At 41.7% G+C, this 72,089-nt stretch overlaps 4 protein-coding genes and 1 long non-coding RNA gene across 12 annotated transcripts in view; 2 read left to right on the forward strand and 3 right to left on the reverse strand.

The window, feature by feature from the left end:
- Positions 1-307, reverse strand: part of LOC133734008 (uncharacterized) — a 2,532-nt gene extending 2,225 nt beyond the window's left edge. For both annotated transcript variants that reach the window (XR_009858010.1, XR_009858009.1), the window contains exon 1: positions 1-307. This exon is cut by the window's left edge. This is a non-coding gene — a long non-coding RNA (uncharacterized LOC133734008).
- A 7,233-nt stretch (positions 308-7,540) lies between these two features.
- On the reverse strand, positions 7,541-9,224 carry LOC133730695 (uncharacterized). Its single transcript, XM_062158241.1, has 3 exons — positions 8,807-9,224; positions 7,794-8,566; positions 7,541-7,708 (listed from the first exon to the last, which is right to left on the reverse strand). Exons 1-3 carry the CDS (start codon positions 9,222-9,224, stop codon positions 7,541-7,543), a joined length of 1,359 nt encoding a protein of 452 aa, XP_062014225.1.
- Positions 9,225-22,395: 13,171 nt separating this feature from the next.
- On the forward strand, positions 22,396-23,487 carry LOC133730697 (AP2/ERF and B3 domain-containing transcription factor At1g50680-like). Its single transcript, XM_062158242.1, has one exon. The coding sequence runs from the start codon at positions 22,396-22,398 to the stop codon at positions 23,485-23,487; it is 1,092 nt and encodes a 363-aa protein (XP_062014226.1).
- A 4,442-nt stretch (positions 23,488-27,929) lies between these two features.
- On the reverse strand, positions 27,930-32,454 carry LOC133728239 (cyclin-D4-1-like). 7 transcript variants are annotated; one of them, XM_062155639.1, is made up of 11 exons: positions 31,860-32,452; positions 31,670-31,757; positions 30,961-31,081; positions 30,188-30,401; positions 30,009-30,079; positions 29,718-29,903; positions 29,540-29,594; positions 28,652-28,738; positions 28,452-28,550; positions 28,320-28,363; positions 27,930-28,198 (listed from the first exon to the last, which is right to left on the reverse strand). In XM_062155639.1, the coding sequence occupies exons 6-11, from the start codon at positions 29,759-29,761 to the stop codon at positions 28,027-28,029; spliced, it is 501 nt and encodes a 166-aa protein (XP_062011623.1). In that variant the 5' UTR covers positions 29,762-29,903; positions 30,009-30,079; positions 30,188-30,401; positions 30,961-31,081; positions 31,670-31,757; positions 31,860-32,452; the 3' UTR covers positions 27,930-28,026. The 7 variants fall into 7 exon arrangements, 3 of the variants coding, with proteins under 3 accessions (XP_062011623.1, XP_062011622.1, XP_062011624.1); XM_062155638.1 differs by having other exon boundaries at positions 30,961-31,109; positions 31,860-32,451; XM_062155640.1 differs by lacking the exon at positions 31,670-31,757 and having other exon boundaries at positions 31,860-32,454.
- A 37,482-nt stretch (positions 32,455-69,936) lies between these two features.
- Positions 69,937-72,089, forward strand: part of LOC133732744 (vesicle-associated membrane protein 714) — a 5,037-nt gene continuing 2,884 nt past the window's right edge. The window contains exons 1-3 of the mRNA XM_062160332.1: positions 69,937-70,231; positions 70,327-70,517; positions 71,131-71,294. Of these exons, the coding sequence (XP_062016316.1) occupies positions 70,015-70,231; positions 70,327-70,517; positions 71,131-71,294 (572 nt within the window). The 5' untranslated portion in view covers positions 69,937-70,014. The remainder of the gene's footprint in view (positions 70,232-70,326; positions 70,518-71,130; positions 71,295-72,089) is intronic.

Below are 72,089 nucleotides of genomic sequence, written 5' to 3' on the forward strand. Positions count from 1 at the left end.
GAGCTGAAATTTTGAGGATAAATAGAGGAGACACAGACGAACAACTTTGGTGAAGAAAGTTTTTTCATCGGAGGTCTCTAACTAGGTGTTTTTGGGCTCGTAAACAGACTGATGTGTCCAGGGACGAGAGGAAAGGTGAGGAGAGAAGGGTGAGTGACGATTTATGGCCTGGGTTCTCTCTTTTGAAGGTCTGAGGAGATGTTCTTGGAGGAGTTGCCCTTTGCATGATGGAAACGTGGAGGGGAAGAGCTGAACGAGGCTCCCTTTCTCTCTGTCCAACTCTGACGTGAACAAGGAAAGAGGAAAAGCTGAGTTTTGCGTGTGAAGGAGAAGACTCAGCTTTGGGCAGATAAATTTGGGGTAAAAGAATAAGGTGGTAAAAACCCAAAATGATGGGGAAAATAAAAGTAAAATAAGTAAATACAAGAAAACTCAAATTAAAGTGTTGACAATGCCAAATAAGGATCGGGTCTCACAAAACTTATTTTTAGATAGAGAAATGGCAAGCAAGTTTTTGTCGGAGTTTTGCTCGAGTTTGAAAAACATAAGGAGTAAATAAATTGTGCTTTTGAAAGTCGGTGAGATGCTTGACGAGTAAGTTTCGGGTAAGGCGAGCAGAAATTTCTCCAATTATTAAGAAAGGTAAAATAAGAAAATCGTAAACGCACGCACGAGTATATTTCAAAATTATGCAAAGATGTCATTATGAGCTACAACCATGTTGGATCAAAGAAGAGGTTTGGGTCAAAGGTTGACTAACTTATTGGGCTAGGTTCACTAGCATACCCGTCGGTTGGGTGTCCAGAGTAAATTTTGGACTCTAACCTTACGCTATTCTCGGGCCCAAGGCCCAAGCCCAAACTATTTCCAAAAGTATTTAGCCGAACAAAGGTCGCGAAAAATTTTCCCGTCAAAAAGTGACGTTTGGAATTTCACGGGGTCTACACAAGGCATTTACATAGAGGCCAGAGTTTAGTTCTCATCAGGACTTTATCAAAGATTGCATATGATAAAAGGGTGGGTGAGTGCCGCAAATCTGGACTCTTCTCCCCTTCATATGGCTGATACAGAAAAAAAACAACTGTCTCATTTATAGCACATAAGAAACATTCCTCACAGACAATTGCCTCACAGCAAAACCCAGAACCCAAACAAAATGAATATTGTTTGGCTGATTCTCAAGGACCATTAACATTACCAAAAAAGGAAATGAAAAATGGCCCTGACGACCATAGTATTTATATATACAGAGCATTGCAAAAAATGCTCACATTTGTGGCAGTTTCACAATGAGCACCAATATTGATAAACAGACAAAGCAAGCAATATATTTACTAAAAATAACAGGAAATAAACTATCCATACCTTTAAGCTGGAATTGGACAATTGCTGCTGACTAAAGTATAGCTGGTTAAGCTTCTGATTGCTAAATCCAAAGCATCACCATATATATTATTTCAGTGCTTGCTCCAAAAGCTAACATATTGATACAAAAATTTATAATGTTAAATAAATAGATTTGACACATACATGAACCAAAACTGAAAGAAGGAGAAATCAATAGACTGAAGTGATAATTTCATTCACATAGAATCGTATCCTTTGTACAAATGTGATTACAAATTGTTCCTACAAGTCAGGAATCTATTTACTACCTAAAATACATACAAGGAAGGCTACAACTATTGTACAATTCAAATGATAGAGCAATCTGCAATAATATGACAGATTTGCAATAATGTGGCAGATCACTTTCCTTACACTCCCCCTCAAGTTGGAGAGTGGATATCTTGCACTCCCAACTTGCGAATCATAGGAACAAAGATATCTTTCCCCAAAGGTTTAGTAAGAACATCGGCAAGTTGATAAGCTGAATTCACATACCTCGTGGCCACAGTACCATGTAGAATTTTGTCTCTAATGTAGTGACAATCCATCTCGATATGCCTAGTTCACTCATGGAATATTGGGTTGGCTGCAATATGCAGTGCAGCCTTGTTATCACAAAACAGCAGAGCCGGTTCACAAAGAGATAGACTCAGATCTCTAAGCAGATAACGCAACCAAGTCAGCTCACAACATGTTCCTGTCATAGCACGATATTCCACTTCTGTTGAAGACAAAGATACTGTCTTTTGACGTTTGGACCTCCAAGAAATTAAGGAAGGTCCAAGAAAAACAAAGTATCCGATGGTAGACCTTCTAGTGACAGGGCATCCCGCCCAATCAGAGTCACAATAAGCCCTCAATTTCAGATCATTGGTGGAAGAGAAAAACAGACCTTGTCCAGGAGCACCTTTTAGATAGCGTACTACTCTCAAAGCTGCCTCCCAATGCATTTTTTGTCACGCCCCGGAATTTGAATAAATAAATTCAAATCCGAAGCATGAATTATACAACTTAATAGAATAAATGTCCTGAATTCTTTTTTTCTCACAACAACCACACTTCACACCTCTCAATATTCAAATCTCGAAAACCTCGAGTTAATTATTACAACTCACTCTTACAAAGTAAAATTGTAAAGCTCTAAATGAGCATAACAAACCTCACAAGATGTTGTAACTCAAGTACCACAACTCTAAGCAGCCTGATCACCGCCCTGGTTCTCCTAACCTGTAGGATTACCCGCTACACCGTTTGAATAGTGTACCGGGATTGCAACAATACAAACCCGGTAAGCTTTTTGCAAAGCTCGTATGAGTAAATGAAAGGATTGCACGATTTAAAGTAACAAAATCAACTCAAGCACATTTTAATTTTGTTTTGCATAATAATTGAAGTGTACAACGTCACTTCAAGCATCAATCAACACACGTCTCATCATGACTACTCAAAAAAAACAACTGTTTACTCAATATATACTCACAGGCTTATGATTTATTTATATAAATCATCCCATGCAGTATATTATACTTACAGGCTTATGATTAATTATATTAATCACCCCATTCAGTATATCATACTTACAGGCTTATGATTAATTATATTAATCACCCCATTCAGTATGTCATACCCAAGGGCATAGATAACTCGTTTATCCCCCAAGCAGTATGATGGCAGATAGACTAGAGCTCTAACTGTATCGTAATGTGTCATCTGGGCCAAGGTTCACCTTACGAATGACTGCTTCAATCATCAATGTGATAATTTTACTCGACTCTATAAATCAATTATTCCACACAACTCAATCATCACTTTACTCAATTACTCTTCATCATAATCAACTCAACATATAAGATAAATTATATCTTCTAGAGAGTAATGCTCGAATTGTAAATCAATCGCATCAACTCCACACTTCACCAAATACCACACATCCAATATATATTTCACGTAAATATATATATACGTAGTCACCCTCACAAGAATGACCACTAATACCAACTATAGTTCACATGCATTTAAAATCGAGAAATTCATTTTATATTTTAAATACATTTTACTTACCTATGGACCGTAGTTGAGCAAGTCCATATAATTTAAAACAAATATTTATTTTCATAAAACAATTTCCACAATTTCCCAATTAAATAAAATCACCGAATTTCGGTTCGTGAATGAACCATGTGCGATTTACTCACCTCGATATTCCCGCTGCGTCTTCAATTCAACACAATACACACCGAAATCGTTCACCCAAGGGAGACCGTCAATCACCTAATCACACATGACCTTAACTTAGCCAATAACTCAAAAACATACTCAAACGACAATCCAACGGTCGGATCGAAATTAAATGATGATCCAACGGTCGGATCCTCACGGATCGCCTTTAGGATCACCCTCCAAAACTCATCACGAAGATCCAACGGTCGGATCTTCCTGAATCGTCCTTACTAACATCTTCACAAATTTATACAAAAATCCGACGGACGGATTCTCACGAATCGCCTCCCTAATCACTGTTTTGCATTTATACGAATATCCAACGGTCGGATCTCCGCCCATGACCACACAAAGCCACTGGGACAGTCATAAGATCATCATATCAAAACTACAAGTCCATCTGACGGTCCTAACTTCACAGATCACAATTCTAACGATCAAAATCGATCGAAACTTAAGAATCCATAACTTAATCATACGATATCCAAAAATTGTGTATAATATATCGAAATGATCGTATTGAAATATAGAACCTAAAAAAGTACAGAATTCATATTTTTGACCCCCGGAGGTGGCCGGAAATGGCTGTCGGAGTTAGTGGCAGAGCCGCCGCCGACCACCGCCAATGCTGTCGGGGCTGGGCTGTTTCTCTTCATCTTAACATGCTTAACAAAAAACTCTAAAAGCGTGCTATCTAAAAACGTCAGGAAGGGATCGAAATCTACCTTTGAAGCTACGGTGGCCGGAAAATTTGCAGAATCCGGCGAGCTCCAGTTCGACGTAAAAAGTTCCACCACTCGCTTCGATCCCTTCTGGAGAGTTGTTCAGAACTTCAAGGCGAGCTCACTGGTTCAAGAATCACTCAAAACGACGTCCTGTAGCTCAAGATATTTGGATCGATAGCTCCGGTTTCGTTCTTGGTTGGGGTTGACTTCCAGCTGCCACCAAGCGCAACGCCGCCGTGCAAGGACACGTCTGGGAGATTCAGGAGGTTGAGGCGAGCTCGTGGATGAAGTTTGTCAAGGATCGGTGGCTGGTAGCGTGAGATATCTAGCTTGGAACCAAAACGGAGTTGGACGAACCCGGTCTCTTCGCTGTCTTTTCCGGCTGTGCCGTGACCCAAGATCGCCGCAGGTAGCTTTGCAAAGCTGAGACGAAGCCACTGGAGGTTGTTCGGCGTCGATTGATGGCCGGTGGAGGAAGGGAGAGAACGGAGAGCGTTGCTCTGTTTCTTTCTGTGTTTTCGGACGAGAGAGAGAGAATGAGAGAGAGTGAGAGAGCTCGTGACAGAGAAAAAGAAAAGAGAAGCAATTATGCTTGAGATGAAAGAGAGAGACCGAGACAGCCAAAAGGAAGAGTGAAAAGCTAAAGGAAGAGGTGAAATGTTCGTATTATTCCTCCAACGAGGTTCGTATTATTCTCCCAACGAGGTTCGTATTATTCCTCCAACGAGGTTATTACATTTTTCTTGGTTGATTCATGAATCTGCTAAGGACATGGACTGCATATGTGATGTCAGGGCACGAAACAGTGAGATATATAAGCCTCCCAATTAACCTCTTGTACTTTCCAGGGTCTTTGAGCAAATCACTATGATCAGACAATTTAAAACCTTTTTCCATGGGAGTATCCACAGGTGCAGCTCCTAGTAACCCTGCATCTTCAATAATCTCTAGAGCATACTTACGTTGACATATAAAAATTCCCCGTTTGGAAGTCGAAACTTCAATACCAAGAAAGTACTTTAAGTCTCCAAGATCTTTGAGACGAAATTGACTATGTAAGAAAGCTTTAAGTGCAGCAATAGTCTCCAAATCATTTCCGGTAATTAATATGTCATCAACGTAGATCAAAAGTGAAGTAAATGAATTCCCATGCTTTCTAGTGAATAATTAAAAATCAGCTTTAGATTGGACATACCCGGCTGACCGTACAACATAAGAAAATTTCTCAAACCACTGCCGTGAAGGCTGCTTTAAACCATATAAGGATTTATGTAATCTGCATACCAGATTCTCCTCCCCCTGTCGCCAAAGACCAGGCGGAGGAGACATGTAAATTTCCTCAGACAAATCGCCATGGAGGAACGCATTATTCACATCCAATTGATGTAATATCCAACCACGAGCTGCAGCCAAAGCCAACAAACATCGAACAGTAATGATTTTGGCAGTAGGAGAAAAAGTTTCTTGATAATCGACCCCTTCTAACTGAGTAAAACCCATAGCAACCAGGAGGGCTTTGTACCGTTCGACAGAACCATCGGCCTTGTGTTTCACCTTATAAACCCAACGACAACCAATAGGGACCTTATCGGCCGGAAGAGGAGTCAGTGTCTAAGTTTTGTTAGCTTGAAGAGCCTGTAATTCAGAAAGCATAGCATCCTGCCATTCAGGATGAACGGCAGCCTCAGAATAGGTGCGAGGCTCGGTAACTTGGCTGAGGTTGGCCGTGTAGGCGAGGTGCTGCGGCAGATACCAATGATAGGAAACATAATGAGCCAAGGGGTAGTGAGTACTTTTGATCGGACCGGGCAGCAAGGAGGGCGATTGGTCGGAGGGAACGGTGGAGCAAACATGGTAGGTGAGGCGGTCCGGTGGGCGAACATGACGGCTGGAGCGACGGAGAGGGGCTGGGTCGGGATTGGGAATAGGATTGGGGTCAGCGATGGGACTGGGAATAGGGCCGGTGGGTATGGCAACCGCGGGAAGAGGTGAGGAAGAAGGAGGAGGGATCGACACAGGAGGAGAAAGCGGCGCCGGAGAGAGAGGAGGGTCAGGAAGGACAGCGTCGCCGGCTGGAGGATGGGTCGACGGATGACGACGGGAGTAGGTACGGAGAGAAGGCGGTGGTGGAGGTGATGGGGGCGGTGGCGAAGGGGATGGTGGCAGCGGCGAAGGCGGTGGTGTCGGTGGCGGAGAAGAAACGGGGTCAGAAGGAGAAGGAGCGGACACGGGAGCGGAAGGAGACGAAGTCGAAGGAGGACTTGGAAGAGAAAAAGAGAAGTCAACGTCAGATGTAGGGGTGGACGGGTCAGGGGGCAAGGGAATTGGGCCAGGTTGGTGGCCCAATGATGAGAAAATAGAACTGGGCTGAGTGGAATAGGGGAAAATATGCTCATAAAATTTGACGTCGCGGCTAGTAAAGACCTTCTTGCGAGATAAATCAAACAACTTGTAGGCCTTTTGACTGATGGGATACCCGATGAAAATGGACTGAATGACACGTTGATCGAATTTATGAGCGGGATTAACGTTAGTAGCATAAGCTAAACAGCCAAAAACACGTAGGTGGGAGAAAGAAGGAGGTTTCGAATAAATAAGTTCAAAAGGAGTTTTGAAAGAAAGAATGGGAGAAGGTAAGCGGTTAATGATGTGGACTGCGGTAAGGGCACACTTCCCCCAAAATTGAGAAGGGAGGTGTGCTTGAAATTTGAGTGCACGAGCCACTTGAAGAATGTGTCGATGTTTACGTTCCACAACCCCATTTTGTTGGGGCGTGTAAACACAAGAATGTTGGAAAACGACACCATTATCATTAAAAAAGGAGCGAAGGGATAAGAATTCACTACCATTATCACTACAGAAAGTTTTAATGCGAGAATCAAATTGAGTGATAGCATAGCTAAAAAATTGTTTAATGAGTGATTGGACTTCATCTTTATGGCGCATTAAAAATATCCAAGTAAAACGTGTATAGTCATCAACAATGGTAAGAAAATAATGAGCACCAGAAATAGAAGGAAATCAATATCGACCCCAAATATCACAATGAATAATTTCAAATGGTTTGATAGAAGATATGGTACTAGTATTAAAAGGTAGGCGACTCTGCTTGGCCAAAGGACATATATGGCAAGCATTATTAGACGGAATGGAAACATGCAAAAAAATCTTAGCAATGAAACCTAAACAACAGGATGACACATGCCCTAAGCGATTGTGCCATAAATCGATGGAGGTGATGGTAAGATGACAAGCTGGGCGTGCGATGGAAAAGGAAGGTGTCTGGTTTTGGACTTCTCCGTCGCTAATGCCATCAAATAATATAATCCGTTGCATTGTTCATCCAAACCAATCGTTCTCCTCATAGCTAGATCCTGCAAAATACACCAATATGGGTAGAAAGTCACTGACCAATTCAATCCTCTAGTCAATCGACTAACCGATAATAAATCGACTAACCGATAATAAATCGACTTTAAATTTAGGCACAGATAACACATCATGAAGATAAAACATGGTACTCAGTGGTATTGATCCTTTTGCAACAATGTCAACTTCATCTCCACTAGGCAATAAAACGGGTGGTAATGAGCAATTATTATTTTTATGCAATAATCGAGTAGAAGAAGTAATATGATTGGTCGCACCGCTGTCAATGATCCAATCGCGGGAAACAACTTTAGACAAACCTGGTTTTGTCACGACATTAGCTTTGGAACCTGAGCTGGCATTTGAATCGGGCTTCAAAGTCGGATTACTAAGGGCAGCCATAAACTGTTTAAACTGGGCTTCAGTGAGAGTCACCGTTGGCCCATTACCATCTTCAACTGCTTCACTAACCTGATTTGCTGAAGGCATTGCCGCTCTTGACTGCTTCGAAAAACCGGTGCCCTGTTTTGCTTTAGGATGACATGGGGGATACCCAATTAATTGATAATAAGTCTGTACCCAATGACCCTGATCTCCACAGTAGGTATAATGCGGTCTCCCCCTGCCGGATCCTTGACGCCGTTCTGTGTCAACACGGCGTCCTTCCTGGGACCCAAAACTACGATTCAGATGTTGGTTTTGGCGATCATTCTTCTCAAAACGTCCCCCTCTTCCTGAATTGTAATTGGATCTTCCTGGATTGCGCACGGCCATTACGGCGCTTGAGGATTCTGTAGTGAGATGAGAAGCATAAAGAGAACGTTGCTTCTCATCCTGAGCAACCGCTGCATATGCTTTACGGACTGTTGGTAAAGGAACCATCAAAAGAATTTGTCCGCGAACGGAACTGTAAGTATCATTCAGCCCCATCAGAAATTGTATGAGTCTTTGTTGTTCTGCCTGTGGTCAATGAGATATCTCGGAATAGATAGCTAGTTCATCCCATAGGCTCTTCAATTTTTTATAATAGGCTGAGACTGACAGCTGTTCTTGTCGGAGACAGGCGATCTCTCGCTGAATTTCAAAGTTTCATGGGGAATTACCTTGAGAGAACCGTTCATGAAGGTCTTCCCATACTTCTTGAGCGGTAGGATAGTAGATGACACTGTCACTGATTTCTGGATCTAATGTGTTAATGATCCATGAGTGGACCATATCATTGCAACGTGACCAAGTAGCATATCCTTCTAAATCAGTCTCTTCTGAGGGAGCCGTTATTGTACCATTCACAAAACCCAACTTGTTCTTGGAATTCAGAGCTAAAGTCATAGCCCTCTTCCATCCTGCATAATTGTCTCCATTCAGAGGTTTAGAGATTAGGACTAGCCCTGGATGATCCGAATGATGGGTGTAATAAGGATTAGAAAGGTCTGATTTTGACATTTCGGATGTATGAGGATTCGATGAATCGACATGTGATTTGCCGTGGTCTTTTGAAGGTGAAATATCGTCTTTACCCATGTTGGTTGGGTCGGTGAGAGACTAGAGAGCAAGCTACACAAGAAGATAGAGTGCAGCAGGGAAGAAGAAGAGTCAGGATCTAGTCCTACTCTGATACCATGAAAGAAAGAGAAATCAATAGACTGAAGTGATAATTTCATTAACATAGAATCGTATCCTTTATACAAGTGTGATTACAAATTGTTCCTACAAGTCAGGAACCTATTTACTACCTAAAATACATACAAGGAAGGCTACAACTATTGTACAATTCAAATGATAGAGCAATCTGCAATAATATGACAGATCTGCAATAATGTGGCAGATCACTTTCCTTACAAAAACCGAAGAATAGGAAAACTTTATCTGATAGACAAAGTCTTGCGTAGGGCGTGCGTAAAGGACACGTGGTAGGGCTGCCCAATCAAGTTCTTAGCAGGGGGTATTTTGGGTATTTCACTTTAAAAAGCAGGGGCAGTTTCGGAATACATATAAAATTTGGTGGGTTTTGATTGGGCAGCCGCACGGCCACGTGGTGCGGCTGCCGTATGTAAGAATTTTTCGATAGACATATCAAGCAAATGAAAAGAAACATGCAACATGCATTCACTCAATTTCAGGGTACAAATTTTTCATGCTGCAAATATGCATTAATTAGGAATTCCAACTATAAGTTACATATTAGCCTTTTTTTTTTCTTTTGTAATATGTACTGTGGCCTAAGATGTTACAAACATATATCTTAACATGAATGCATTAGAGCTTAATCCGAGAAATATGTGAAAAAATAAAAATAATAATAATAATTAAAAAAAAAAACAAAAAAAAACCCTTTGATTGCATGTTTTAGTCATTCCCTGGACTATGTTTTTTTTAACCTGTTGGTATGCGTTCTGACAGTGTTATGAAATCCAAAGCTAATAGAAAGGACATATAGTTAATTTCCGAAGCCAACTGCCTACATATAGTTAATTTCCGAAGCTAACCTCCTACATTCAAATGAAGTTTGAAAGAAAATACTAATGTCTCACTACTACATACAACTTAGATTAAGTAAAAGAATCACTAGCTGTATCACATAAACACATAATCACAATGCAAAACGGAAGAAATCAAAGATTTTTGAAATCAAAGTTGTAAGATTTGGACATTACAACTGTGAGTAGCATATATTCCATTTTACTAACACAAAAATCTTACTAAGCAAACATATATACACTTGAACATTGACTACACAATAAAAAAGATAAACTCATGTAGATCAACATATAAATTTGAAGTTTACAGACCATTTAGTAAAAACTGTTTAATGGTGTTTAAGGTTTACTGACCATTTACTCTACAAAATTGTCAAAACTGTTTCTAGCTAGCATTTCAATTTCCAGGTTTTCTACAAAGCAAACATATATAAAATTGAATTTCTGATATTGCACATTGTGCATTTTAGTTGATATGTCTGTGTTGTACTAAATCTAGTTTGTAATATGAGAGTCAAGAAAAAACTGCCTCGAGAGAGAATTGTGAAAAACCCTAAGAGAGAAACTCCTCTCGTCCCGTTGCGCCGTCATGCCTGCTTTGGCCTCTGGCCCGGCTGGCGTGTGACGAGCGTGGCTGGACGGGACTTGTGTTGGGCGGCTCAACGTTTGACCGGCGGGATCACTAGGCTTGGATGCATCCAGGAACCGGTTGGAGGAAGGATGGTTTGGGGATCAAAGCCAGATTGGAAACAATCTGGGTTGCGGAAGGATGAGCAGTTTTGCAGGTGGAGGTGCCCGACGACTTGGCGTGGGTTGGTGGAGGATTTCTTGGGCGATCTGTGGCGACGACTATGGTGGTTTGATGCGCGTGCAGCGATGAATGGGACTGCTATCGTAGATCAGGTGTTGGTGTAACCCAAACCAAGATCTATCGTAGTCCTTTGGGCTTCCAGAATTCGAGCGTTAGTCGTCGTCCGGTGCCGGAGATGGAGCAGCGGTGTGGGGGAGACGCATAGCCGGTGGCATTGGGTTTGGAGGCTCTCAGGCCGGGGGAAACCTCTTGATTGGGCTGGGTGGTGGTCTTGGGCCACGTCTTTGGGCTCTTGTTGGGCTGCCTCTAAATTTTTGTTTTCCCTTTTGTTTTATTCATTTTATGTGGTTGGTTTTTGTGTTAGGTCTTCAATAAATTCCTACCGTTTGGTAGGGATGGACGGGCTATGTTTTGGTATGTGCACTCAACGTGCCGTGTCTGCGCTAATGAGGCGGCGAGTTCCTTACTTGGTCAAATGGTCACAGCCTCTTAGTAGCAGGATGAAACTAGGTGTCACTGGTAATACTTTCCGGTGGCAACATAGTGGGAAAGTTGATATCAGTGTATTATGGCTCTGCATGAGCATTATCTTTCCGGTATGTCGCAAAAATTGTAAAGCAAATGGAGTAGCCAATGTTGCACTCTTTGCTAAATGGTGATTGTTAGAATACATAGGTTATGTCGAGACTCTTGATATTATGCAGGAGGTTCTTGCAATATGAGGTTTAGGCACAATGTCCCCCCCCTGTATTCTGCGGTTTCATTAATGGTAACGGTTTGAGGGCTGCCGTATTAGCCCTTGCATTTTCATTTGTTCATTATTGTTTTAATAATAGCTAATAGATTCTGATATTGGACATTTTGCATTATTATTTTTTTTGAAGCGCCCGAGGGCGAAAAAATATATTCATAAGCCAGAATAAGCCATTACATACCCTTCCACTGTCATCTAGACAAACAAGAAGATAGTGGTAGTACCCACAGTGGTACATAGAAAATAGACCTACACATTGTACAATCAAATACGTAGAGATAGCGGGATCCCCCTTTGGTACTACGCCGGAGGCGCTAGAAGGATCCGACCCTCCCAACTATTACCGAGTAAATCTAGTCGCCTAGAGACCTCAATTAATTGGTGTACAACTAGAGACACTGAGAATTAAGTCGACAAGATCAAGACCCATAGGTAAAACTAGATGCATACAAGTGCCTAGAATGTCCCTGAAAGTAGGGAATTATTGAAAAGACTAAGCAAACTAAATAGGGTCTAGGTCAAACAACCCAGCCCAAAATTCACAGCCCAACAGTCCCAAGAAAGAAACCCAGCTCAGGCCCAACTATGAACATCTTTAACTAGGCCCACCGTCCATCTTCAACCTCACCAGTCGACCGCCGCCACCGGATACCAGACCCTGCCGCCGCACCGACGCCAACCCTCGCCACTGCTACTGACGCTAGCCTCACCGCCGCAACGCAACTTCCAGTCACGCTGCCTCAACCCACGTCGAAGCCCAACCGAGCCACTTTAAAACCAGTCTGATGCAGTCCGATCCAGTACGCCGCCACCACCGTCCAGCCCCTCCATCACGTCACCGATCATGGAGATCAAGGAGGTGCCTCAGCGACGCTCGACCCGCTTTGTGCCGCCTCCCACTGAGCCCAAGATTTCTTCCGGTGCTCGTCGCCAAAACCATCCAGAGCCGGACTCGAACCATAGCCCCTTTCCAAGAAGCTGTCGCGCCTCTAGTTTTCAAATTCTCGTGATGCGGGAAGCGTGAACACGATAGTAAGAGGCTTTGTCAAGCGTCGAAAGCCATATGAGATGAGTTAGAATCCACTAGCAATTACGGGCACAACCGTAAGAAACATAGAGAAACTTCTCTAATATTTAGTTTTTTTTATTGATAACTTGAATGAAAATTACAATCTAAGAGGTGCCTTATATATAAGACACATAGCATAAATCTAATACAACTAGAAAACAAAAAGAATAATTTATTATAGACTAAAACTAGAAAACCTAATCAAACCTCATTAAATAAAAATCAGAAATAGAATCCTAGATACTAAAGAATATTACGCAAATATATAATTGGAATCCCAACCAAGATTTTGTTCGAGAATCCCTATATATCCAAAATAGTAATTAATGATTAATTTTATCATTAAGAAGCCTATTTGAATACCAATTTTCAATATTCAAATTATTCTTCTTGATGTGAAGACTCTTCTTTCTTTTCAAGATTGTTTGTTGAAATTGGCTAAAATCTCGTCCTACATCAGTCTCCTCCACTTGAAAAGAACTCGACCTCGAGTTCCTCTTGAATGCAGCTTGATCATTACTAGGAATAAAACATGATAAGCCATTAATTTCAATATTCTCAAAATTAAAAGATATCACCATGAATCCAATACCGTAGACAAGTTTAGAATAAACATCTTGAAACTTGAACTCCTTCACTTGAAAAGGAAAGGACATTGACTTCTCCTTGGGTTGATCTTGAGCACAATTAGGCATGCATGACATGGATATCGATGTGATGAATGAATCAGCTTCCTTATCTTTAATGAGTTTCTCTTCAATCTTCAAAGTGGCTTCTTCATGTTCCTTTTCACACACCTCAGGATGATTATTCTTGATGTTCTTCCTTCCAGACTTGATTTTAATTTTGTGCGACTCCCACCTAAATAAATATGTGTTGTCTTTGCAATAACCACCTTTGACGCTTTCATGCCATGGTCTTCCAAAAAGCACATTAGTGTCGTCCATGTCAATCACATGACAAGTAACCTCTTCTTTATAAAATTTTCCCATAGAGACAGGAAATTTACAAACCTCTGTTACTTGTGCATATTCATCCTCCCCAAATGGAATCCAGTATGGATCACTCAGCTTCATTGTCGGTAATTGAAAATAATCCACAATTTTGTTTGTTACAAAGTTCTCTCGTAGACCACTGTCAATTATTACCGAGCAAACCTTGTCGTTGATGATACATGTAGTTCGGAAGTCGTCGTAATCCGGCGTTGTGAATATCCAACGTACGTTCCATGTTTCTTTTTTCTTTTTTTTGCTTTTTCTTTTTTTGGATTGACGAGGTTGTCCTAGGGCAAATCTCTTGGCATGTTCCTCTTCAACGAAACTTTCTTTGATAGATACTCTACGACCAGCGTCGTTGAGGTTGGTGGTAGTGAACTTCTCCCTTGGATCGTCGTCTGCTAAGGAGCAGGCGATACCCGCTCTGATACCAAATGATGCGGGAAGCGTGAACATGATAGTAAGAGGCTCCGTCAAGCGTCGAAAGCCATATGAGATGAGCTAGAATCCACTAGCAATTACGAGCACAGCCGTAAGAAACATAGAGAACCTTCTCTAATATTTAGTTTTTTTTATTGATAACTTGAATGAAAATTACAATCTAAGAGGTGCCTTATATAGGGCACATAGCATAAACCTAATAGAACTAGAAAACATAAAGAACAATTTATTGTAGACTAAAACTAGGAAACCTAATTAAACCTGATTAAATTAAAAATCGGAAATAGAATCCTAGATACTAAAGAATATTACGCTTGGAATCCCAATCAAGATTTTGCTCGAAAATCCCGATATATCCAAAAGAGTAATTTATGATTAATTCCATCATTAAGAAGCCTATTTGAATACCAATTTTCAATATTCAAATTATTCTCCTTAATGTGAAGATGATTCTTTCTTTTCGAGATTTTTTGTTGAAATTAGCTAAAATCTCGTCCTACATCAGTCTCCTCCACTTGAAAAGAACTCAACCTCCGGCAGCAGCCTCTAGCAGGCGAGGCGAGCCAACGCCGCCCAGGCGCGCCGCCGGACAAGAAGAAGAGTGCGAACCCTAGCTAGACCAAGAACATTTTGCATTATAGTCTGATATATATGTGTTTTACTCTCTAGTCTGTATTGTTCATTTGTTCATTGTTGTTTCACCTCCTAATTTAGATCAAGTTGTATAACTACCTTTATAGAAGCAGATCTCACTTAAACTTGTAGTGACTCTAACTGAGTTTCTACTCTATAAGTAAACCTTAAACACCAGAATCAATTTGTCTGCCAATCAAAAAAAACCACACAATGCTTCAAAACCTTAGTATTCATAACCAATTTCTTCATGTGTCCCCTAATAAATGAATTTTTCTTAAAGTGACAGAAAGAGTCAACACAAATAATGAAAGCTTTGACAAAATGAAAAAAATCAGAGAACTGAATCCTTATTTTTGAATCAAATCAACGATTTCTCATTATAGTCTCAAGCTAGAGTAGTACATTACATACCTTTCCACTGCCTTGAATACAGAGGGCAAATAAGAAAACGTGGTATATATAACTAGTACCACTCATTAACGAACACCCATGCTCACTTATTAAAAAGCAAGCCTATATATAAACTATGAAATAAAAACATAGAAAATAGGCAGAGTTCAAAAAAAAAAAAAAAACCTAAAACTCTATATTTTCTCCTTGCCCTTGACACTAGGGCTAGGAGGTTTTGTTAAAAAAGCCAAGCAAGCTTCCTGTGCAGCAGCAACATTTTTCGGCTTCGGTGGCTTTTTGTTCTTTGATCCCAAGGGCCTGCCTCGTTTCTTTTTGGTCCCAGAACTGTCAGTCTCAAACTTTGGAACAAGGATGCTACCCGGAGCTTCAATCAATCCCAGGGATTTCGCATTAAATTTAGAACTGAACTTCGGCATCTTCAATTTCTTGGATGGAGCTTCATTGCATCCCAAGGAAGTAAACAACTCAAGCAAGAGTACTTTCAGCTTTGTTGGGGAGCGATAGTCAGAGGGCTGCCAATCTCGCTTAGTTGACTCAGTTGTCTCCACCGGAACCAAAGCCAAGGTGGTATTCTCCTCATCCCTGCTGGAGGCCGATCTACTATCCGATCCCCGCAACACCACAGGTTTATGGCCACCATGCTCTTTTGAGTGAAAAGGGGAGCGTGCCACCGATGGTAATATCGGGGTTTGAAGTCCATGGAACTTGAACATGCCCTTCTCAAAACGGCTTTGCATAAAACTCCGAGAAGGACCAGTGATATCCAATTTCCGTTGCACCGGGTTTGGCTCCATACGGGGAAGAGCCCTAACATCTGCTGCAGGACAAACACCATGCTCATGGAAAATCAAATCACAGTAGTTACACTTACCCACAAGGTTTTCAAAGAAGAAACTGATCTCTGCTTCAACACCAGGTGCAAGTTTGACTTTCTTTTTCAGATCAAAAGGCTTGGAAAGCTCCCGGGAAACCCTAACCCTTATCTTACCAGTATTGTCAAAAAGTTTATCATCTAATTCCATGACCTTGCCCGCAATAGCAACAATATCTCTAATAGTTTCTTTGTCCTCAAAGAGTGGTGGTATACCAGAAAGACGTACCCAGAAAAATAACTCATTCAAGGCCACCGAGTGCGGCAGTGCAATCCCATCATACTCCTTCATCACGACCGGGGCTTGGTTGAAGCGCCACGGTCCTCCAAGTAAAACCTTGTTGCGATCCCGTTTGAGGTCAAAAGCAAGGACAAAACAGTGTTCCCCTCGCTCTTGAATCTTGAAATCCCTGTCAAGCACCCATACACGACAAAATTAGAAACGCCGGAGGTCTTGTAGTGGGGCTGGTTTGGCTGCAAGTGGGCGGGCTAGCAGATAGGACTGCTTCCCCCGGCGTTCCGCAGAGTTTGCAGATCGTGAGAAATCCACAACCTCATTGGTTGCAAGGGCCAAGGAGGCCGCAAAAGAGGCCGCAACTTCATCCATGGAAGGAGTAGCAGTCCGAGCTGGGCGTGCGATAGCCTTGACGGTAGTTTTGGTGAGAGGTTTAGGGTTTCTGGCGTCCATAGCGGCGCTTAGGGTTTTCCAATGAATTCGAGAACTGAATCCTTATTGTAATGAGGTATGTGGAAAAATGTAAATGCGTTTATTATCACTAGCTTTACTCAATTCACTTAGACCATATAGATACCTTCGACTTCACCTTCATTACAGGTTTCCAAATCACCCACACTCTTTGAACAATCAAATCTTGCAGTCAAGTCAATTCTATCATCTTGACCAGCATCTTCCTCATTGTCCTTCAAATCAAACAAAACCCAGTTCTGACTTTTCTTCCCAATCCATTTTGCTGATTGTAATCCCTCAGAATTCAGAGTAATCTCATTGTGATCAAAAGGTTTATAATCAGGATTGGCCAAACACCATTTCTCTCTCTGCAGTTAATGATATGAGACTTCAAGAGAGACATAATTAATTCTACATTAGTCGTAAGTAATTCAATATCTATTTTGTGAAAATCTTCTCAAATATATATTTAAAAAAATATATGAAACTTCAAGAGATACAGAAATATGAGAACTAAAACTTGATGTAATGCAAGATTTTGATAAGAACTTACCAAGTTACATGTTTACATAGATTCAGCGGTGCAAAAGAAAGCTTCTAAGATACTGCAAGGGGATACTTCCAAGAATTGGCCTGCAACCAAAATGCTTTGCATTTGTTAGATACCAATACCATATGAACCAATTTTGAAAAACATGTGAAAACAATGATTTCTTAGTTATAAGAAAAATAAGAAGATTCAATTATTAATTCAGCTCTATGAATGATTAAATGAAAAGATTAAGAAGGGGAGGTGCTTCTATACCTAAAATGAATGCATGTATTTCAGCTTAGAGGAGGCAAGAAAGTTGCCCACTGATCCTCCGATGTAAAATGTCGAGTGCTTGCCTCGAAAAAGAAAATGGTACTTGTACACAAACATAATAGTGACAATATTCTTGAATCATTTGTCTCCCCAAATAAGCCCACAGTTCTACCAAATGTTCAAAAACACGGCAAATAGATTCCTGCAGGACCAATCACGGCTTTTGAACATAGTTTCAGTCTTTTGGAATATATAACGGCAGGGGGACATAAATACGTAATAGCACTTCCAGTAGTGCCTTCCCACAATTCAGACCTAAGAGAATACGGTTGACTTCTTGAAAAATATTAAATTGTACCATCAACAGATGACACAATAAATCTGCAAGTGATCAATGGTAATAAGAAGTAACACCAATCAATGTAGAACAGTCCCACTATCCAACTTTAATGGCAAATTGCAAGAATTTTAAAACAATCTAGCATCAGTGTGAAGAAACAAAATCCAGAAAAGAAAAATGAAACTAAGGGTGCATACTTCAACGATTCACATATACCCTTTCAACTGAATTAGGTGATTCAAATAGTTATCTAAAAGCATGTCCAAAACATGAGCTTGAGTCTCGTGCATGAATATTCTTCTTTTCAACTGAATTAGGTAATCATCAATGTGTTCTTTCTCTTCAGCCTCAAATCACCTAAACTATGATAGATAAATTTCATTGGAGACACAACAAAAGGAAGAAGCAGGAGGTATTCCTTCGTAGCTTGTTTCTCATTTTTGTGTTTACTATTCGTTACTGTTGAAACCAACTTAGATAGTTGATTCCGATAAGCAAGCATGTTTTTTTGGAATCCATTCGAAATGATAGCAGCAATCTGTGGCCTGATGGAAGTTAAGATGGCATGGCAATGAGCCATATAGTAATGAAGTTACATTCAAATGGGTATCCGTCTACATAATCATTCCTAGCACACAAAATAATAATCAGAGGTAACAATTATTTATCACCAATAGCATTGAAAAAAGTAATTTGCAATATATAAACAACACAAAGCAGGGAGAAAATTAGTAGACATTGGCAATCAATTGCAATATCATTTTCATACCATTTGGCCAACTACAGTTGTAACAACAGCAGGTATGTTTCTGTAACATAGTCCAGGGGCTTCAACTACTCCTGACTACTCAATCCCCTGAAGATAATTTGCCAAAAAGAAAAAAAAATATTAATCACAATTCACTGCAGTCCTCCCTTGACCATAGGCATCGACGTTAAACAAATAGCCATTATTTGGTCAATGTTTTGTGCAGAGACTATTTTCAAGTCCATGATATGAAATTTCAAATGGACAGAGAAAGCCTTACCAACATTCTTTGAAGACATCAATCACAATATAAGGCTGTACCTGTTTGAAGATAGTGCTTGTTCCATACCCTAGAAGGCCAAGAAGAAGAAGCTTCTGAGATTTTAATATCATAGCACTCACATACCCTAGAAGGCACATACATTGGAATGCTGGATTGGATCATCCAGGCCTGGAGACGAATGAAACAGTCAGCACTGATGTTTAATGTAAAGTATGAAATAAAGGAAACAGGAAAACCATAAGGTACTAGGAAGCTCTCCTTTTTCAAATGGGATCAAGGCTTCCACCCAGACCATAGAGTCCTGTTAAACAAAAGATATTTCTACCTTTTAACTTATAGGAGAAGAGATATTGTTCAAAAAAAACAATTAGAAGTAAACCATAAGGGAAAATATTCAGGTGCAGCTCAAAACCTCACAGCCACATAATATCCAACATAAGGTTTCCGTTTCTGCACCTGTATTTATCAACAAACCCAAATTAATCCCAAAGCCCCAACATATGACCTAAGGCAATTTAACCTTCCAAATCCTTTCACAGTCAAGCAACTGCTCTCAGATACCCAGAGATAATAGTTTGGGTGCTGAAAACACATGTGCAATGAAGATGGTACCTCTTTAACGCCTGAACATAAATTTGAAACACCCAGAGATAATAAAACTTTTTGTAATGACAAACAAAATTAAGGGATAGGATATATTACTGCTTTACAACATAAAATTTCAATGAACAAAATTTCAATCAAAGAATGTCCTTTAAACAAACTGAGATTATGAAACTAAAACCAAAATCCGTTTATAGGAGTGTATACCATACCAAATTTTCACAGGAACAGTGGTCATTAAAGAAAAGTGGAAACCGTTAATGTGGTTAGATTAAGATTACATACATGCACATCATCCAATTGGTAACAAATTAAATTAGAAATGTTGGTCTATGCTGTAATTCTATAATATAAACCGATATATATCATCCGAACACTACTAGTCATTCATTAGCTTTTTGTCAGTTTGCATGTAAAATAATATCAAGTACTTACAGTATAATATTGATTGAGCAACAACATACCTCACCAAAAATACTCAAAGAAGTACCAGTTGGTAATGTCCTCTCAATTCGTTCGACTCCAAGGATCTAACAAAAGTAGACACTATATTAGTCAACTAATTAAGTTATGCAAGAGACAAAAATCACTAACTATTTGAGGAGATCGTCCGCTGCTTACCAGTAAGCGGTCTCTGCAGGGTCTAGAAGAGGGAGAATAATGTTTGCAAATCAGATTTTGGCCAGCTTTAGCGAAAGAGCTTCATTAACACCCACATTGAAACAGATCTATCAAACGGCACAAACAAATCAAACAAAACACTATGTTCATACTGACAGTACTTCATTTCACAACATATAAACAAATACATTGACCTCGTTTCCTTCTCCACCTTGGTACAAACATTGGTTTCTTCTTCTGATTCTCTCTCGTGCCGACATTCCCTAATATTGTTGAGTGAGATCTTGAGTTCTAGAGAGGCTGAGACATAAGAGAGTGAGCCCTCTATTGTTTATATTAATTAATGAACTTTCTTAAACAATCCTTTATCAGTGTAATGATCAGTATGAGCATGTTTTCTGATGGTCTTTACCCTTCAATTTCAATTTACTAACAGGTCCAAGTGGATAGTGGGACTTCTTCAAAGGTTATTTTTGCTCTTCAAATTTTAAACTGATAAGAACTATCAATTAATGGCTAACCCTTCTTAACTTGAAGGTTATTATGGATTGGCTTCTTCTTCCTCCTCGAATTCCATGCATACTTTGCAGGTCTAATTAATTTGCAGGATCTGTCTTTGTTGTGATTATGCTTATTTCTAGTTTTCCAAGCAACAATTGGAAAGTTGTTTCAACTATTTATGATGATTTTTTCTGATTTGATTCCCATCGACATAACGAGGATTGACCCTGATTCTCCGCCAATCACAATCACAAATTGCATTTCACATGAGAGAAATCCTTGAAGGCTATTTACATGTACCGTCTTATTTGCAAGCTAGTCTACTAAAATTAACGGTATTACAACACAACAACTTGACTTTCTGGCAGGAGAGAATCAATATATGAATGTGTGTATATTAGAGATTCTTTACGTTTTTTTTTACAGTGTTTTGAAAGTTACATAAAAAATAGCCCCCTCTTTGCTCAAGTAAATGATCTGGATGCCTGGACAACTAAAATCAGAAATTGATTATTGAAAATTTTCCAATTCTTAAGATTACAATATGATGGTAACTAATAATAACAATAATAAATGGGCGATAATCTGTTCACTTCCCCAACCTGGGATTTGGAACACGGTCTAATTAATCATATCTTGTTTTCTAATTTCTACTATGAATGATTAATGGCTATAAACATTATGCTCAAATAACCCATTGCACCCTTACTTTTCTTCTGTCATCCAGCGCCTGCTCCATAAAAAAGTAATATTCATCATAACATGTGTGGATATACGAGTATAAATTGACTTTCCATACAATTGGGGATCAAAAAGATCTCAAAACACATTTAGATGTGACTTCGATCACCTGACAAACAATCTCCAGAGGAAACATAAACCCTAACTTATCGAGGAATCACCAGCTTGGCTGAATATGGAAACTACTCATTCCTACTTTTTCTTGGCTGATATCAAAATTTTCCGTGCCATTATTGAGATTTTGATCGCTACAAATATTACCTTATACAGGTCAGTCATTGAATTACTTTCCAGATTTTGCTTCATATTGTCATTGATTGCCCTTCTTTACCAAGGAGAGTACTTTGGTTATTTTTCATAGATATTGCTCTTTACAAAATACTACATGTTCTTTGTTTGGCTTTTGGGAGCAGCAACGAATCAGTTTATCTGCATCAGATCGACCAGACTGGACAAGGTAATTGTTTCAACAATCTCCTTCTATGTTAACTACTGTATAGTAATATATTTTCTATTATTGCTGGTCTTTTCGAATTTTGATTTCCAAACCTCTTTGTTTAATCTGCATATGTCAATCAGAGTTGCAAGGTAACCGTTTCAACGATTATAACTTCAATCAAGTATGTAAAGGCCTAGTACGTAGGTGGGTTTGGGCAGAAGTAGAATTTCCCTAGAAAAAGAAACAAGATTTGTAGTTGGTCACAGTTCATAATTGAGCTTTCGGGACAATATGTGCTGCACCATTGAAGTAGAACTGAATTGTACCTAATTTCTTTTTTGTCTTAATTTGATTTGTATCTCATCCACAACTATTCTATTATTTGTTACATTATTCACTTTTGTGAAGTCCAAACTTCATATAATACCCATGATTTCTCATGTAGAATGCCTATGGAAATGGAAGAGGATTTGTCAAGCATGGTATCAAACGCAGGCACAACAACAAGGCAGAAGAGGACGTATCAAGCAGAAGCTTCTGTTTCAAGCATCACTGGTTTCTTGGTCCAAGAGAGTAAGCGCTTGAGTCATGGGAGCAGCAATTTGTCTGCCAATACCAAATTTAAAGGAGTTGTACTGCAACAAAATGGCCACTGGGGTGCTCAGATCTATGCCAATCACAATAGGGTTTGGCTTGGAACATTCAATTCTGAGGTGGATGCAGCCATGGCTTATGATAGTGCTGCAATCAAGCTTCGCAACGGAGAGTGCCAAAGGAACTTTGCATGGACCAAGGTCACTGATCAAGAGCCATACTTTCAGAATCTCTATAGCCAAGAAGCTGTTCTCAACATGATCAAGGACGGGACTTACCAGGCTAGGTTTTTAGAATTTCGCATGTCTCATCAGGCAGCAGAAAGTATGCAAAAAATAGGAATGGCCGAGTGTAACTCAGCTAGGGTGCAACAAAGCAAAAGAGATATCTTGCACAAACAACTCTTCCAAAAAGAGCTGACGCCAAGCGATGTTGGTAAGCTGAACAGACTTGTCATACCCAAAAATTATGCAACTAAATACTTCCCTCGTATTGATGAATCCATGCAGGGAGGGTTGGATGACAACCCGGCTCCTGATGTGCAGCTGTCATTTTATGATGAAAACATGAGGCCATGGAAGTTCAGGTACTGTTATTGGAAGAGCAGCCAAAGCTTTGTGTTCACCCGGGGTTGGAATCGGTTTGTAAAGGAGAGTCTTTTGAAAGCCAATGACATTATCAGGTTCTATGAGTGCCACATTAGGGAAGGAGACAAGGAGGCCAAGTCATTCTACATGATTAAAATCGACCGGGCTGAAAGTTCTGATGTTATTGTTGAAAATGCTGGCCTATGTGTTTCCCCCGCCCTTACCCCCTTGCATGCCAAGAAATTTGGAGAGGAGAAAGATGACATAAAGACGCAAATTGCAGAGGTTATTGATGAAACGCCACAAGTTAATGGTGATAATAAAAGAATTAGGCTCTTTGGTGTTTGTATGGTCGTAGGTGAAAATTAATGAGCCTATTTCTTTTTCGAATTTTGTGGTTAGACTCAGACTTATCATTAGTTAACCCTTTAAATGTTCCAGGGTTTTTTTTTTTGTTTGAGCTTTGTAGGTTTAGTTTGAAAACTAGTTTGATTTTGATGGTTGACCAATCTTTTCAGAAATTGGACAGTACTTGATTTTGTAAAATATGATCTATTGTCTGCGCCATATTCTGTTTTCTTTAATCACAATAAGTTTCGCAACTTTTTTCGAGCTTTGATATTGTTGCTAGATCAGATGTTTCAGTTTCAAAAATACATAAACTCCGATATCCTCAAAAGAGTCTTAGCTGAGGGTCATGTATTGCAACAAACATAACAATTTAACACAAAAAGTAATAGTGGATTTAAGTCAGTTAACATACAATACGGTACAAACCTTACTTTCATATACAAACAAAATGTACACGTTCTAATAGTTATGATTTATTATTATTATTATTATTATTTTGATAGAATGAGGATACAACGTTTCGGATCACTATAAATTCTTGTTATATATCGTTATCCTTGATTCCAATTTTCTTTTCTTACATTAAACAAATTAAAGATATTGAACTTCAAAAAACGTATATAACTAAACATTATGAATTAAACATATGCATATATATAAAAAAGTCGGAGCGATTCCGAAACCTAAACCTAGGTTTCGTGAGCAGTGCGGCGGCGTCCCTTGGCTCCGATCTGCAGCAGGGCGCTCCGGCATCGTTTTCCAAACAAAGGAGGACGAGACTTCGATCTCGGGTTGAGTTGTGGTCGAGTCCGGTTTTGGTTCTTTCGGGCTGAGTTGTGGTCGACGGCCGTGGTCGGCATCAGGCTTGCGGGGGAGGCTCTTCCTGCATAATCGTTTTTCCACTCGGAGTGAATCGGCGCCGATCTTTGGGCGGCAGGCGTCCGGCTTCGGACTTTGAAGAGGGTCGTGTTTTAGCGGCGGCGTCTCTTTCGCCGACTTAGACCAAAGGCAAGGTCTTTTCCAACTCTCATGATGGGGGAGAGTCGCTGGCGGCTGCCTGAGCGGTGATGGGCAGAGGCTGCCGCTCGGACAGGTCAACTCCCGGTCAACTTGGGTTTGGGAGACGATGGGTTGGGCAGTGGGGTTTTCGGCCTCTGCCGATCTTAGCTGCTATGCAGTCTGGAGAACTGGGCCTGTGGTTCAGTTCCCCTTTTTCTTTTACACTTGGGTTGGGCTCGGGGTTGGACTTTTTGGGAGGTAGCATGTTGTAATAACCTGTTTTGACAACTCTTAGTGGAATTACTGTTAATAAAAGAAAAAGGGTGGCAGACAACTTTCTGATGTTAGGGAGTAAAGCTCGGAGACTTGTTTATTTTCCTGTTTATGCATAATTGATGTGAGCTAACAAGCAGACTAGCATCTCTCTCTCACTCACTCTGTTTCACTTCAAAAAAAAACAGAGCATTAGTTCTCTAACTCTGTTCTTCCTCCATCAACCACCTCCAGACGTCGGATCACTCCCTTTGGCTTCGCCTGAGGCTGCTCTACCTACTGGACGTCGTCTTTTTCCCCGGCACGGCCTCAAGGTTTGGCAAACCAGCTCGAACCCGGTTGCACCCGAAAACGAACTAACTCATCCTCCTCGTGTTTCCGGCCACCAATTCCCCCCAAACTTCATCCCCGAACTCGGCTCAACGTCCTGAAGCTCCCAGAAGTGGCCTTGCACGGCGGCGCTACTCGTGGTGGCGGCTGGAAGCCAGACCCGATCAAATCGAAAACCGAAGCTTCGATCGATATATCTCGCGCTACAGGACGTTGTTTTGAGTGTTTCTTGAACTGGTGAACTCAGAGTGAGGATCTGAACAACTTTCCAGAAGGTATCGAGGCCTGAAGTTGCAGTTTTTACGTCGAACTAGGAGCTCGCCGGTTTCTGGGTTTTTTTCCGGCCAACCGACTGGTTTGAGGTAATTTCTATTCCTTCCGGTCATTTTCAGCTTACATGCTAGTTAGGAAAATCATTAGGCATGATGAGATGAAGAAGGGCAGCCCGGCCCCGACACCATTGGCGCTGGTCGGCGGCGGCTCTGCCACTAATTCCGGCGGCCATTTCCGGCCACCTCCGGGGATCAAAAATATGGTTTCTGTACATTTTCAGATTCTATATTTCAATACGATCATTTTGATATATTATACACAATTTTTGGATATCATATGATTAAGTTATGAATTTTACGATTTCGATCGATTTCGATCGTTCGATTTGTGATATGTGAAGATCGGACCGTCCGATGGACTTGTAGTTTTGATATGTTGATCTTATGACTGTCCCAGTGGCTTTGTGTGGTCATGGGCGAAGATCCGACCGTTGGATCTTCGTATAATTGCTAAACAGTGATTAGGGAGGCGATTCGTGAGAATCCGTCCGTTGGATTTTCGTATAAATTAGCGGAGATGTTAGTAAGGACAATTCAGGAAGATCTGACCGTTGGATCTTCGTGATGATTTTTGGAGGATGATCCTAAAGGCGATCTGCGAGGATCCGACCGTTGGATCATCATTTAATTTCGATCCGACCGTTGGATTGTCGTTTGATTTTGTTTTTGAGTTATTGGCTAAGTTAAGGTCATGTCTGATTAGGTGATCGACGGTTTGATTTGGCGGACGATTCGTGAAAGTGTATTTTGAGCTGTTAAGAAGACGCAGCGGGAATTTAGAGGTGAGTAAACCTCACGTGGTTCATATTACGAACCGAATAAATTTAATTACCTTATTTTGTCGTAATTGCGTGAAAATATTTATGGAATAAATATTTGTTTTAAAATCATATGGACTTGATCAACTACGGTCCATGGGTAAGTAAAATGATTTTTACGATACAAATGAATTTCTCGGTTTTATTGCATGTGAACTATAGTTGGTATTAGTGATTATCCCTGAGCGGATAATTACGTATATATATATTTACGTGATTATATGTGAATGGTGTGACATTGAAGAGTGTGGAAATTGGGATGATTAAATTATTATGAATTGACATGTGACTTACCATATTTATATGTGATGAACATGATTGATGAGTTCTTGTTAATATTCATGATTTACATTGGAGGATGTATAGAGTTAGAGAATGTAAGGTTCTGAGGATGAGGTGTCCGAAGTTCGACGGTTAAGGATAACCGGAGTGTTTGTGTGCTGAGAACGGGGATGTCCAAGGTGCGACGGTTTATTATTAACCGAAGTTGTGTGCTGAGGACGGGGATGTCCAAAGCGCGACGGTTTATTATTAAACGAAGTATATGGTGCTGAGGACGGGGATGTCCAAAGCGCGACGGTTATAGTGTTAACCGAAGTATTTTTGCCGTTGCTTGACCCTAGGCCAAGGTGTCAGAGGTAACGAGGCAGTTAGAGCTCTAACGTGTTATTGGGATGGACCAGAGTGGTGTTATGTGGGTTGGGTGTTTGCAGGACCAGTGTGGTGTATTGTGATTTGAGGATTGTGAAAATGTATTCCTTGTGGTTTTCCATGAGTGGTTTGATGTCTCTTTGCAGACGTAATACTGTTGAATTTTACTTGAATTGTAATTTAATAAATCAACAGTTCTTTCTTGTTTACTCATACGAGCTTTGCAAAAAGCTTACCGGGTTTTGTGTTGTTGCAATTCCCGGTACACTATTCAAACGGTGTAGCGGGTAATCCTACAGGACAGGAGAATCAGGAAGGTGATCGAGCTGTGTAGAGTAGCTGCTTGTGATACTCTGATTTTATGTTGTGAGGTTCGTTATGCTCGTTTAGACACATGTCTTGCTCTTTTACCCCGTACTTGTTCCTACGATGTTGCTATGGCTGGGTTGAGTGTTGCGACGTACACCAAGAGGATCTTAGGCGTCAAGATGTTCAGACCAATGGTTCCATCCTAGGACAGTGTAGGGTTAGGGAGTTTTTTCAATTCTGTATTTGTTTTCAGCAGTTCCTTTAGGATTTTAGTTTTTTTGATTTTCTGTTTTGGATTTCAGTACTCTATGAGCTTGCATTGTAATATGAGGGGTGCTTGTACCCTTCATGCTTGACCGAGAGAGATCGTCATGATTTCTATCAATGGATTAGTCTTCCGTTGCCCTCAAAAAAAAAAAAAACATATATTATGCAGATTGATTGGATCGATGTGCTAGCTATTGAAAAAACCAGGACATACACCAGGTTAATGAGATTGCCCAAGCTAGGCCCAACCGGGATTCGGATCAAAACGAAACACAACAAATTGAGCTTAAGACTAATTGATAGGTTGTTATTTAATTTGATAAAACCGACTGCCCTTGTCTTTTTCTAAGTAATCTACTTCAGAGCTAGCTAGGAATTTTGCAGATACTAGATAGTCCGCCCGTGGGATGTTGTGTCTTTTTTTCTTCAATTTTATATACAATTGAGTAGGAATTTTTTTGATAATGTTAACCACATGTTACCATTTTACATATTATAAAAGCTGGTATCATTTTACAATATAACTTGAAGATGTAAGGCCATATTGTAAAAGTAAAGCAACTGTCTTAAAGAATAATTTAGTATACACTTTGGTAGAAGCAAGACCTTGATTGAAGTCCAGTTAGTTTGGATGCTAGAAGCCTGTCCTGCCAACTACTTAACACTGGAAGGGGATGACCCTCAGTTGTGATAACATATTTCTGTTCAACCAAAAATGAATCGTTGAACAGAAGATCTAGAAACTTGCACCTACATAAATGTTGAAGTGCAACATTTTAGGGCTGAGACAGTGTTCTTCCTAGTAAGGAAACAACTCTTACATCTCAGCAACTAAATCAGAATAGTTCAGATAAATGGAGTAACTGCTTACATCTCCTTCTCAATGGCCTCGAATACATTTTTTAACCCAGCCACCTGTGTGAAAGCTCAAATCGTTAGGAACCGAAACAACTAAATCAGAAAGTTTAAGAAATATCAAATTAAAATGAGACCAAAGCCTGACCTGTAAATCAAGGTAGAGTGGGACATTAATCTCCTTTATTTTGGCCGCAAGGGGCAAACATGCCACAGCCAACAATTGCATAGTCCAAGCTTTGCCATTCTGCATATTGGTTTATGCAGAAAACAATAAGGCAATCAGCAATGGACTTTGATGCAATAAAACAGACAATGTACCAAGTCATCCTCTTATTCCCCACTTACAGGTATTTCATAGGCTGAAAGACCGCGATCCAAGTAGCTTACAGATAGATATTGACACAGAGGTCCGAAGCTGAAATGCACATTTGCCTGTCAAAAAATGTAACCAATTCATCAATAACTTGTAATCAAACAAAAGATTGAGTATAGACGGTTCATAAGAAAACAGAAGAAAATAGCAGCCAAGGCGAAAATGAAGTCAGAATTTGCTAGCTGGGCGACTCTGGTCCTTGGCATTTACAGCTTAGAACAGGGTAAAGTGTAAGACCACAAAACACAAATCAAATATCCAATTGGCTTTGGCCCCAAAAGTGAAACAGAAGAGATTCTCCACCAAACCAAAATAAGACTATGGGATTACATAATGAGATATCTAAACAAAAGACTACCCATTACCATCAAACTTCCCTAAAACATAAGAGGATATACTTTTAGATTCTTCTGCAAAATAGCCTCTAATTTCTTTGAATCTCAAAAATGGTGTAAAGATCAATACTTTTTCTGAACAGAGTAGAGAAGAGTAGGACATGTTCTAAACCAAAGACAGAGTTTCAAAAGTAATAAACATGAGAGACACAATAACACTATATACTAAATTTGCTTCAGTTTGAAACTTCAGCTCTATCTCTGTATGGCTGATAAATGACAGAGAAAGGAAACATGCAATGTTTAAAGAATTCAAGTACAATAACCAAAGAATTCCTCAATATCTCAAGAAGCAACATGCAATATTACAAAAAAAAATAAGTAAAAAAATTAAAAAACTGGGCGACATGCAATTGTCTATTCTCAGGAAATAACATGCAATATTGCAACCAAAGTATTTACACAGACAATTACCCACAGCAACATGCAATGTATTTACTTCTTCCTTGCTTACACATTACTTACTGAGCACAGGTCATGGCTTCTTCCATCAAGTGTCTTTTTGGGTTTTTGATGTAACCTGAAAAGAAAATGTAAAATTTCAGGACAACTTTACTATTTATTGCTTTCACCACTGTTACTGGAAGTAGAGAGAAATGATATAACATAAGATTTAGAAGATAGCAGGAATCCAATGGCTTGCCTAATATGCTTGAGTTCATCCCAAGCTGAACCTGCGTACTGCATCTTCGTTTATTCAGTAAGACTGTAAGAGTTTATAATACAATAAGGCAAGGCAATACAATAGCACCAATTCTCCAACTCAGCCAAACCAGCTTTTACATATTCCCCATTACTAAACAAACAGCACTCTCATCGTAATAGAAGGCTACAGAGAAATATAAATATATGAGGGATAATAACAAATAATTATATTTGTATTAAAAAATATACCAATCAAGGGCAACCTCAAGTATGAGCATAGACTTGATACCTGTTGAATTACTGAACATTGATAAAGGATAATATCTGCGTGAACACCTTTCGAACTAAAAATGGAGGTACCTGGAATAAGGAAAAAAATATGTGTGTGAAACTGTGTAAGAGTACCATGATATCCTGAAGCTTCATGAGTTAATACTGATGTAAAGGCAGATATTGAGACAAACTAACCTGTTCAGACGTGGCCATTGACCCATGGCAGGTTATAAGCAAAACCCTGGTAGGGATCACCTAAAAGAGGATGGGCTTTAAGTTGATCCCTCAAACAGCTGATATCCTCCCACCCAGTCATGAATACTAAATCAGCACCTGGTCGTTCCTTTCGACATATAGGCATAAAACTGCTTCAATAAGATTAAATCCTCTGCTTCAAAATCAAAATCACCTGAAAAGTAAAATACTGATAACTTTTAAAATCTGACACAAAATCAAAACAGAAAAGTATAAGTCAAAAAGATAGCGGGAAAAATATTAGTGAGTAATAACACGTATTGATCATAGTTTGGCGGAGCAAAAGGGGATTAGATCATCAAATTATATATTAAACTATATATATGACATCACATATGTATAACAGTGGACATTTGAAAAGCCAATGCCATTTTCAGACAATAAAATTATATATTAACCAAATTTCTCCCCAACATATCTAGATAATGTTGAAAAAAGTTTGGACATCTCTGGGTGTTGTTACATGCAACAGAGAATACTGATTCAATTTCAACCACGCGAAGGAGGCTAGCTAGGCTAGTATGCCTTTGAAAGCTACTGTGTTTCAGTTTAATTTCAAGATACACATAGTAAGCAAGTACTGTATTTTATCTAATGTATTATACTTCACCTTTTAAAAGGTACATGCCATCAATTAGCGTAACTGCAATGATTGGAATGTATGGCTTATAGAATTGTGTAGCAGTGTATGATTAAGGAAAGTCTTTATGTACCTGGGATATTTGGCTCCTAGAATTTCCTTCTGCCCATATTATCTCCAGATATGGCCATCTCCAAGAGGCATCCCATTCCCAGAGCTAACTCTTACTTGCTTAGTCCATAAGGACAGTCTTTCTGCAATGCGAAGACCAAAATCTGGAATCTGAGCAATGAAAATGACTGTGAAGATTAACATTAAAATGTTTGAAGTTAATTTCATTCTATGCATCTCTTTATTTTCAAGGGCCTTGGAGTGCCTATTTACGATTTCATTTTCATTGCATGCGTTTAGGGGAAACAAAGAACAATACAGGAATGCATACAAACAAAGAAACCCAGTTCCAACCTTTCTGTAATCCACAGAAAATCTCCGTGCAGAAATTATCAAGATAAAACCCAATAACCAAATTTGCAAACCGCCAAAGTGCAAAACCCCAGATACCCAATCCCAAATTAAAGCCCCAAACAATCAAAACAGATAAAACCCAGACGAGATTCCAGGCTCCAGAGTCCAAATTCGCAAACTACAAACACTTATCAGCAATCAATCGGTACTGGGTTAAATAGCGAGCAAGCAAGTAAAGATTTCAAATTGAAGAACAATGAGAGTGGCTACTAAACCAGTACCACCATCACTTTCTCTCTACATATAATCAGCATATACATATCAACAAAACCATCAATCTCAAAAATAGAATAGGAGCCAAGGAAAGAAACACTTACTTAGAGAGTAGGCACCAAAAGAGCAGAGCAAAACGCCTAGCATTGTTGAGAGAATCGCACATTTGAGTCCAATCCTTTGAATCCAGTCCTTCAATCAAAAATTCAAAATGTATTGTAATATCAATTGGGTATGCTCTAAATATTGGAAAAGAGTCGAAAGAAAAATGAAAAACCCAAAATTCTAAATTACCTGAATCTTGGAATCTTTGAGATTCTCAGAGGAAATGTAGTAAATGGTTGCCGGAAGTGGAGCCTGGTTTTCATCATTTACGGCCAAATCGGAAGAGCAACTTTGGTTGGCTTGTTGGGCTTTTCCGGTGTGGTTAGGAGAGCATAATCGACATACCAAAACCATCAGAACCACTTGGACAGGCTACCCTTCCTCCACGAAGCTCAATTACCAAGCAGCAAAGAAAGGACAATCCCATCTCAGCTAATTTTGAGCAGATCAACAGGTGGCATGGCAGGGGCAATTGAGTAGGAGATGGGCATTTAGAGTAGAGAACCTTTTGATTTTGCTAGTTCTCTGTTTTGAAGTTTAATAATTTTCTCGGACTTGTGACTGATTTTGAACTAGTAGAGCATGTCTGCATGTGATGACAACCTTAACTGACTATGACGTTGCACCCTCGCTTGTTTTTCTGTTTGAACTAGAACAAGTATTGTAAAAGAACAAACAAACAAATTTCGAACAGGGCGGTTAGGTTGCAACAACATGACTTGACTCACATACAAAGTGATAAAGTATTCCACATCATTCTCAATGATCCCATATCAGTAATCTGGACACAGCAATATCGGGAGGTTGACGACTATGACTAATGTCTATAAACATTATGACTTGTGAGTACATACCACTAGTCAATCATGGCTTTCAAGAGTCTTCGATGGAATATTACATTTTTTTTTGTTTTTGTCCATTTACCTTATTTTTAGAGATTTTTTTCCCACTTACCCCATTAAGTTTTTTTAATTCCCTTTTACCCAAAACACTCTAAGACCATCTCTAATGGATGTGTTAAAATCCACATGGCAGCCCAACAGCTATAAATGACATATGAAAATACTCTCCAACCCATATGCCATTGCCACCGTGGATGACATATTGAAACTAAACTGTCAAATTTGACAGTGCTATACTCATCTGTCTTTTCTTTTTTATTATTGTTTCTCTATCCTTCTTTCTCTTTCTTTCGCGTCTCTCTCTTCTGTTCTTCCTACCCAGATCGACAAAACTCTCTCTTCTTCTCCCTCTTTCCTTCTGGTATCTCTCTTCCTAATTCCCACATCTCACAAAACATCAAAATCCCAGATTAATCAAAACAGGTAAAGAGAGAAAGGAACAACCTCTACAACATCAAAATCCCAGATTAATCCCAGATCTTCTTTTGAAATTATTTTTCACTCCTCTCTGATTCTTTCTCATCCCTCTCTTTCATCATATCCAGTACCCAGAATGAAGCAAAACTTATAGTCTTAACCCGAGTTTCACAGATAAAACAAGAAAGCAAGAAATGTCTCACACCAATTCCTCTCCCTATAATTCTTCGTTTTTGGCTTCTGGGTTTTCTGTAATAGTCTCTCTGTGATCGATCTGATGAAGAAGATGAAAGGGGTTGTTGCCCTATCTTAGAATTCAAGGGCTAGATTTCATAGATTTGGATGTTTATGTGATTGTATTGAGCTTATGCAGCTGGATTTGAGCAGAAGAATGAGTCATGGGCTTTGGATAGAGATGATGAAGGATGAGAAAGATAGAAATCAGGAGCAGAAAAAGGAGGATGCGAAGAAGAGAAATAGAAGGAGATGGAGATGGTGCATTTTGTGATTAATAAAATATTCATAAAGTTAATAAAAAAATACATTTATTTTAACTGATGGGTTGGAGTGTAAATATAGTAAAATTGTCAAATGCCACATCATCTGTCAAATTCAAATTTGACCCAAAATTTTTAACATATCTGCTGGAGATGCTCTAAGGAGGTCTTCCCTAATACTCCATTAAGATTTTTTTTTAAAAAAAAATTTTTTAATACCATTTTATCCTCACTCCTTTGTTACTTTAGAGAGAGAAACCATAGGAGACTTCGCCAGAGCCCGGTGGCCGGAGTTCGGTCACCGGCCGCTGAATTCCGGTCACCGGCCGCCGGAATCCGCTCACCAGCCGCCGCCCATCGGAATTTGCTGAAAATCTCACCGGAAAGGTTTTTTTTGCCCCCAATAGACATCTATTGCACCAATAGTCTATTGCCCCCTAATAGACGTCTATTGCCCCCCAATAGAACTTTCGATTGCCGGAATTGGAACTAATCTCCTTAAAATTAAACAAATAAAACTTTGATTAAGGAAAAAAAAGAGGAAATTACATCAATTCAAAACATGTATTGCCCCCCAATAGACCTTCAATAAAAGTCTATTGCACTCCAATAGATGTCAAAAATTATATTATATTGTTGCTCCGTAATGAACAATATCATCATCTTGTGATTGTCATGAAATAAGCAACGTAGCCATTGTCATGAAAAAAAAGCAACGTAGCCATTGTCATGAAAAAAAAGCAACGCAGGCATTTAAAATGACTTCTACAAATAATATGATAATGGTTTTTTTTTTTTTTTTTTTTGAAACGATGATAATGTTCTTCTTTATCAGTGACGATTAGAGAGAAGGATATGAACCTTCCCTTAGTAAACTAGCAGTAGCATGGTGGTATGGGGCTTCAAATGAAAACTTGCCTACAAACTCGGTGAACCACAAAGGAGAAAAGCTTGAGGAGCCCGACGAACAGACCCTGCATCAACGTCGCGGTCGTCCTCGGCTTCGAGGAGCTCTTCGCCGTCGAGTCTCTTCGCCGCAACCGGAGAAAAGCTTCGATCTCATCAAGTCTCTTCGCCACAACCGGAGAAAGCTCCGATCTCGTCTTATCTCTTCGACGTCGAGTCTCTTCGCCGCAACCTGAGAAAGCTCTGATCTCGTCTTATCTCTTCGCAGTCGAGTCTCTTCGCCGTAACCGGAGAAATCTCTGATCTTGTCCTCCAAGTCCGGAGCCTCCATGGCGCGATAGTGTCGGCGTCGTGCTGGTGGTGGGGATGGGAGAGAGAGGGAGAGAGAGAGAGCGTCGTCTGGAGAGAGAGAGGTCGTCTAGAGAGAGAGGAGAGTGGAAAGAGTGGCAATGTTGTAGTTTGATAATTAGGCTTAGGACAAAATGGTATTTTCTCATTAAATTGTGTAGGTGGGAACAAAAATCTTTTATTGGGGTAAGTGGGATAATTTTCCCTCATTTTGGTGCTTTGGGTCAAGGACCATTTTTTTTCTTCATGATATGCATATCATATTTTCTTCATTCATGGGGTGTATATAGTTTTTTTTTTTTTTTTTAACTACAAGGAAAGAAACTACAAAGAAAAACCATGGAAACAACCCCCGCCCAGCTGATCTAAATGGAACGCTGGGGACACAGAAACGGGGAGACAATGGAACCAGACCGAAGGAGTGGAACTCCGAAAACCTAAATCCACCAGCTTATCCGCCACAAAGTTGGCTTCGCGAAAAATATGTCGAAATATAATGAAGTGGAACTTGGCTGCCAAACAAACAGTGTCACCAACCAGAAGCTTGATCCGCCAAGGAGGGGGAGTTTTCTTGAGAATACAGTCAATAAGCAGTTTACAATCTCCTTCCACCCAAATACTGGGGTGATGATTCAAAATAGCAAAGCTCAAACTGTCTCTTAAGGTAGTGGCTTTAGCAGTTAGGACTCTATTATTACCAATTCTTCGAGCAGCCGCAACAATAGGATTACCACTGGAATCTCGAATACAAAAACCAGTAGAAGCAACTCCATGCTTGACAGATCCATCAAAGTTAAGCTTAACCTGATTATCATCGGGAGGCTACCATTTGAAATGATGGGGTGTATATAGTTTAAGAATAACAATGATAACATGTTGGAGAAGTAAGACAAAGAAATTAAAAAAAAAAATAAAAAAAAAATAATAATAATAATAATTTGGGTGGAGAACTTTATTGAGATATTGGAGAAAACTATAATAATAATAATAATAATAATAATAATAATAATAATAATAATAATTTGGGTGGAGAACTTTATTAAGATGTTGGAGAAAACTATATGATTTTCCTAATTGGATGGTTACCAAATAATTTCTGTCATATAAAGATATATATGTAGAACCATATGACTTTCAGAAAAAAAAAAAAAATCCTTTTCCTCTTGGAACCTACCCTAGCGGTTCTTACGCTCACCTGTGCAACCGAGTGTGACGACGACGGTCATCCCCGCCCTAATGAGAAGCGCCATGCGCGCCTCTGTGCGGGCCTTCCCTCTCTGTATCTAATAGGGCTAATGTTCCAAACTTTGGCTTTGATTGGGATTGGAGCTTTCCAAACTGTTGCTACATATTTGCTATTGAATGAGACATGGTATTATGTTGGTGCGCTTTTGCCTATTGGGCTGACACCTATCTGCGGTGCCATGGTAGTCGTGTGTACGGTGAGGCTGCTAGCAATGCCCATGATGGCGAGGTGACTGCGATAGGGGTGCTACTGACATTGAAAAGTCTAGGAGAAGGCTCTTCTCCCTTAATGGATCATCTAGAGGCCAATAAAGCCGGATCAAATCGGCGCGACATAGCCCAATGGAGGTGGTTTTGGGTCGTGATGCAACAGCAACTGACTGCCCGATTATTATAAGCAGGTCGGGTCTTGATCCATGTCCTTTGGGCTTTGGGCCCAATTCTTGGGTGGTGCTCCTAGGGTTTCTAAAGGAGAATTTAGGCCACAGTCCCTGTAATAGAGTTAGGGCTTTGGTTTTTAATTTGTAAAAAAAATAGCCTGCAAAGCTGTCAAAGTCGGTATCTGTTGAAGAAGGAGCAAACTCTAACCCTCAAGGGAAGGAGTTTGTTGTTGTTTAGTTTTTTTTTTTTCCTAGGGTACTAAGCCTGTGTGAGTTTGAATGAACTTCTATGAGTCTTCTATGATGTTTCTAGGTTCTTGCTTGTACCACAATTGCGTAATTGGCAAGTGATGACTAGTTGAATGATTCCCTTTCCGTAGAGAGTGAGGTTTGTTGATTCTTGTATGGGTTTGCTTAAATGTGAGGGTCCCAAAGATCTTAATGGTTTGCTCTAGTTTAGGTAGGTAGTTCTGATTTTCTTGCCGGATTTTTTATGTAAGTTTTGGTAGACTCTACCCTTTGTTGATCTAATGAATTCAACTTCTAATTCAAAAAAAAAAAATTCAACAAAGATATTTTCAACAAGGATACAAAAATCTTTATATTGTGTAATTAATGCATAATAAATACAAAAAAAGTAAGAGGAAACATAATCCTTGGACTTACTTTTCCCAAACCCCTGTGGACCAAATAAGGGATTTATAGATGAAGTTTTAAATCCTCCTCCAGCATGATAACCACACTACTTGGAGGAGATACACGATGACAATGAAATGAGTGTTGATAACTAGGAGAAGATTTTCTTGGCCTAGGTCATTATTGTTAGACAGAGTTTTGGGCTCATTTTGCTATATTTTATCAAGTGTTGAGTTATCAGTCTGAATTAGTTTTTGACTAGCTCGGTGAGCCTTTTTTTGCATTTAACGTCTTGTCATCTTTATTGAGTACACAATAACTAGTTTTAGGGTGGAGGAGTTTTGGACTTTTAGTTGTGCCTTGGAGTCTTCCATAGAAGCTTGGCCCCTTAATCTTAAGGGATTTCATATCAGTTAGTTTGGTCGATTGTATATCTTAATTTAACTTTTATCTATTTTCTTCAATAGATTTAGTGAAAAAATGGGGAGTATCATTGCGGATGCTCTAATCTACCATTATTTAGTAAAGGGAAAAAAAATGCAAACAGTACCTGACCTTTGACAAATTAGTAACTTTAGTACCTGATAAAAAAAATATATCACTTTGGTACCTGAATTCAGACCCCGATCCAACATTAGTATATGAAACACTGTTGGCAATTACGCCGTTAGTCAACTGACATATAATAAAGGGTAAATGGGTAATTTGAGTCTCAAATGTTATTTTTTGTTTTTCCTCCACTCTCTGGTCCAAATCAAATCTGGGCACCCAAAAATTTGCTCTGGGCACCCATCTCACCATTGATTTGGCGAAGAGAATTTGACTTGGATGAGAGACGTGGAAGTAGAAGAAGGGGACAAAGAGGAGTAAAAAGAGGTGTCGGAGTGTTAGCATTGAAGCCACCCTCAAGTGCAAGAGGTACAAGTTATAGAATAGGGGATTAAGTAAGGATGTCGAACCCACGAGGATTGGTAAATCCTTTCCTAGCTAGGGAAAACTTAAGGAAAAACTAGAAGAATATGCAAATGTACAATCACAAACAAAGGCTCACAAGTGAACCAAAGTTCATGGTGAGTATGTGCAAGATGGTGTGTAGAGATTTGATTTTGATTTTGAGATTGGTTTCTATTCAAATTGAGACAATGAAAGCAAGTAATATAAACTAAGCTAAACTAAACAAGTTGTTATCAAATGGATGGGAGTTAGGGCATCGGGTTTTACCTTTTGCCTCCCTTGCAAGCATTAAAGCAATTGAATATGAATGATGCAAAGCTAATTGTCCAACTACCCTATTAGCATCCGGATAGGACTACTAAGGCTTAAACCCCTTTCATTTTATTAACTCTAACCGGATAAGTGTAGAGCTAACTACCTAGAGACAAATTCAATTACCGGATAGGTCTCAATCCTTTGCCCCTAAATGCATAAAGCTTAGAGTTTAGGTAACCAAGCAAGCAAACCAATCCTATCTCTAGGTGATTTTAGCTCACTACCCTCACATGCATACATGGTGTGCTTTCATGCTCCCTTTTTGCCTAAAGGTAATCAATGTCTAGGAAAAACTTCATGTCATGGCAAACACATAACTCAAATTGATTAGGTCTAAGTGATGCATTCAACTATTGACTTAGCATGTGAGAATGACAACATGAATTTGCATCAATTTATAAACAAAAGCATCAATACAAGCAAGTTTGGCTAGGGCTTTCAACCCTAGCCCCAACTAGTTCACTACTCACATGCACATAGTTAGATACACAAGCTTCAACATTCTATTAAACATCAAATACATAAAGAGATAGAGAGTAAAGGGTGACTATTGATGATGCCGGAAGATGTGGTGGAGATGGGTCTCCAAGAACATGATGTGGTGGTAGTCACCTCCTTCTCCTTGCTCCAAGCTCTTGATATTGGTAAGAATAGTGAAATTTGGGATCTCTAAGGTGAGTTGTGGTGTTGAGTGGTGGAGGAAATGGAGGTTGTAGTGGTGGAAATGGAGGGTATAGAGGTGGAGATGGTGGTTTTAGTGGTGGAAATGGTGGTTTCTTCCCTAGAGAGAAAATTGATCTTAGATAGGATGAAGATGATTGAATGAAGTCAAGAATGCTGAAGAATTGGTCTTTGGCCTCTCTTTGATCAGCTATGTGTGTCCTCTTTGGTCCCAAAGTGTGCAAAAGATGCTCTTACACCATTGTCCCCCAAATGGTCCCAAATTGGCAAGGTGACAAAAGGACAAGGTGAAGGGAGATATTTGAATTTCAAGTGATGGGAGATTCTCACCACCATGGTCCTCCTTTGCTGGAGAAAAGAACCTCCATGAGTGGCGGCTCGTCGGAAAAGTTTGCCGGAAAAATCGCCGGAAAAGTCGATTTGCAAATTTTCTTCCAATCTTCATGTCTTCTTCCCCTAGCTTTAAATCTCCGCATTTCAAGCCTCAAATAGTCATTTTATTCTCAATGCAAAGTTTCCTACAAATAAAAGGAAATGGATTAAAAAGGGCAAAATAGCATGGAAGACAAATCAATTTTCATAATTATGGGGCACACTTGCATAAGTAATTTGTGACTCAACACGGAGGCTGTTAACGTGGCGGAGGAGGCGGAAGACGACGGATGCTTACTTTTCTGATTTGAGCTTCTGATTTCTCTGATGCATTACATATGTAAAACAGACCCAACACCTAAAGCCGAACGAGGATGAAGAAGAAGAAAGAAAGATTGAGATTTTAAGCTTCGTTAACTAGCTTGATTCTGGGATTGTGGTTTGTTTTCAAATTCTGGTGTTTGGTTTTTTTGGTTGGGCTAGTGTTTCTCTTTGTTTCGGGTTTTTTGGAGGGTTGGTGATGGAGTAGAAGAAAGCGCAGAGTTTATGGCTGAATTGAGAGAGAGAGAGAGAGAGAGAGAGTTGCACGTTCCTCTTTCTAAAGACAAGTGTATGATTATCAATCACCTAACAAACTTCAGCAACAGTCTTATTAATTGCTTTGCTTCTACAATAGCAGCTACTCTCTTACAAGTTCCTATGGAAACCAAAACAGATCAGCAGCTTCACGTGGTTCCAAATCCACCATTATAACCACCCCTCTCAATGCACCATTCATCTCTAAATCTATCCAATCAAGCAAAAGTTTGGGTTTAGAAATTGACCTTCTTGTCATCAAATTTTCATCTATTAAAGTTGGGTTGCAAATCTTGCGGCCAAATTTGGGATTCCAAGGCTCATCTTTCATGGAATTTGTTTGTATGCCCATACCTCCCAGGCACAAGTATCGGAAGCACAAGACTCGTATCGCCAATGCAGAAGGAAAGTTCCCAGTTGAGAGTCCCGATACCCCTCGGGGCAATATCGGGAACCCCAAACGTCCCACACCGAAAGAAACGAAACCAGGCTCCCATAAATCTGCTACAATAAAGTCATCTCCAACAACCCAAAGAGGTAACTGTTTACTATCGCTTTCCATTATCATTATCTTATAACGATACTGACTTAGGCATCGGAGTCTTGAAGGCCGGCACACCCGGTCTTCCCTCTGACCTTTGTTGTTTTACAGATAAGCGAGACCGATAGCGATAGTGACAGACCAGGTTACCCCGTGGTTTAGCTGGATCAGACCCTCTCCGAGACAGCTAAAACATTTGGAGCTAGAATGAGGGTCCTCGCTCCTTGCTGGCAGAACAACACACTCCCAAAATGGCTACCAGCACTCCCGATACCAATAGCGACGATCCGCCCCATAAGGCAGCGGCCCGCGAGGTCTAGCGCACGCTTGAATTTTTTAGCCCGAACACCGAGGCACGTTCGGTCATGACCACAGACGCAACCACCGCACTTGAGATAGCGATGCGCAACCTAATGGAGACACGTGCACAGGCTGAGGCCGAGCGTGCGGCAGCTCGCCAAGAGATTGAGAATATGGCAAACCAGAATCGTGTCCTCCGAGAGGCACTCCAATGGCGAGTCGCGAGCAATGAGGCGTTAGACAGGGCCCGTCAGCAGGAGACCCTGATACCAACCATTGATCAGCTGAAACAGAATTGGTTTTTTCGCCTTGTGTGCTTCAATGAGTGTGATACTCTACCAACCTCACATGAAGGTTTCATTTGATTCAATTTCTTTTGTCATTCCTAATCTTCCAGATGAGATCAAGACCATAAGAAACCAAGTAAGGAAGGAAAATAATGATAAAGAAGAGTGGTTGCCTAAAGAGTTTGAGCAGAGAATGCAAGGTAAGGGACTCATTGTAAGAGGTTGGGCTCCCCGAAATCGGCAACCTCATCAAAACTCTCCGTGGCCATAGAAACTACGTTGGGGGAACAAGGAAAGTTGGGAGGAAGAAGAAGACGAAGAGAGCGTGAAGAAGAAGAAGAGATTGAGTGAAGGAACGAAAATGCCCCTCAAAGTTTGTCACCTGGCAAACGTCGTAATGGCCAACAGTGTTTCAGGTACTAAAGTTACTAATGGGCCAAATGCCAGATACTGTTTGCATTTTTTCCCCTTTAGCAAATGCTAACTATTTTTTAGCCAAATTTAAGCTAAAGTAGTTAATTTTAAGGGCAAATGTCCATTTACCCAAATTTGAGCTACACTAACCCCATTTACCCAAACATCTTATAAGATTGTCCACTTACTCAACAAATAACATATTTTTTGCCCTAATACCCAATTAAGTTATTTATTTATTTATTTTTGGGACAATTTTTCCCACTCTCCCTTTGTCACATAGAGAGAGAGAGACTTCACCGGACTCCGGTCGTCGGCCACCGGAATCCGGTCACTGGCCGCCGGAATCCGGCAACCGGCCGGTGTCCTGTTTTATTGCCCCCCCAATAAACTGTTTATTACCCCCAATAATACCCAATAAAATTTTTATTGCCTCCGCATAAACTTTATTGCCCCCTAATAAAAATTTTATTGCCCCCCAATAAACTTTTTATTGCCCCCTAATAAATTTGTTAATAAAAGTCTCTAGCGACCTCTTTGTGAACTTTCGGCAACCTCTGGACCGGTAACCGGAGTCCGGCGTCCTATTTTATTGCCCCCCAATAAACTTTTTATTGAACCCCAATAAACTTTTTATTGCCCCCTAATAAACTTTATTGCCCCCAATAATACCCAATATGTAAAAGTAAATTGAGAATTGGAATTGGTCTACTCATTTCATTTTATAGTCCATTTATATAGGGAGAGAATTACAACGGAAATTTCAATTACAATGATGACATTAAATGCTGATTGATCTGTAATCGATGTTGATTGATCGATAATCGCTAATTCCTTGATTCCCTCTTCGTCAGTCACTTTGACGAAGGCACATAATGTGCTTTTCCTTTAACACTCTCCCTTGTGCTAAGTCAAAGACGAAATGGTGCATGAGTTGTTGCCTCACTAAAAACCTTGCCAAGTAACAATAAAAACCATGTGGGACAAAAAATACACCTTAGTCTAAAGAAAAGAGCACAACGCACCCATTACATTTGAGAATGACATGTGTGTGTTAGACTCCCCCTGACGTCTACACCTCCCCCTGATACTTACATTAATCAAGGGAGCTTGGAAAGTCTACGTGTACATACTAGGGAAGTCTCAACTAAGTTTGGCACTATCGGCTGGGCCCCATCGGTACTCCCATGTACTATACCATGGGCCGGGTTCACGACCCACCATGGCGAGGCCCATTTGGGATGCCACCCCGGGCACCCAGGGCCCTGGGCAAGGCCAACACAGCCCAACTATTTACACAACAGGAGGACTGATATGGCATCAGAAGAACAACTGGTGTCCCACATCGAAGATGGGGGAGACTTCCTTCACATGCTCGAGTATATAGGCATTAGCACAACCACCTTTTACGGGTAATAACTCCTTTGTCTACTATTTACTTACTATACATCAATATTAGCTTCTCACTCAAGCATCGGAGAGGTGTAAACCGTCCGGCACGGTTTACTCCTCTAAGCGTGTGTTCTTGGTACAGGATTTAGGAGGCGCATCGGTACCCCAGACGGTATAGCATTCTGTGTGAGGTACCCGGAGAAAGCCACCAGAAACATTGGCGCGCCAGATAGGGGTTAGGATCATGACTGAGCCGGGAGGAACGGCAGGAGAGGGTAGAAGTGTCGCCCGGGCACTGATATTCTCTCCGGGTACTTCATCAGCAGAAGCGCCAGGTGTTGAAGAGATTCATGGCCCCGGTTCCTTGGACCCGCATGTCCCGGACCAAGTGTCTCCGGTATCGGAATTGGAATCCATGCGGGCGGAGATAGAAGCTTTCAGGGAACAGTCCAGGATCGATCGGGAACAACAGAGTACCGATAGGGAAACAAACCGCCTTACGCAACAGAAGATGCAGGATCTGGAAGATGAAAACACAGCGCTGGCTCGAGCACTGGACCGGAGGCACCAGCACAACGAGGCGCTCACCCAGGCCCTGGCTAGGGCATCCCAACCAGCGGCGGGCGTGAACGCCGCCCAGCGGGTAATCCAAGTACCGGTAGAATTATTCCCGGAAAGCTTGAGACATCTACCACCACCACCGTTACCACAGCCAGCACCGAATATCCCCCCAGTAACCGATGCAAACACTGCATTACTTGTGCAAATGAGCAACTCTTTGCATGCTCTGCAGGCAAGGGTGCAGGCCACAGAAAACAGGGACACCTGGAGGGCCCTGGCCACCTACGAGGATCGCCCGGGTCCTTTCACCCAACAGGTTAGAGGAGCCATTCGAGCAGATATGTCGAAGCCACTGAAGATTGACTACACGGGGGTTGGAGATCCCTACCAGCATCTACAGGCCTTCCGCTCGCAAACAAGTGCCAAGGGATATACGGATGAGGTGTGTTGTAATATGTTCCAGGAAACCTTGTCAGGGGAAGCTTTGAGTTGGTTCTACGAACTGCCGGTCGGTTCTGTAGGGAACTTCAAGGAGTTGGCTGACAAGTTTGTAGCTCGATTCATCTTACGCACCGATGGGATACACACACCAAAGGGCCTGTTAAAGGTCCAGCAGGGAGAGAATGAAACCTTGAAGTCTTTTGTAAATCGGTGGCAGGTGGCTACCGCCAAGTGCCGGGACCTTAATAAGGAACTGGCCGAGCTGGCTTTCAGGAGAGGCTTAAGGCGCGGAGAATTTCTCTATGGGATTAACCATAATCCTCCAGCCAACTACGACGAGCTGATGGCCACTGCCATCAGACACGCCCAGGCCGAATTCAAAACCTATGAGGACACACCCAGACCAGAGCTAAGGGTGCCAACCTCAGCCTCAACTGTCAGGGATGAGCCACGAAAGAGGGAGTGGGCCCATAGTCATGACAGGTCACCCCATACCTCGAGCAAAAGAGGCAAAGAGTCCTCATCCAGGGCTAACAGTTATGGGACCACTCACCACCAGCGGGAGCCAGGGGTACAACAGGCCCCGCGAACACCACCACCCCCCCGGTATGAGGTGTTCACAATCCTTAACGCTTCATACGAGACTATTTGGAACGAAAGTAAGGATGAGATACCGGGCCCACCTCCAAGGAAGTTCCCGAAGAGTAAACTTACCCAGCACGATACCGGAAAGTTCTGCACTTATCATGAGGATGCCGGACACAATACCAATCTATGTGTTGCTTTAAAAAATACTATCGAGTCCCTTATCCAGAGGGGCAAGCTCCAACGGTACCTGCCTGCTAAGGAGATAGGGGCGGTGGACGTGTACGGCCAAATCTTCACGATCCACGGTGGGGGCCCGAAGGAATTACATCCTCAGAGGAAGAGGCGAAATTCTAGTTTCGGTCATCCGGAAGTTTTCAACTTCCACAAGGCCCCGCGGCAAGACGATGGTACCGGATGGACATCGGTGACATTCCTGCAGGAGGAGGAAGCCGATCTGAAAATGCCCCATGATGATCCCTTCTTAATCACACTCCAAATGGACCATTATATAATGTCCCGGGTGCTGGTGGACACCGGGGCCTCAGTTAGCGTATTATTTCGCGATGCGTACAAGGCCTTGAACAGAGGCAGAGCCAAGCTATCGCAGGATAATGAGCCGCTCATTAGCTTTTCAGGGGATATCGTCCAACCACTCGGATCAGATTACCTATCGATCACTTTAGGCGAAAGCCCAAATTGTTCAACCATCAAAACAGAGTTCATCGTGGTGGACTGCGTCTCATCCTATAATGCTATCCTAGGCCGGCCGGCACTCTGGCGCCTGAAAACCTTCATTGCAGGTCACATGCTGATGATGAAAGTGCCAACCCCGGTCGGCATCGCTACGATCCGAGGTGACCAGGCCGCAGCAAGGAAATGCTATTCATTGACCGTATCTCGCGGTAAGGGAAAGTCTGAGATGTTGCCCGTGGCTACTAACCCTCTGACGGACAGGTACGAGGATCCCAGGGACGATACCGATTCAGACAAAGAACGGCCCGGTGCCGTAGAGGACATTGAGGAGGTGGTGCTATCAGAGCAGTTCCCGGACAGGACTGTTAAGATAGGTACTAAACTGTCTCCGGTTATCAGGGAAAATTTAATCTCGTTCCTCCGCTCAAACTCATCTGCATTCGCCTGGTCATATGAGGACATGCCCGGTATACCAATGGAGATAGCCACGCACAATCTTAGTATTATCCCTTATTCAGCACCGGTAAGACAAAAGAGGAGGGCTTTCACACACGATAAGTACCGGGCTATCCAGGACGAAGTAAAGAAGTTGATGGCCATCAACTTTGTCAGGGAAGTCACTTATCCCCGGTGGTTAGCCAACGTGGTCATGGTGCCAAAGAAATCTCAGGGATCATGGCGCATGTGTGTGGACTACACAAACCTCAACAGGGCATGCCCCAACGATAGCTTCCCGCTCCCGCGAATTGACCAACTAATCGACTCCACTGCTGGGTACCGGTTACTCAGTTTCATGGATGCGTTCAGTGGGTACAACCAAATTCGAATGAACCCGGCAGACGAGGAGCACACTGGCTTTACCACAGACAAGGGTCTCTATTGTTACCAGGTCATGCCTTTCGGATTAAAGAATGCAGGTGCCACTTATCAGCGACTCGTCAACTCTATGTTTGAGGATGTTCTCGGTACTATCATGGAAGTTTACGTGGACGATATGCTGGTAAAAAGTTTAACTCCGGAGGACCACGTTACCAACTTGTCAATCGTCTTTACCATCATTTTACGCAATGGTATGCGGCTTAACCCGCAGAAGTGCATCTTCGGGGTCGAGGTAGGAAAGTTTCTCGGGTACATCATTAGCCACAGGGGGATCGAGGCCAACCCGGAGAAAGTGCAGGCTATATTAGACATGGTATCCCCAACCTACCGAAACGAAGTCCAATCTCTTACAGGCAAGGTGGCCGCCCTGTCAAGGTTCATCTCCAGGCTGACGGACAAGTGTACTCCTTTCTTCAAACTGCTAAAAACCCAACACATCGAGGTAATAACCTGGACAGCTGAGCACGAGAGTGCTTTTATTGGCTTGAAGGCGTACTTATCAGCGGTACCTCTACTTTACAAACCTGTTCCGGGAGAAATGCTCTACATATATCTGGCGGCATCTTCAACGGCTGTAAGCTCAGCTCTGATTAGGAAGGACTCCGATTGCGAGTACCCGGTGTACTATGCTGGAAAGGGGTACACTGGTGCAGAATCCAGGTACCCGGACATTGAAAAAATAGCACTGGCCCTCTTGGTATCGGCTCGGAAGCTTAGGCATTACTTCCAAGCACATTCAATCACCGTTTTCACTAATCACCCGCTGAGGCAAGTTTTGCAGAAACCGGAGACATCGGGCAGGTTAATTAAATGGGCCATCGAGCTGGGAGAGTTCGATATCAAGTACCAACCCCGGACAGCTATCAAGGGCCAGGCAGCGGCAGATTTTATTTCTGAGGCGATTCCCTCCCATAACCCTTCCCTGGAACCACATAAACCGCTAGCCCCGGATCCGCCTCCACCAAGCACTTGGCGATTATATGTTGATGGCGCATCCAACAAGAAAACAAGTGGGGCCGGTATCCTGCTAATTAGCCCGGACGATCAAGTCTACGAGTACGCCCTCAAGTTTGCCTTCAAGGCATCCAACAACACCGCAGAGTACGAGGCACTCATAGCAGGCCTGCAGATCGCCCGGGAACTAGGGGTGCAGCACCTTAGTATTTTCAGTGATTCCCAGTTAGTAGTAAACCAGGTCAGCGGTAACTTCGAGGCAAAGGAACCCCACATGTCCTCTTACCAGGCTCTGGCTCGGGCATTAGTGCAGAGATTTACTTCCTACATTTTTACTCAAATACCGAGGGCAGAAAACGACAAGGCAGACGCCCTTGCTAAGCTTGCATCAACTTCCCCAAGCCCTACCTATGGGGCCACTAAAGTCGAAATACTCGAGCGACCTAGCACTTCTAAAACTGTGTCAGAAATTTTCGCTGTGGATAACACAGCTTCGTGGATGGACCCAATTTTGAAATACATGGTCGACGGCTTAGCACCGGATGATAAGGTCGAGGCCAGAAGACTGCAATTGAGGTCAGCTCGGTACACGATCATGAATGGCAAGTTATATCGGAGAGGCCACTGCTTCCCCAGTCTGAGGTGTGTAACGCCGGAGGAGGGTTACAAAATAATGAAGGACATACATGCTGGTGTATGCGGTAACCATGCCGGAGCCCGGTCTCTCGCACATAAGACCCTAAGGGCAGGATATTTCTGGCCAACCATGTCGGCCCTAGCCCAAACAATATCCAGTTCTTGCCACAAGTGCCAAATGTATGCAAATATCCCAAGGGCACCGCCCATTGCCCTCTCCATCCTCCTTGCACCATGGCCGTTCTGTCAGTGGGGTTTGGACTTGATTGGTAAACTTCCCACAGCAGTTGGACAATTCAAATACGCCATCGTCGCTGTGGATTATCAAACAAAGTGGGTTGAAGCAGAACCTCTTGTCGCCATAACCACGGAAAAGGTAAAAAATTTCCTGTGGAAGAACATCTACTGCAGGTTTGGAGTCCCGGACACCATAACCACGGACAACGGAACCCAGTTTGACAATGATGAGTTGAGGGCTTACACAGAGAACCTGGGTACCAGAATTTTATATGCATCCCCGGCCCACCCCCAGACCAACGGTCAGGTTGAGGCTGTCAACAAGATCATCAAGAAGATACTGAAAAAGAAGCTCGACGATGCCAAGGGACTTTGGGCTGCTAAACTCCCGGAGGTGTTGTGGGCTATCAGGACCACGGCAACAGAGGCCACCGGAGAGACCCCATTCTGCATGGCTTTCGGGACAGAAGCGGTACTCCCTATTGAAACACAGGTCCAGAGTCCCCGAATCGAGTATTTCGATGCGGGTACCAACTCGGAAGGCCTACAACTCGATGCCGATTTACTAGAGGAACGAAGGGATGTGGCGCACATGCATAACTTGGCTAACAAGCGGAGGATAGCTCGCTATTACGATGCCAAGGTACAATCCCGGACACTGAAATTGGGGGACTGGGTCATGAAGCAGGTCTACCCAGAGCCCCGGGGACTGGATCCATCCTGGACAGGCCCTTATGAGATTATTGAAGAGGTAGGCCCTGCAACCTTTTTCATCTGGGACATGGACGGAGTCGTATCCCGGCATCCATGGAATACCCAGCGCCTGCGGTACTATTACAAGTAGCTCCCGGAGCATCTTGTCCTAGCTTTTGCTTTTTGGCCATACAGCTATGGCAAGCTACCCATCGGGTACTCATTCTGTATTAACCACCATGTGGTACTTGAATGGAAAAATGAATTATTCAGACCATTTCTAGCATTTTTTTACCTACACCGGGCATTCCCGGACATAGCTGTTGTCAATTACTCTATTCCGGTAATAAGTGATGCAAGTAAACGCTTAAAGCAAGGTATAAAATCCTCGAAATTTTAATCCCTTTCCAATTCCCATTCAAGTTCAAAAAATTACATTCACAAAAGCCTGGACTACCAAGCACAGGAATCACGCCATTGTTCAAGAAAGGGATAATTTCAAAAAAAAATAGTTAATAGTAATTTCCACTACTGCTTGCCACCGGTACTTTGGGATCCACCAGCACCGGACTTGGTTGCCACCATCTCTTTCTTCTTCTCGAGAAGGCCCCGCCTGAATTTGGCTTCATCCAAGTACCCGGCCGCCACCCACTCCTTGAACTTCATGATAACAGCCTTGTCTTGGGCAGCAGCAAGCATCGCAATAAGCTCCTCGGAAGCCTTGTACTCCTCCACGGCCTCGCGCTTCTCCACGGGAAGACGCTCCTCCAAGTAGTCTGCCTTCTCCTTCCATGATGTGGCAGACTCTGCAGCATCCTTCTCCGAGTCCCGAGCATTCTTTACCTCATCCCGCGCCTCGGTGAGTTCACCCTCAAGCTCCGCGATCCGCTGCTTTGCCGCGTCCATCTCGGCAACCAGTGGAGTCAAGGACTCGATCTTTTGCCTCAAGAAGTCCCGCTCCTTCTCCAGCTTGGCCTTCTCACCATGCAAATACTTCACCTGCCCGGAGAGATTGCTAACCTCCTCCTTCAGTTGAGTATCTTCCTCGCTGGCATCAACCGCGTACACATTGAACAGGGCCTGCAAACACACCGGTTACAATATATATACAAAAGGTACCGGTCGCAAGAATGAAGCAAACCCATACCCGCATCATAGATTCCCGGGCGAGACGGCGATTCTCCTTGGGGGTATTGTCCTTGGCCCGCACCCGGTCGAGGTCAATATCCTTCAGATCGCTAAGCATGGACCGCACAAATTTTTCATCAGCAACCCCGTACTCACTCAGCAGCTGCTTGATGGGCTTCTTAGGGATTACCGGAATGGCAGGGGCCAGTAGGCCAAGTGACGGCGACGCATTGGGTACCGGAAGTTCTCTCTTCTGCCTCTTCGCACCGGATCCTTTAACATCCCGGCCGGTATAGGTAACCTCCTGTTTATCACTTCGGTGCCGGTGCCTGTGTGACCTCTTCTTCTCCCCTGGAAGCAGGGCCTCGTCGCTCCCAGTGGACCGAGAAGAAATGGACACGGCGGGCGGTACCTTCTCCCTTCCGGGATCAGCTATGGTGATGATGTCAGCGGCAGAAGGCTGCTCGACTTGAGTCGCGGGAGCATTGGGATCAGGTTCCCCATACCCCGCGTCAGTGATCTCCAGCAGGGTCTCTTCAATGGACCGACCCGTAGCCTTCGACCCAAGGTCGACCTCAATGTGCAGGGCGTCTTCTCCCTGGTTCATCAGCATATCCATCAACTGGTTATCGTCCATTCTGTCCTCCTCTTTGCCTTTCCGGGGTTTCCTCTTCGGTGCTTTCACTGCAATCAGTTCCATAGTTAGTAAAAAAAAAAAAAGAAAGAAGAGAAGCCAAAAGTTTTTTAAAAAAAAAAGCCTCACCAGGGAGCCATCCTAACCCTAGCCTATAAAGTATAGAGTGCCGGATAAATCTATAAGAGCTCCTCTCTTTCTCATTCCAAACAGCGTATACCCGGGCTATCCTCTTCCTTTCCACCTCTGATAAAGTGTAGGCCTGGTCCCCGATTGCTTGGAAAGTGCCGGTCAGATGCCACTTCTTATTTTTAATCTGCCATCGCCCACCAGCTAGAAACACTTTATTCCTCCACCTTTTGCTCATCGACGTGGGCATGTCGGTAACTAATGGTTCGTAATCCCTAGCGGCAAAGGTCACCGTACCCGCACAGGACAGCTTCCTTGAGTACAGGATCCTGTGTACCGCGCGGAATTCATTTACGGAAGGCCACCCTTGTTGGCACAAGTCCCACATGGCCATCATACTATATATTTGGCGAATAGCATTCGGGGTCAACTGCCCCGGTGACAGGTTCAGCATCCGCAATAGATACTGTAGGCACCGGGGCAGCGGTAGCGATAACCCTTGGTGGAACTGGTTCTCGTGCAGCGCCACCCACCCCGGGGCAGGATTCGCGGCCATCTCTCCTTCCTTAAGGGGCCTAAGCTCTACTGCGTCCGGTATCCCCCACTTCAGTCGCATGGCGATGATCTCCTTCATCGTCATACTTCTCCCGGGTTCGTCGCATACAGTCCCGTCCGTAAGTGTATACCTAGGCTTCGGTATGCCCTCCGGGATTGCCACCGTGACTACGGGGGCCTCCACAGATCCATCCTCGCTCTCACCCTCGTCGGACTCCTCACTGCTCTCCGAGAACACCCCCGTCGAAGAGCCGGTATTCTCTGCTAATTGACCTACTGAAGCTAGGTACCGATCGATATCCACTTCAGCTTGCCTGGCAGACGACTGGTATGACGATCCCGTATCCCCACCCTTGGTTTCTGATTCCATCCTAATCACGATACCGGAAACCTCAAAACTCGCTATATCTGGAATCAGAAGCACAAGGGTTAGCCTAACCAGATCTAAGACCACGTTGAAGCGCGGATCACTCCCCACTTCAAAGCAAAACCCAGAAATTCAAAGCAAAACCCAGAAACTCAAGAAAACCCAGAAATTCAAAGCAAAACCCAGAAATTCAAAGCAAAACCCAGAAACTCAAGAAAACCCAGAAATTCAAAGCAAGCCCAGAAATTCAACGCACAACCCAGAAACACAGGCAAAATCGAAGCAGCCCAAACCCACGTCAAACAGAAACACAAAACAAAAAAAAACCAAACCACATTCTCTTACCTCTTTCCGGCAGTCGCTAATCTGGCTAAAGCTTTCGTCTTCACTCCTCACAGCCACAGCAACAGAAGCGCAAGAGGTGAGAGGGCAAAACGCGATTTCTCAGATTCTCAGAATTTCGAAGAAAGTGAGAAGGGAAACAGTCTGTTTCCCTCTTAAATTCAATCTCCAAAGCATCAGGGCCATTGAAGCCGAAAAGCCCACAACCACAGGATCACTACACGTGTCCCACGTCTCGAAAACCGTCAGTTGAGGGGACGGGCATTTATTGCACAACTCAGTATGCCCCACGTGGCTGACATGCACCGCCTACCTCATCGGGTACCAGGAGGCTCCAACTCTCTCTACCCCATCGGGTATTAGAGCCAAGTCCTCTCTCTACCCCATTGGGTACCGGAGAGTCAATTCCTCCACCCCATCGGGTATCAGAGCCAAGTTCTCTCTCTACCCCATCGGGTATCAGAGCCAAGTTCTCTCTCTACCCCATCGGGTATCAGAGCCAAGTCCTCTCTCTACCCCATTGGGTACCGGAGACTCACATCCTCTACCCCATTGGGTACCGGAGAGTCAATTCCTCCACCCCATCGGGTATCAGAGCCAAGTTCTCTCTCTACCCCATCGGGTATCAGAGCCAAATTCTCTCTCTACCTCATCGGGTATCAGAGCCAAGTTCTCTCTCTACCCCATCGGGTATCCGAGCCAAGTCCTCTCTCTACCCCATTGGGTACCGGAGACTCACATCCTCTACCCCATTGGGTACCGGAGAGTCAATTCCTCCACCCCATCGGGTATCAGAGCCAAGTTCTCTCTCTACCCCATCGGGTATCAGAGCCAAGTCCTCTCTCTACCCCATTGGGTACCGGAGACTCACATCCTCTACCCCATTGGGTACCGGAGAGTCAATTCCTCCACCCCATCGGGTATCAGAGCCAAGTTCTCTCTCTACCCCATCGGGTATCAGAGCCAATTCCTCTACCCCATTGGGTACCGGAGGCTCAACCCTCACCCTATCGCAGCGTGTAGATTAGCTACCTACAGCGTAACCCGCTCAAGATATCCCTTGAACGGGAACTTGGGGGACTCCCTATAGGCTAACTAGTGCCAAACTTCCGAGACAATAATAAGTCTCCACCCAAGAAACATCTTGAACGGGAACTTGGGGGACTTGTACATACTAGGGAAGTCTCAACTAAGTTTGGCACTATCGGCTGGGCCCCATCGGTACTCCCATGTACTATACCATGGGCCGGGTTCACGACCCACCATGGCGAGGCCCATTTGGGATGCCACCCCGGGCACCCAGGGCCCTGGGCAAGGCCAACACAGCCCAACTATTTACACAACAGGAGGACTGATATGGCATCAGAAGAACAACTGGTGTCCCACATCGAAGATGGGGGAGACTTCCTTCACATGCTCGAGTATATAGGCATTAGCACAACCACCTTTTACGGGTAATAACTCCTTTGTCTACTATTTACTTACTATACATCAATATTAGCTTCTCACTCAAGCATCGGAGAGGTGTAAACCGTCCGGCACGGTTTACTCCTCTAAGCGTGTGTTCTTGGTACAGGATTTAGGAGGCGCATCGGTACCCCAGACGGTATAGCATTCTGTGTGAGGTACCCGGAGAAAGCCACCAGAAACACTACGCATTCCTATGTTTTTCACATCTTTCTCAAATGTGTCCTTAGGCAATGATTTGGTGAACAAATCTGCCACATTCTCCTCAGACCTTACTTGATTCACTTGAATCTTGAGGAGAGCCTGTTGTTGCTGATTATAGAAAAACTTTGGCGATATGTGTTTTGTATTATCACCCTTGATATATCCTAGCTTCATCTGTTCGATGCAAGCTACATTATCTTCATAAATGCAAGTAGACTCTTCAGTGGTAGAACTCAAACCACTAGTCCCTCGAATATGTGTAATGATAGCTCTTAACCATAACACTCACGAACGGCCTCATGTAGAGCAATGATCTCTGAGTGGTTCGAGGAGGTAGCGGGTAGCCACAAGGGTTTGCTTGGTTGATCTCCAAGATATCGCCGTGTTCCCAATGGTAAATACATAACCAATTTAGGAACGACCTTTATGTGAGTTAGAGAGGTACCCAACATCAGCAAAACCAACCAAAACGTCATTTGGCGTTTCTGTGTAGTGAGTGGCACTTTCACCATCAACATTTCCTTTAGGAATTGCAGTTCCATCTGCTGTCCTTCTTGTCTCTCTGTAGGGAAAGAACAGTCCCAAGTCAATGGTTCCTTTTAGGTATCGGAAAATGTTCTTGATACCATTCTAGTGACGCTGCGTTGGCGCTGAGCTAAATCTAGCTAACAAGTTCACTAAGAATTCAATGTCTGGTCGAGTACATTGGGCTAAGTACAATAATGCGTCTATTGCACTTAGATAGGGAATTTCAGCTCCCAACACCTCTTTGTCATCTTCCTTTGGACGAAATGGATCTTTCTTTGCATCCAAACTTCGACCGATCATGGGAGTGCTAGCAGGATGCGCTTTGTCCATGTTAAATCGCCTGAGCATCTTTTGGACATATGCAGACTAGTGGATTAGTATTCCACAAAATCGGTGTTCTAGTTCAAGGCCTAGACAGAATCGAGTTTTCCCAAGATCCTTCATCTCAAATTCAGATTTCAAGTAGCTCGCGGTTTCTCTTATTTCATCAAGAGTACCTATTATGTTCATATCATCAATAGATACAGCTTCAATTGCAAATCCGGAACTTGTTTTCTTTATGAATATGCAAGGGCATAATTCATCGTTCTTATATCCCTTCCCAATCAAGTAGTCACTTAGACGGGTATACGACATCCGCACGGATTGTTTCAATCGGTAAAGTGAGCGTTTCAACCTAATTGCAAACATACTCTGTGGTTTAGTGTCACTTGATTTGGGTAATGTAAGGCCATCAGGCAATTTCATATATATATATATATATATCTCTGAATCAAGATCCCTATAGAGATATGCGGTAACCACATCCATGAGCTGCATTTCCAGTCCTTCGGAAACTACCAAGCTAACTAAGTAGCGGAACGTTATAACGTCCATTACGGGAGAGTATGTCTCCTCGTAGTCAATTCCAGGGCGTTGTGAGAAACCTTGCGCCACAAGGCGAGCCTTGTACCTCAGGACTTCATTCTTCTCATTACCCTTTCTGACAAAGACTCATTTATGTCCTACAGGCTTTGCACTTGGTGGGGTTAGCACTACCGGACCAAATACCTGTCTCTTTGCCAGAGAATCTAATTCTGCCTAGATTGCTTCTTTCCATTTAGGCCAATCTACTCTTTGTTGACATTCTGCAACAGAGCGTGGTTCGATATCATCATGCTCTATGATTTCTTGAGCAACAGTATATGCAAATATATCATCATGCTCTATGATTTCTTGAGCAACAGTATATGCAAATATATCATCATGCTCTATGATTTCTTGAGCAACAGTATATGCAAATATATCATCAATGTGTATGGAAGATCTTTCCATCAACTCATACGCATTCTCATAATCCATTGAGATTTCTTTGTTGTCTGGAATCATTTCAAACATCGGAGCGTCCTCTAGTATTGATTCATGGACATAATTGTAATCAGAGACAATCTCATGAGAGGGATTCTATACATTGATGATTAATGGATCGGTTTGTGCCTTACTCCCCCTCTTCTTCCTCGGGTGAGTGTCAATCGAACCAAGTGGCCTCCCCCTCTTCCTTTGGGGAGCCAGGGCCTCAACCACACCTCCACTAAGTGTGGTTGCCACACCTCCACATAGTGTGGTTGCCACACCTCCACTAATTGTGGTTGCAGCGCCTCAATCTGAGGCACCGTGCCCCTTATTGGGACTTCTAACCTTGTAGGCACATTTGCAGCTGGTATATGTGATCTCGTCACTTTTGCGATATTAGTAAACGCATCAGGCATCGAATCTGCTACGTTCTGAAGATCGATTATTCTTTTCACTTCACTTTCACATTGTGAAGTGCGGGGATCAAAATGAGACAGAGTGGGGACAAACCACGACAATTCCTGTCGTTCCCTTGGAAAATTCTTTTTCCTATCTCCCCCTAATAACGGGAAGACTGTTTCATCAAAGTGACAATCCACAAATCTAGCGGTAAAGAGATCGCCTGTCAAGGGTTCTAAATAGTTGGGGATTCTTATCCAACATAAATACTTAATCGTCTCTGAGGACCCATTTTGGGGCGCTGTGGGGGGCGCAATAGGCACATGTACTGCGCAACCAAATATGCGTAAGTGTGAAATGTCAGGCTCATATCCAGTTACCAACTGGTACGCAGAAAATGGTTGACTAGCTGCGGGTCTGAAACGAATAAGTACAGCTGGGTGCAATATTGCATAACCCAAGGCAGATATAGGCAGGTTGGTGCGCATAACCAATGCCCTAGCCACCATCTGTAGCCTTTTGATGTGGCTTCTGCGAGACCATTTTGAGTATGCACATGGGGTATAGGATGGGGTATAGGATGCTCTACATCAATCCCAATAGACATGCAATAATCATCAAATGCTTTTGATGTAAACTCTCCAGCGTTATCAAGCCTTATAGACTTGATAGGATGATCAGGGTGGTGAGCCCTTAAACGTATACTCTGTGCTAGGAGTTTTGCAAATGCAACATTTCTTATGGACAATAATGCGACATGTGACCAGCATGTCAAAGCATCCACTAGAACCATAAAGTACTTGAATGGTCCGCATTCTGGATGGATAGGTCCACAGATATCTCCTTGTATCCTTTGTAAGATTGGAATGTTTTGTTTTGTGTCTTTAGCATAGGAAGGTCTCGATCCTGTTTTTGCTAAAGAGCAGGCTTTGCAAAATGAGTGATATGCCTTTGAAATAGTTAATGAGGCATTATGGGAGGGAGGTAGTGCTTCTGGTACTTCAGAAGACAATGGCTACTTTTGAGCAGTACTAGGACTGACACCTTGCAGTGTGGCGGATTTTTGTCCCATCTTATTTTTCACTCGAAAGAAGGGATGTCCGTGTGAGTTCTTTAAAATACGGATCATCATGTCACTACCGGGGTGCTCTAGGCAGTCATGCCAAAGCCTGTATGAGTCAGTGTCCCACATTTCATTGTTGGTGACAGCATAGGATTCAATGATCTGAACAGTAGTGAGGTACAGTCCACTAGATTGACTCATAAGTTTCTCTAAAATGAGTTTCCTTCCACATTCATTAAAGGTAATATAAAGGTATTCAGTTCCATTCTCACAGTGGATTTCTATATGATAACCATTGACACGAATATCTTTGAAACTTAACAAGGTTCGATTAGCTCTTGGTGCATACAGAGTGTCTATGACTTTAAATGTTGTGCCGTTAGGCAACAAAAATTTGGCAGTTCCTCGCCCTTTTATTACTTGTGATGATCCAATCATCGTAGTCACAAAGGAATTATAGTTCTATTAATTCAATGAATAATTGCATATTCCTTAATATGGTGTGGGTAGTCCCACTATCAACTAAGCACTCAAGTTCTCCTCGACTCATTCCTACAAGTAAATTGGAGGTATTATTAATTAGGATTAATTTCAGTTTAGTACCCTGTGGTTTGGGGGTAACATCATGTCAGTCCCTGCTCTTTCAATTTGATCAGCAACACCCCTGTGCTTTCAATTTCAATCAGCCGTGCCCAAATTTTACTGTTCCGTCCAAATTTTACTTTGTCAATCTAGTCACAGTTAACGTTCAAATTGGACGGAACAGTAAAATTTGGGCACGGCTAATTGAAATTGAAAGCACAGGGGTGTTGCTGATCAAATTGAAAGAGCAGGGACTGACATGATATTACCCCCAAACCACAGGGTACTAAACTGAAATTTATCCTATTAATTAATTTGAAAAATATATCTCATATTCTTTAGAGTATTTTTTTTTTAGGTAGAATGATAATCTTTTCATTCTAATAATTTTTTTTCTCTAGATATATTGTTTTACATCTTTATAGTGCTATATATTTCGAACCATGTAAATAGGTGTAGTAAATAAAATCGAATAAATTCAATGCTTCAGAATAAAATCCGAAATTTATTAATAAGTCAACGATAATCAAATCAAGGTCTTGTCAGAAATCTAATTCATCAAAACATTATTTAAATAAACTTTAAGACCAAGCAATAGTCTAATTAAAAATGAGGCATTATGCATTCACAACTGTCTTTGGAAAATAAAATAAGTAAAGCAGATCAGTCAAAATCTAGTGCATCCATTGACTGAGCAAGTTCTTTGTTGCCATTGAAGTCTGCAAGTGTGAGATTGACGTTTGGGTCATGGCCTCCTTCTTCCATATAGTGAGCCTCTTGTTCTTTAGACTCCCTATACCTCTTGTAATTGGCTGCTACTCTGTTGCTTGCTTGGCAGTTAGGGATGGCAATGGGGAGGGTAGGGTAAGGGGATTAAATTACCATCCCCATACCCGACTTCATTCTTCATCCCCGTACCCTCCCCAATCCCCGTAATAAGATACTGGGGATTCCCCGTCCCCGTCCCCATTGGGGATTAGGTCCCCGTACCCGCCCAAATCCCCGTTAACAATATTACTAATTTATTATATAAAATTTTATACAAATAATTATGGATTGTAAAATATGAAGTTAAAATCAAACATCAAAATAAAATAAATTTCTTATTTCAATCAAGGAAAATTAACATGTTGATAAAGATCTTTTATTAAAAGAATCTTCCTTTTTTTGAACATATTTATTTATAAATAATATCAAAAATATATATAATAAATAAAATATATATGTATTTCAGATAATTCTTATTGGGTGGGTATGGGGATGGGGATAAAAATATCATCCCCGATTTCAGAATTCAAATACTGGGGATCCCCATCCCCGTTACCCGATTTCCCCTGAATTTCTCCCCGTTAGGGTCGAATACCCTATGGGTACCCTACCCGATGGGGATTTTTGCCATCCCTATTGGCAGTTCTTGTACCAATGCCCAAAGACTCAACACCTATAACATGGTTCATTGCCAACTCTTTCCTGTTTGACTGATGGGTTCTTAGGGGCCCTTTGCACCTTGTTTTCATGACCACTAGGGCCAGCACCACCATCTTTGCACCATACCTTAGGAGGGCCTCCACGGCCCATGCCACGACCCCCACGTCCCTTGCCATGTGGGTAGGGATCAGCACGTCCAACCCCCTTTGCATTGGGGTTCTTTCCACCTTTCACTTTGCCATAATTAGCCACGTGAATTTTCTTTGTCCCAACAGGCCTGACATTGTTGTTCAAAAGAACCTCATTATGCCTCTCAGCCACTTGCAGTAGGTTGATTAGCTTATTAAAGGTTGTGATTCTTTTGTTGTCATACTCCAGCCTATACTGATTCGCTAGTATAAGTGCTGAAGTAGGAAAATTGGAAAGAGTCTTCTGGATCATATCATCTTCTGTGAGTTCCTTTCCACAGAAATTAGGACGTGCCTTTAGGCGCAATATGTCCTTGTTGAAGTCATTGACCCTTTTGTAGTCAAGCAAGCGGATTTCATTCCACTGAACGATCAGTTCTGGGAGCAAGGTGTCATGAATGTTCCCAAAATGTCCCTTAAGGGCATCCCACAGTTCTTTGGGTGTCTTCAACTGAAGGTACTCCCAGCGTTGGCCAAGATCAATATGTCGCCTCAGAAACATTAAGGCATTTGCTTTCATCGGCCTTTTCAGACGGTCCATTGTCTTTGGGGTCAATGAGAGTTTTGATGGTGGCAGTGTAGTCTTTTGCCACAAAAGTAGTTTCTACATCGGAAAACTCAACGATGGTACTCAAGTCCTTCTGAGTCCAAGATGTCAAATTCAGGTCGAGTTGGATCAGCCATCTACATAAACAAGAGGGAAGATATAAATTACGCAGTCATAAAGACATCCACGTGAATTATTTTCCAAAAATATGAATTAGATTTCAAGACCAAGATTCGTAATGGTCACATTTTTCGATGCTATGTGAAAATGCTTTATCACGGTAAGTGTGTATATATAATGCGCATGAATTTTCATTATCATTGCAAAACGGAATTTATATGTTGCATTCTAAAAATAACCATAGCACGTTTAATAATAAATAAAACATAGCATATAAAGGCATGCATAGGGAAATTATATAAGCGTAAATGAAATAAAACATGCTCAAAATTTCCTAAATAACAAGATATATATGGCATGCTCAAAAAATAAAATATTAACAATAACATAATAAAAAGGCATGCGTGGGCATAATTATAAAAGCGTAAATGAAATTCACAGAACATGCTTGAATTTTACAAAAATGTAAACAGTAAAAAAATATAAATCATGCTTAAAGATAATCATATAAAACATAAATAACAAGGCATGCTTAAAATGATCAATATAATCTAACTAAACATGCTCGAAAGTTCTAATTATAAACAATTAAATATACCGGAATATGAATTTAAATAAATAAAAGAGAACATACTTGGTTTTGAGAAAAACAAAACGATCCTAGCACCCGCGCGTGTTGATGCAGGCATGCGTAGTAGCGATGTTTTTGGGCTTGAGAAAAACTGGGTCGCTTCCTCTCTTTTCAGCAGTGGACCTTGTTCTTTTTTCTTTTCTTTTTTTTTCTCTCGACCGCAGGGCCTGTTTCTTTCTTTTTTTCTGAGCCTGCCTTTTTATTTTATGGGCCTGCTCTTTTTACTTTTCTGGGCCTACTTTTTTTTTTTTTCTCTTTTGATTTCTTTGGGCAGGGTCACCTCTTTTTTCGTCTTCTTCTCCCTTTTATTATTATTATTATTATTATTATTATTATTATTATTATTATTATTATTATTATTATTATTATTATTATTATTATTATTTATTTATTTTTTTGTTGGCAGGTCTGTTGCGTTCTGAGCAAGGCATGCTGGGCTAGGCCAGGCACTGTGGTGCTGGGCGGAGCCCTGTGAAGGGCCGCACAGAGTTGCTAGGATTTGCGTACGCGGGGAGAGTACTGGCTATGCGAGGCGCTGGGGCTGGGAGGCGTGAGGTGCAGGCTCGCGGTGGGCAGGCGCGAGGCTCTGGGGCTGGGCTCTGCAAGGGCGTGGGATAGAGATTGCCTGGGCTAGGCTGCTGTGCTAGCAAGAGTGGTGGCTTGGGCTAGGCTGGAGGCCGGTGGGGGTTGACGGGATTATGGCAGGGGCTGTGAGGCCAGATGGAGACGCGCGCTGGGGATGAGGCTGGGTGAGGTGGGCTGTGCGCGCAGAGGGAGGGCCGAGGGTGGAGGCTGTTGCATGGAATTTTTTTTGTTGGTGGCGGCAGAGAAGAAAAAGTTTTTTTTCTTCTAGGTTTTGGTTTTTTTTTTTTTTCGACGGGAGGAAGAAAGAAACTAGAAAACTAGGGTTTTTTTCTTGGCTATTTGCTCTGAGCATGCTGATAACGTGTAAAAGTAAAATGGAATTGGAATTGGTTTACTCATTTCATTTCATAGCCCCTTTATATAGGGATAGAATTACAATGGAAACATCGATTAACATCAATTACAATAATGATAGTAAATGCTGATTGTGATGTGATTGCAATTCCTTGATTCCCTCTTTCGTCAGTTTCTTTTACGAAGGTACATAATGTATTTTTCCTTTAACATTATGATGAATATGGCGAGAGGCTGTGATGTGTCGATAGAAGAAAATTATATAGTTCAAAATTAAACTAATTGTAAGTTGCAAGGTGTAAGGTCTCATGATATTATTGGGAAAGGGGGGCCAAACCTTTATAATTATAGAGCCAATCTCTTCAATTCTTTTAACAACACAGTAAAACTAACATGTTAAACTTGTTTTCAGAAATTGTCAGGGGTGCCAGGGCACTAGGGTTCATCATTTGGCCCTTCGGCCCTAAGTCTGTCCAAGCCCGCCCGGTCCGTAGGGCCGAGGCCCGACCCAGCCCTTACTTTAGGGCGGGTCGGCTCGACCCTTTCTCAAATAGTGTAGGGTACGGGCCATGCAAATGAAGCCCGGCCCAGCCCTTTAAGCCCGCCCAATTAAGCTCTAATTATTTTCTATTTTTTCTATTTTTTAAAATATGTTTATCTTTTTTTCTATAACATACTACTTATCTCTTTCTTTGTAATTGATTTCCTAAGCTTTTTTTTTTCTTTAATTTTTGTTTCCTTTGTTAAACAACAATTAATTTTGGGAGATAGCTAATTGAATATAACCACCTTAATATATATATATATATATATATATATATATTAAATATAATCAACAAAAAACAAGGAGTCATGTATTACTTATATAACCACCACATTTTGAGGAAAAAAATAAAAATAATGTGTTTCTTTTTGTTAAACAAAATAAGGCCCTTTTCGGCCCTATTCGGAAGGCCGGCCCTAGCGGCTCAGGCCTTTTGGGCATGTAAGGGTTAGCATATTTAAGCCCCAGTCCGACCCTACCCGGCCCTAAATTTTGTTGAATTTGACTAGGCCCGGCTCGGCCCGACCCTAAGCCCTAAAATTTAGGGTAGGGCCGGCCCTATCCCCGCCCATGATGACCCCTATAGGGCACCCTTTCGTCAATGGGTAGCTCCGCCCCTGCATATTCATTGCATATTGATTGATGAATTCGTCATAAAATGTTATCGGCACAATTACTGTTTTTCTCATGGGTTATACTTTGCAAGCCATTAAAGTAGGAAGGCTACTATTTTGTCCTTTATTTCCATATTTGCACGCATGAATTATGTTTCATTATTTAATTAGATCTCAAAATTTTGGTTTATTAATGCGTGAATTATGGTCACGCAATTATAGCCTCATTTTTTTTTTAGAGTAATAGTCAACTATTTTATTAAAAATAATCATACGAAAAATTACAACTTATAGATGTAGAAACTACATCAAAATATAAAATAGCAAGAGCAATATTAGATGCAACAAAGCATCGGAAATAAAACCTAACAAGAGTACGAAGGGATGCAATTAAGCATTTGAAGAGGCACCAGACAGAATCCGGGCTAAGTAAAACGGTACCAATAGTATGGTCGACCATACTTCCGCGCAAAAATATACGTCGAATAGAGGGTAACATTCTATCAATGTAACCGGCGGTAGTGTGACCGACCTTGCATACTCCACACAAAATAATGTGCTGAATAGAGTACAATCTTCTACCTAAGTAACCAAAGAAGCAATTCCAACATGTAGATAAATTTAGGGCCCATAAAAAGTCTCCTGGGTCCCAAATGCGAACCCTAACAGCATCAGGCTCATTCACCAGTTGCAAAGCCCCAAGAAAGAAGGCCCAGCCCAAAGCCCTACTTGAGCAATCCAACAGAGCAGAGGCCCAGGCCCACAAGGTTCTACTTTGGGCACCCAAAGCCACACTGGGCACCAGCCTTGACATCGGCCACGACAACTGCTCCATAGCCCGTCGTCGAAGAAGGCACACCCCGGCCCTACCAATGCGACTCCACCCGCCTCTACCAATGCCACCAGATGTAGCGTAGATCCCACCCAGTGCCCAGGCGCTGCTCCGCTCTGATCGCCGCTCCACCGCACCGGAAAACTGGATCGAAAACCTGCCCCTCACGAGCCAATCACTCGCCACCAGTCCAAGGCCGCACACCGTCAATTTAAGCCGTGCCCGAGATGGCCGAATACGCCCGACTCTCGAGGCCTTCCTGATCCGGGAAGCCAACGCAGCCATCGCTAGCTTCTCCCCATTAAACAAAACCACGGTCAGAATGGGTCTGAAAGGAAGAGATTGCCACAGGCCAAGAAGCAAGCCACGACCTGATCCAAGGCACGACAGAAGCCGTGTGCGAGAGAGCCGACACCGTAACCGGTACCGGAACAGTACTCCATCGATGATGGAGGAAGGTACAGAGAGGCCGGAGGTGGCACTCTCCCAACCCTAGCAGAGTGAGCCCTCTAGGTATTTTCATCTATTACACAATTATAGCCTCATAGATAGCCTTTCATAATAGTCACGTAATTATCTCTACTGTTCAACTATTATCTATATAAAATTTAAGTTTATATTTTTTTTATAGGAAAAAATATAGTTTTAGTCACTAAACTTTCGATTGATTGACACTTTGGTCACTCATATTTATAAAATCTCACTTTAGTCACTCAAATTTAACTCCGACTATCACTTTAGTCCACCGGTGAATTTTTCCAATAAAAAAAGTCACATGACGCCTCTCATGCCATTTTTCAAGGGTTATTTTAAGATGTTGAAGAGATGTGAGACATTTGGTTTGAATATAGGTTGAAATTTTCTGAAATTATAGGATGAAAATAACCCTTAAAAATGGCATGTTAGGTGTCATGTGACTTTTTTTATCGAAAAAATTCACTGGCGGACTAAAGTGATAGTCGGAGTTAAAGTTGGGTGACTAAAGTGAGATTTTATAAATATGAGTGACCAAAGTGTCAATCAAGTGAAAGTTGAGTGACTAAAACGATATTTTTTTTCCTTTTTTATAATTAGTGAACCTGAAGTTTCACTATCATTACTCAAGCCTGAAGTTTTGAGTAAAGTTTTTAAACCCGAAGTTAAAAAATAATAAACCTTAGAACCTAAAGTTTTAATCATAACTTCATAGGAACACGAACCCGAAGCTTCGTGCATATATATGCGATCCAATGTTCATTGTAGTATCTTTTCGAATCCGAAGTTTCGATGCTTGTTACTTTTTGAATTCAGGATAAACGATCTCCCTTCCCTAGCCTCTTGGCTGGATACATGTGAGTATCTTGTGTTTCAATCAGTGAGCAATTCCAATATGCTCTATTCACTATATATTTTTTGAGCATATAAGTTTCTAACCTTATTATATGAGGTAAGGCTCAATGAAAATTATTAAGTTTGTTGGGGTGTTGCTTTCAACTTCGCATGTTTGAAAGTTCATGATGAGCCCATCTATGCAAAGCACACATGGTCTCACATCACTGATAGACACATCAAACTGTTACACATGATATATATATATATATATATATATACAGGACCGATCAAAGGCAGACGTTCGCACTGTCGTTAAAGTGCGGACGTCGACGCAGCAGGCGGCTTCTAGGCGGCGACGGTGGCGCGGGGCTTGCAAGAGGAGGCCGGAGGCGTCCAGGACCGTTCTGGGCACCATTCGAGGTCGGAGGAGGTCGGGCTTGCCGGTTTCTGGGCAGCACCCAAAACCCGTCGCCGGCGACTCCACCCGACCGCAGACCCCTCCGCACGACCCCTAGCCTCCCTCCGGTGAGCCGCGCCGCGCCGTCGCCCGTCGATCGAGGCCGGAGCAGCGACGTCCGCACTTTTTCTGGGTTGCGGACGTCCGCTCTCGAACGGCTCCGTATATATATATATATATATATATATATATATATATATATATATATATATATATATATACAACCTTTCTATGCTAAGAACCTCCTTAGATTTTAAAATCTAAGGATTTCCTTGAATAGACTCACTTTTCGATCGCATATTCCACATCTTAATCGTTCAGTTTTTAGGTATATGAGTAGATCATCACTGCAAATTTTCAGCCAAATTGATAATCATTAAGGCATTGAAAACTGCGATTTACAATTATGAACACAAACGGTTCAGGTTGGACAGATTTGGTTCATTCATTGATTTAATCTAGTTCGATACCTTAACGATAATCAATGTGGCTGAAAATTTGCAGAGTAGACCTGTTTCTATTTGAATGTATAAGCTAAAAGCAATGTTGTAATGGTTGGTGTGCGATTCTTGATAAGATCTAGCTTCAGAGATATCAAGGACTACGGCAAATCGAGTCAACTCCGGATTGTCCTTGGCAACCACCAAAGAAGAGCTAGAGATATCCATATAAGCATGGCACCGATTACCACTATTTCTTCTTCTTTCTTACCCAAATTCGTTTTCTGTTGACCCCGGCTTGGTCAAACACATTCCACAATCTCAGACATGGAAATCCACTTCGCCCCTCTCCCTTGGTTTCTGATTTTGTATACCCTCATCTTGCAAGCCTTATGTAGTGTTTGCTTTTATTCTGGGCAACTTCATGACTTCATCCATTATGCTTAGATGGAGAGAGTTGTACATATCTAAGATTCTAAGTTCAAAATAAAAACCGGTCTGAAAATATTGAGGGGATGTAAAACTCATTACATTCTGAACAATACAAAGGATATTTTCTGTAACCTTCATAGAGGGGATTTAACTCATTGGATATGTCTAACAGTGACTGAAACTGGGTACAAAGATACATAGAAAAGCTAGTTGCCTCATATATTAGGAGAGGGAATATGTGATCATGATCATAAATGTTAAAACATAGTATGGCCTGAATCATAACACCACCTGCAGCTTGCTCTTCCACCTCGACGAAACATTGATGAACTAACCAGGATCTTTTCGCCAAGACTGCGTATTACTTACAGAAAGGGTAAGACTCCAAGGGTGTATAAACCAGGATTTTGATCATACCCCAAGTTGTGGAATGTCGGCGAATAGTACTGAGGGCTGAAGAGAAATCGAAAATGAGAGAGAATGAAGCAGAGAAGGGTAGTAATGGGTGCCATATAGCTTTCGATTTCTACAAAAGTGCTGAAGTTGTACTTGATCTTAATTAGGAGTGTGGTTTTGTAAGGCTAAGTTGGTTGCTCACTTGCTTAGCTTTGAAGTCTGGTTTTAGACTTTAGTACCTGGCGTGCTTTTGGAAGCAATGAATAAAAGCGTGTACATGTGTATTACATCAGAGATTAAGAATATTATACCACAGCTGATGGGAATTGCTACAAGTTGATCTATTACCAATGTTCATATATTTAGGCCTTCTGGTATCTACTTTTTCTTTCTTTTTTGACTTTGGTAAGAAGCTGAGCTAAGCATCCTAATCAAGTGGATTAACTTTTGGCCCTTTGAGGAAGAGCTCTTGGATTCTTGCTAGTGTTTCAAGATCCCTTCCTATAGTTTTGAAAAAGAAAGAAAGCATCCACGTGTATTCTAGGAAGACCCCTCTAAAAGACTTCTGACCAAATATTTTTCTTGACAAGTTAGAACATACGGCCGGTTTAAGTTCACCTTATACGTAATGACTTTATTCTCAAATTTTTCAACCATTGATGAATTTTCTCATTATATGGATGGAAACCCGCGAATGACAAATGAGAAAGCCTAGGCAATGGAGTTTCTCACCTCTCATATGATGAAAGCGGTATGGGAATTTCTAACATTCAATGCCAAAGGAAAAAAAAAAGTAATTCTTTTACCTTAACCACATCACATTCAATGTAGTTCCTTACAGCACCTACAACTTGAATGTGAGGTAGATGCTCTCTATCACCAGGGCCGTCCCGTGACAAAGTGAGGCCTAAGGCGCAGGTTAGAGAGGCTTTTCTAAAGTCTAAACTAATAAAAAAAAAAAAGGAACAAGAATTTCAGATTCCAACCAAAAACAAGCAAATTCCAACCAAAAACAAAGAGAACAATTCAAGTATTCAACCTTTTCAAAAAGATAAAGAACAATAGAATTAGCAGACTGATGAAGAAAGGGGAGACTTTTGGGTGTTTATTGTTTTACCAGTACAAAATAAGAGGAGGAAATTTTGAGGCCTCAAGCCCTCAAGGAGCGTCTTCAGTCCCACAGTCCAGAAGAATGCAGTGCAGTTGTAAGACGCAGGTTTTGGATTTTTTTTTTAATATATATATATATATATATGTTCTGAAGAGGACGTCCGCAACCCAGAAGAAGTGCGGACGTCGTGCCTCCGGCCTCGATCGAGCAGCGACGGCTCGGCGTGGCTTGCCGGAGGGACGCCGAGGGTCGTGCGGAGGGGTCTGCGATCCGGTGGAGTCGCCGGCGACGGTTCTGCGGTGCTGCACAGAACCTGCAACTGCAGGTGAGGTGACTGCCCAGAAACCGGCAAGCCTGACCTCCTCCGACCTCGAACGCTGCCCAGAACCGTCCGCCAAGCCTCCAGCCTCCGTCTGCCAAGCCCCGAGCCGCCGTAGCAGCCTGGAACGCCGCCGCTGCGTCGCCGTCTGCACTTTAGCCAAGTGCGGACGTCCGCTTCAGAACCCGCTTATATATATATATATATATATATATATATATATATATATATATATATATATATATATATATATATATACAGATCCTATCCAGAGCGGAGCTCCACTTTGAAAATTAATGTGTGAAGTTCGAGTTTTGGGTCACTTTTCGGTTGCATATCTACATCTCGACCGTTCAGTTTTTAGGTACTAGTGTATAGATCGTCTCTGCAAATTTTCAGCCAAAATGATGATCGCTAAGGCATTGATAATTGCCTTAAAGCTAGTACGGTTCAGGTTGACAGATTCAGTCCGTCCATTGGTTTAAGCGAGTTAGATACCTTAACGATCATAAATTTGGCTGAAAATTTGCAGAGATGATCTATACACTAGTACCTAAAAACTGAACGGTCGAGATGTGGATATGCGACCAAAAAGTAGCCCAAAACTCGAACTTCACACGTTAATTTCAAAGCGGAGCTCCGCTCTGAATTGGATATATATATATATATATATCAAGACATTCTCACAATCTCACCCTTGATTGGTGACCACCACATGCCTGCATGGATATCAAGACGACAAGACCACCGCATGCCTGCAGGAGTGCAGGGACTTCACGCTTGGCCGACCCTCCAAAAAAAAAAAATGTATATATGATGAGCATTTTGATTCGAGGCCTTCCCCAAACTGAGGCCCAAGGCCACCGCCTTGTCTGCCTTGGTCACGGGCCGGCCCTGCCTCTATCACTATAGTTAGAGGCTCTCCCCATACTTGTTTCCTTCACTCTTTTGTGATCCTCACATGCATGCCCATACTAGAATTCAACAATCATGGTGATAATATATTGTTAGGCCTACGACCCACCTAAAGATCGATAAGCTCTTTGCTTTTCTTCAAGGTATGGATAGAGTTACCTCTGACATCAGAACTGTCATAATAAGAATCAATCCAATTAAATCAAAATATACTATATACAAACACTAGAAACTGTTCAGAAATATAAAGGTCCGTTCCTTATGTTTGGTTTCTGTAAACGGTAAACCTCAGAGGGGATTTAACTCATAAGTACTTAAAAGAGTGATTAATAATTCTATTCAAAATACACTGAAATTACAAAATCTCATATGATTGATACAAATACAGGGAAGCTATTGTATGATCATATTGTTTCAAGTACAAGGCCACCTCTAGCTATAGCACCAACTTCATGTCAAACCTGCGACAATGGAACAATTCCATGAGCATATATGTAATCAACCATGCATGGTCTTTAACTAGAGAAGGCCATACATTAGATAACGGTTGATGAGAGAGGGGTTAATATAAGATATGGAGGCTGTAGAGAAACAGCTGGATTTTCATGACCAGGATCAGGGAGGATTGTGGTTTCTTCCACAGCGCTCAAGAAAAACTTGTAAACAGAGGTAACGAACCTAGCAGAAGGAGGAAGGAGTACTGATGGGTGTCATATTTGCCTGTTTGTAAGGAGTAAGGACTACTTTGGGAGATCTAGTTGATTTAATTTTCAGTTGTACTTATACTCACAAGTCACAACCTAGCAGAACACAAACCCTTAACCTAAAAGGACTAAGAAAATGATAAACGAGAAAGTATATCTAAATCCTAACATGTATAACAAGAACTAGCAATCTGATTAACAATAGGAAATTAAGTAAAAAAAATATAACAGTTCAAACTTTTCTGAAATCTTTCAAGATCCAGAATCTCATTTTAAAAAACGAGAAGCAAGCGCATGCACCAAAGAACATTCAAATTTCTTGGGTATTCCTTCTTTGCATGCCTAGCTATATGATGATATGTGCTCTGTTGTTTTATCACTTTCTTTGGGTCAACCCGTCAAGCTGAGATGAACTTATATAACTAATAATTTATTAACTTATAATATATAACCCGCGTAGACGACCCATTTAAAAAAAAAATTATATGTATATAAGGGTCAAATACGTTTAAACTCACCCATTGTCAATCACGAGAAAATCATCTGTAATTTTAATAAAATTTGTCGTCAGTTTATAGGCGAATAAAAAAATTAAAAAAAAAAATTTCTTTTTTTCACTTGTTATTGTACACCAGAATTAAGCGCCCCTTGGACTCACCGGTGACAACAAACTTGGTCCCCGTTCCCGGACCTAATTACTTTTGCTGTAATATTACAATTTTTAAAAAAATAAAATATCATAAAATAAAAGAAATATAAATAGAGTAGTCAATCGGAATTCAAACTCCTCCGTCAGACTTGGATTCGATCGAAATCGAACTAGAGAGCGCGCCGGACGGAGATGGCGATTCTCTACGCCGTTGTTGCTCGCGGCACCGTCGTCTTGTCCGAGTTTAGCGCCGTCAGCGGAAACACAGGCGCCGTGGCTCGCCGGATCTTAGAGAAGCTTCCGCCCGACTCCGATTCCAGGGTTTGCTTCTCCCAGGATCGCTACATCTTCCACATACTCACCTTGGATGGCCTCACTTTTCTCTGCATGGCCAACGACACTTTCGGCAGTGAGTATTATTGTGTCGTTCAATTTTCGCAATTCGACAATTTCGTTTTGGTTTTGTGGAGTTTGAGCGTTTTAGTGTGTGGTTGTTTGATCCAGGGAGGATACCGTTTGCGTACTTGGAGGATATTCATATGAGATTCATGAAAAACTACGGCAGAGTTGCGCCTTATGCGCCTGCTTATGCGATGAACGACGAGTTTTCGAGGGTGTTGCATCAGCAAATGGAGTTTTTCTCCAGCAATCCCAGTGCCGATACTCTCAGCCGCGTGAGAGGGGAAGTCGGTGAGGCAAGTATAATGTGCTTCTGTTGAATTTTGATTTCGAGTCGTAGAAAATGTTGTTGTTGAGAATGATTTGCTGTTTAAGGGAGAGCACTGATTATGAAGAAATAATGGAAACATTGTACAAAAATTGGGCCAAAGCTTTTGTGTTTTCGTTAGTGTTAGTTTAAGCTAGTGTCGAAGTTGATGTATGACATGTAGAGGTTTGTTCCCAGACTCTAAGAACAAGCAAAAGATTGCACTGCAAGCTGCAAATTGGTTTCCTTAACTATTGGACTAAGCTAAAGATGAAATTGATACATGACATGTAGAGGTTTATGCCAAGACTTGAAATGGCAAGAAAAAACTTACACTGCAAAGCTGCAAATAATTGATAAAAGATGGAGCATTTGAAAAGAATATGTAGCTGTTGTCTTTAAGTTCAGCAGCTAGTTTGCATTGCATAAATTTGTTTGTTGCGTGATACAGGATTTAGAATATTTCAAAAAAAAAAAAAAAATTCAATAACTTTCTGGTTCTGCTATTCTCTGCAGTTTTTCTTTTATTGCTTTATGTTTGGTTGTTGACTGTTCTTGTAGTTCTGTGTTTGTTCTAACAATCAGTTAATTCTGATATCCAGATACGAACTATAATGGTCGACAACATAGAAAAGATATTGGAGAGAGGCGACCGAATCGAACTTCTTGTTGACAAAACTGCAACTATGCAAGACAGTGCATTTCACTTCAAGAAACAGTCAAAACGCCTTCATCGAGCTCTGTGGATGAAAAATGCCAAACTCTTGTAAGTACTTTTGATTTGCAAATATAACGTAGGCCTAAACTAATCTTAGGAGGAAGTTTTAGACTAAATATGAAGTGATGTGCTCAAGAGACCTGGAAAGACACCAGTATTTAAATGCAGAGAAAAGTATTAAAAGAAAAATAAAGAAAGAGACCAGTTGATGGGATAGTATTGAATATGGAAGTTGCTGTACAGTTTTCATATGTCTTCTAGACACATGTTGTTTTTGTTGGATCAAGCGTGTACTTTTTCTAATCCATTTTCTGTCAGTCAAAATTATAAGATTTTTAGCATACTAGAAGTCATTAATCAAGCTAGTTTAATGTTTGCTCTATTTTTGGCATCTGTGGCTCTATATAAGGTCATTATTTACTGTTTGAAATCCAGTAATGAGATCGAATGTGCTTTATATCAAACAATATCTCTCAACTGATTTGTGAGAATTCTTGGTGTGATTCCAAGAAACCTTACTGGATTGAGTCCAAATTCTCTGTAGTCTTCTTTTCATTCATTCCCAGAAGCTTTAAACATAGTAAATCCTAGGTATGCCTGCATCATATCATTTCTTCCTTCAGTAAGGAACTCAACTAGGTCAAGTATAGAGCCTCAAAGTGTTTTAGGAGAAACGTGCCTGATCCTCTTTGGAGCTTTGTGGGGGGCAAAACTTTGGTAGGAAGAAGCTCAAATTCAGAATTTCTATCTGTAGACGGATATGTATTATTATAGTCGTGGTCTTCTCGTTATCAAATAACCAAGGTCTCCTCAGAATAATATGGCACAACTCCGTGAATATTA

Source organism: Rosa rugosa, chromosome 2 (assembly GCF_958449725.1).
Source record: "Rosa rugosa chromosome 2, drRosRugo1.1, whole genome shotgun sequence".
NCBI classification, from domain to species: Eukaryota; Viridiplantae; Streptophyta; class Magnoliopsida; order Rosales; family Rosaceae; genus Rosa; species Rosa rugosa.

Excerpts from the sequence above, each read along its gene's own strand:
- LOC133728239 (XM_062155640.1), bottom strand. The coding sequence starts at position 29,761 with ATGCAGTACGCAGGTTCAGCTTGGGATGAACTCAAGCATATTAG. Across the intron at positions 28,739-29,539 it reads GAAGCCATGACCTGTGCTCA|GCAAATGTGCATTTCAGCTT; the intron begins GTAAGTAATGTG and ends ATTTTTTGACAG. Across the intron at positions 28,551-28,651 it reads TTTCAGCCTATGAAATACCT|AATGGCAAAGCTTGGACTAT; the intron begins GTAAGTGGGGAA and ends ACCAATATGCAG.
- LOC133730695 (XM_062158241.1), bottom strand. The coding sequence starts at position 9,224 with ATGGGTAAAGACGATATTTCACCTTCAAAAGACCACGGCAAATCACAT. Across the intron at positions 8,567-8,806 it reads TCATGAACGGTTCTCTCAAG|TCCGTAAAGCATATGCAGCG; the intron begins GTAATTCCCCAT and ends CTTTACCAACAG. Across the intron at positions 7,709-7,793 it reads TTAAAGTCGATTTATTATCG|GATCTAGCTATGAGGAGAAC; the intron begins GTTAGTCGATTT and ends TGTATTTTGCAG.
- LOC133730697 (XM_062158242.1), top strand. The coding sequence starts at position 22,396 with ATGGAAGAGGATTTGTCAAGCATGGTATCAAACGCAGGCACAACAACA.